The sequence below is a fragment of the Periophthalmus magnuspinnatus genome, chromosome 22 (assembly GCF_009829125.3).
Source record: "Periophthalmus magnuspinnatus isolate fPerMag1 chromosome 22, fPerMag1.2.pri, whole genome shotgun sequence".
NCBI lineage: Eukaryota > Metazoa > Chordata > Actinopteri > Gobiiformes > Gobiidae > Periophthalmus > Periophthalmus magnuspinnatus.
In genome coordinates, this window is record NC_047147.1 from 13,146,855 (window position 1) to 13,218,943 (window position 72,089).

A 72,089-nucleotide genomic window follows, 5' to 3' on the forward strand; every position below is an offset into this window, starting at 1 on the left:
CATGGTTTAAAACTCACAATAATCAATTTTGTGTAATAAAGGACCTTTATCAATATTATTTTAAAGTAAGAGTACTCTTACTTGAGCACAATCTGCACATCTTCTTTGAGGTCTGTAGCTAATTTCCAATCTTAGCTGCCTTGCAAATTATGAATCCAAACCATTTATCCATATTACATATTGTGATCAGTTTGTAAATTTATTTTATTATCAATTTTAGCAGTTGGTCATTTCTGGAATGCCCAGCAGCGCTAACTGTGCTGAGCCATAATGAAGAGATGGTGCCCTGTTCAAAACTCCAAATGCAGATTGCCAGATTCCTGCTTGAGATGCTTGAAATCACATTATAATTAACTGCATTTAGGACTGAGAGCACAGAGTCCCAGCTCAGAGATATTCCCATGGCCCCCCTCTCTCTATTACACCCTGTCCCTCTGTCACTCTCCCTCTCTGCCTGCCTAATTAATATGGAAAGATGGAAAGGCATCATATTCTACAAATTCCTATGAGATTGGATTGCAAAAGCTGTTAAAGCCAAGTAGGCAAATTAGTATTCATGCAGGTTTTCCTGTTGCAAGTCATTTTTCCCTGTGGGACTGTGCAGTAGATTGGGTAGACAGGCTCAGCTCATGCTTGATTATGTGTGCAGAATGCTACCACAGCATTGCCGCAGACCAACCGGGTAAAACATTCCTAAGGCACTAAATTAATTTCTGTGACCTGCTAAATGTAATTGACTACACACTCTAATTCTTTAACCCTGTGTATAAGGGAAAACATGTTCAGAGATAGGATGATTACCAGCTATTATGGACTGCCATGGTTTCTGTATCAGTTAATAACCATTTACGACTGAATTATCCATACTGCACCATGCAGGCATAAACAATTGCTTTAATGCACAAGCCGGGCTTTTGTTTAGTCTGGGTTTCAGAGTAAATGGGGCAAATGGATCGGCATTGCTTTTAGTTCCATGGACATTTGTATGTAAATGGATACAGTAATATTTCACAAGAATGTCATGGATTATCATTGTATGGGGCTCTTTCGTGGATCACGTTATGGACAGGAATGTCTTGGTGGTAGAACTATGCAACTATGATTTTATGGTAAAAAAGGGAGCTTGTAAATTGATATGTATTAGGTGTATGGGGATTTGTATCACTATAGAAGACCTAGAGGCCTATATGTTTCCAAACCCCTGATTTAAAAGTGGCCATTCAGATTTAACAACCGATTTTCTTTCTCTTAATACATTTTCTGCTCACATATTGAGTGATGCTTGTTCCAGAGTTCCTGGCCTGAGGTTGACCATCAGGCCCAGGACACAGGCTCTGACTTTGGCCACATTAATTAGCAGTCCTACTTCTTCAGCTCATTCCCCATTCTTATTAGACCCTGCTCGGCAATCTGCAGGAAGGTAATTTGGTGCTCCAGTCACACAGGGCACCACATTGACACCTTATGCCTCATGATTGAAGGCAATCTCCTGCATGGGGACAGTAGTCAATTTATTCATGGTGCGCTCTCCCATAACCACTAGAGACGTGTGTGCTTCAGTTCGCCACACATTTCCACATTCTTGCTCTGCATCTTTCTCATTGCGCAAATAACAAAGTGATCTGCAGTTTCTGCCCCAGCTGGGACCTGGTGACCTTCAGGTGACCTTTAGGTGAATGAAAAACACATATTCACACATTTTAAACCTAACCTCTTTACTCTATCTATCTCCAAACATCTTTATTCTATCTTATCCCATGAGAGAATGTGCATAGTGCCTCAGTCAGTGGGAGATAATTAAATTCTATGGCTTAAATGTGTTGACATTAAAGACAGCAAAAGTGATCAAAGCAGCTTAGGCCAAAATACCACTATCCACACCTTCCGTTTGTCCACATAGGGGGTATTAACAGAACATCCGGGTTAAAGCATGGCATTTAATCAAAACACCTAGTAAAGTTCACCTTAGAATGGCATGACAATAAACATGGTGACACCGGTGACACCCCTTTGGTAATCAGAGTGCTAAAAGACAGCCCATGTATATGAGAGGCATCACTCCTGAGGCTGTAAACTTGTTTGGAGATATTGTATCATCACAACACAAGAGGCGAACAAGTGCCCTCAAGTCATGCAGCGCTCGAGTGCACAGAGGTATTTTGACAATTAGCCCTATGAATTTGGCTCCCTCGGCATCACAACATGAGTGCTATTCTTATTTGCTACACAATACAGGTTCTATGCTTTACTGTGCAGTTAGGGCTGGACTGATGCCCTTCCTAAGTGATGGTATTATTTATTAGTAGTACACGTTTACACACACACATTTAATACTGATTTCAAAGGGGAAAAATATTACTTTTTATTACAAATGATGATAATAATAACCTTATAACTTGAGAACATACATCTATTGGGATTTTGAAACAATTGAGTCAAAAGAAAAATAAATAAATAAATCAAATAGTTATATGCATTATCTATGTTGGAATACCACAGGTAATTAGATACATGCTATGGGCTGCCCTTGCTCTCTCTATCACAGTCACCTAGGTTGCGTCAAAGGTTTTTCAAGTGCTAAGTACTAGACTAGTGACCTGTGCAAGCCTTCTTCACAAACAAACATTTATATAATTCACCTGGCCATTTTTCTGTTTTTTCAATCTTGCATATTGGGCAAAGGACGACCGAGCTCTTATGGGTTTTGTTTATAGTGTATGGCAATGAGACACTTATTCTGTAATCCAACATAAATGTTCTCAATAAACTTCTGCTTACAAATTCTTAGTTTTGTTGTTTTCTATCCCATCCTGTCAGTGCTATTGATGCAAGATGACCAAACACAAAGGCCATATTCAATCAACTGGTTGACATTTACTCACTAAACACCATAATCTTGTATTGAGGCTCAGATTATTTCTATACAGTAAACTGAGAAAACAAAGATATGTACTTCTATAGTTGGCATCTTAATGAATATGATGGGACCATATTCAGGGGACAGCTGTTGCTGCAGTGAGGGAAGTATTGAAGATAACTTCTAACTGTAGAATGTCAAAAAGCAGTTTCCAGATAAACCTATATATTCTTTCTCTCATCCATTGCCAATGACCACAAGTCACAAAGAAGTCCAAAGAGTGCTGTACAACCAGGGTTGAATATATTTCCTCTTGGTGATTATGTAGCTGCTAACACAGGCACTCAGAGTAGAGCTCCTGCTCCTTCACATTGACTGTGAGGTATGAGCATGTGCAATGATGGTATCTCCAGACACTGTTTTCATTATATCCTGCTCCATAGTGTAGAACATTTGATTTGACTTTCTTTATTTCAAAAATCAGCTTTTTCTTTGATGTTATGTTATGCTATGTTATTGCAACCTTGCAGAAACAATGTGTTGCTTTTTCACTTACTAATGCTATAGCTCCAGAATGTGAGTAGAACCATATTAAAAAAAAAACATTTGAGATGGTAGTTTTGTATTATTACTCATTGGTGCATATAGACAGTCTGTGTAAGGAAAGCTTCAAGTTCAATCTGTAGTTCTACAAGTTGCAAAGATTTTGTGTGGTGCAAACTTAAGCCAATCACCTTTCCTTCTCCCACTCCACTTGTGGAAAGGGCATAGCGGTCAATCAAAGGCCACCTTTCCTCTGAGCCGGTGCTGTGGGGTCGTGCTGCAGTAATTCTCTGATTTGACTTTGATGTACCAATTTGTGCCTGATGAATAATTGTCTGGTTTGCTGATAACTTGTGGGAGTCAAGAGTATTCTGGTGGCACTCAATGCAAATAGGAGATATTTGGGTCCTTCAAATCACGACAGTAGCCCCTCCACATTTGCCTCTCTGTACCGTGAGTAAACTGACCAATTAGCTGTGTTTGAAGAAGCCCTTTTTGATTAGAGCAATCAGTAAACAGCAAGGCAGCGCCGTGATTGTGGCCCTGATTAGATGAGCTGTCACTTGAGAAGTTGTTGGAGACTTTAATTTATGGCCTATATCTCCAAAAAGTATGGTAATTACCTAATCTATTCTTCCTAGTTTGGCACTTGGCTCAAATTCATACATATGGTCACCACTGATGACCTCATTTTGTCTCCTAAGTAGACTCTCCAGTGGACCTGTATCAGTTATGTATAGGTGGATGTGGGAGCACTGATTAAAGAAGGTGGGAGATGACGCTAATTGAATCAAATCCGACTGCATTAGACTCTCTAGTGTAATGGCTATAGCACACATGTAACATCATTATGCACAATTGAAATCATTTGCAGTGGGAAATCACCCTATTACCCCCAACCATAGTTAGGTGCCTATGCATTACAGCTAATTTGAAACTATAAGAAGGTTAATTATTAAAATACTGTAAGTGACCAATTAGTACAAGGTTTAACAATAGAGCTGGTATGTACTTGTAGTAAAATAAGATCTATATAGAAAATTTCAGATACGAGTATTGATTGGTTGTAACACCACAGAACACACATATGACATTAAATATGTCTATCTTCCATTTACACATTTTTTGTGAGATTCTGTTGCTCAAAAATACTTTGAGAAACATGCATTGTCACTTTCATTGTTAACTAGCTGATTCATAACTTGATCTGATCTGAGCTGTCTCCATTGAGATAGATAAATTTAATGCCATATTGTGAAACATTCCTGCCAAAGCATTAACATCACCTGCACCTTTAATTAAAAAAGGGCTCATTAACTTCCTGTCTAAAACTGCAGAACTGATAGGCCTCACCTTTTCATAGAGGCACTTCACCATAGTTAACAGCAGATTTTATGTGTTTTTCTTGTCTATATACTAATTTTGAATAATATGACCCAAAGCTTAAATTTCTTTTAAAAATTCCAAGTTCATACAACACAGTGGATGGAGATAGGAGTAGGTGAAAACAAAAATTTTCTGAGCACTCAAGCCTCAAAAGCAAGACTATACAGGATTACTCAAACATGCATCATCACAGTACAACTCTGAGTAAGTTTATGATGAGGCAACACTGTTATAACACAGTTAAATGCTCATATAAGTCTATTTTATATGCACTTTAAAGGCAAGATATCTTTACAGTGGTCATTTAAAGACGCTGATTTAATAAGTAAAATGTGAGCCATGAGCAACATATAATACAAAACAATCTTACTAATAATTTAGAATTTTCAAAATATGAATTTGATTTACATTTTTGTCTTAAGTGGATGTTTATATTTTATATAGACCAACTTGAAATCTAAAGTACAACAACTGATGTTGTTATTTCCATTTTAATCCTGATGTGTACCAAATCCCTAAAATGATGCCTCAATCAATCCAGTGGAAAGGGTAAATAGACTGGTGCAGGTTGTGTGTGACACAAAGCCAGGATTAGGCCTGATTAGGGCAGTTTTAACATGTCCCGCTGATTAGGAGCCACTAGATCTGACCGCTAATTAGCACTGAAGTGTGGCTGGCTGCACCAACAAGACTGCAACATGAGTGAGGAGGGAGGGGGTACTCACTCACCCCTCCCATGTCCACTCAGCACCCACCACCCACACAAAAGCCTTGGAGATTGGTGGACTGCATTGAGGAGTTTGAAAAAAAAAAGTCCCGTTTCTCTTTGGTAGTGCTGCTACCCCCTGCAGTGTGGAGTCAATGTGCCTTTTCTAAGCCTTGGTATGACCAGCTGGCTCCAACAGGCCAAATAAACACTCCACGGACACTGGCCACTGCGGCTGGCATCTGAAATGCAGCCTTTGTCCCATGTGGATTGTGGCCTAATTGGTGTTCCCCCAGACTCATTCTTAGGGCCATTGTTATTAGCACACATAGGATTTTAATGGACTGACTATAAACAAATGAGACAAGTTACAAGTAAATAATGGACTCACGTCAGCCACCCAGGGAGATGAGGAAGACCCCCGCTGTTTGCACTAAATTTATCAACTCAGGCAACACATGAAATGATATTCAGTCTTCATCATGGACAATACAAACAATTTGGTATAAAATAAAAATAAATATATATATATAAATTATATATATATATATATATATATAAATTATATATATATATATATATATATATATATATATATATATATATATATATATATATATATATATATAAATTATATATATATATATATATATTATATATATATATATATATATATATATATATATATATATATATATATATATATATATATATATATATATATATATATATATATATATATATATATATATATATATATATATATATATATATATATATATATATATATATATAGACATGGTCAGGGAACCATTTCTCAACAGTAACCACAAAACCACAAAACATCACTTCAAACAATAAAAAGAACAAGAAAAGAATATTTCATCATAATAATTATTTTGCTCACAGTAAGTATGTTTTTGTAACACCTGCTCTTTGGATGTCACCTGCTATTATTACTTTCTGTGTGTAATTTCAAAACTTTCCAATGCTGATGTATGTGATGCAGTACACATATTTTCATTCATCTCTACTCAAAGTGAAGAACAAACAAAGTGAAGAACAAATTCTTTAAATAATATGTATACTTATAATGTTACTAAATTCAATGTTCACATAATAATAATAATAATAATAATAATAATAATAATAATAATAATAATAATAATAATAATAATAATAATAATAATAATAATAATTCCTGACGAGTACAATAAGTAGTCACCCATCTTTGCCTTCACCCTGCCCCCTCTGACCACTACATGGCCACAGTGAGACAGGCCAGAGTGAAGCAAAGACATGGGATTTGGGGCGTAATCCTGTTTGCCGTGGGGGTCACATGCTCTTTGCAGAGTGGAGAGAGGAGATTGTCTGCTACAGTCTGCAAGTTTATTGGGGAGGACAAACAGCGCCTCTAATTGTAATTCCCCCTGGAGAGTTGTCAGTGTCTCCCGCCGAATCCTGAAGAGGAGACAGGTTGCTGCAAGATGATAATTGAAAAGAAAGTGGGTGGTCCTCATTGGCCTCTGTGCACCCATGGGACAGTTGTATTGAGACCCGGGTATGTTTTGGAGAGGCTAGATTACCCCATGTTATATTTGAAGAAACGATTATGTCCTTCTAGACTTCATTTAACATTTAGTGTGCATGTTTTGTCTGTTTGTTTGCTATTCAGGTCATGCAACTTCTTCCTTAAAAATATTATCATCTTGTCCTTGAATTATTTCTAAACAATGTCACCAATGTTTGAACATTGTATCTGTCTGTGTATTATCTATGGATTTAATGGCTGTAAGAAAAAATGAACATGGACTACCAACGAAATTCAATGGAATACAATAGTTTCCATTGAAATAAGCAGAACAATATCACAGTATATAAAGGAAAGGAGTTTCGGTGGACTGTGTCCAAGCTAAGACACACAGGCTGATCTTATCCATTGCCTACCTTTATTGAACTGCTCTTCAGTCTTGGCCCTATTAACCAATAATCCGCAGACTGGCAGCTGGCCATTACCGTGGAAACCATGAGCATAGAAAAAACTGCTTCTAATTTAGAAAAAAGAATATTGTTGTGATGGACAAGAATGAACTCTTTTGTGTTGTAAATGTGTAAAGTGAGTACTTCGTTTAACAGAATATTTTTAAGGGGCCAACATTTTAATTTGTAAATTTTAATTTGTAAATGTATTTTACAGATGCAACATTAAGTTCCAGACAGTTGGCGGGGATCTTTATAAGCATTTCCTAAAACAAACAAAAAAAACCCAAAAAAAACAAAAAAATCGTTTATATATAGATATATAATAGCACCAATTTTATTGCACAATTTTTTTTTTTTTTACTTTTCAAATGAAAAGATAAATTGACTTATTTCCCAAATAAAGCTGCTTTCATCCAAGAATGTTTCTCATTTGGTGCCCAATAATTTTCAAGTGATGCCCTATTAAATTAGTTCTTTGCACAATGAATGTAATTGCTTGCCTTTGGATTTACAATGATCAAATAAAATGCAGGGAGGTTAATGAATAAAAAGTTGTGTGTTCCAAGGCTTTCTAGCACTCTCGAGCGCACACCTTCACATCCTCCGCTTTAAGAGATGGCACAAGGGTGTAAGGGAATATAGAATGGGCCCTACCAATGTTCTTAAAGCAGAGTTTGTGGGACTTAATGAGGCATAAGTAATAGAAGACCCACAATCAGGAGCGCCATGCTGGAAGCGCCATGGCGGGACAGAGCAGCCATTGATTCTTGCTTCAAACCTCTTGAGTTCCTAATCAGCTTCTTTGGTTGTGCGTTTCAGAACGGGTAAGGCCATTGTTGGCCTGTGTCACAACAGGTCAGTAGTTATTAGTGGCGACTGAAAACTGTTTCTCTAACTACTTATGAGTGAATTGAAAAACATGCACAGGGAGACTCGGAGGGGGATTACCAGCCTCAGTGACAGAGTGTGTGACATGGGTTTATAATAAGGGATGGTGCTGATAACATCCACCCAATCCTCATCCCACTGTGGAAACATCTCCAAATGCTGCTTGAAACACACATTATAATAAAGAAATGAGCACTTATGGTTAGTCTCAGGTTACTGAGAACAATTCAAAGAATCAAAAACTATTTATAAAACTGAATTCCCTAAATAATTAGAAATGCGATAAAATTAGAAATACAATTGAAATAAAAGTTTAGTGTTTATTTTAGTATAATCATATATTTTATAATCATCAGTAAACTAACCCTAACCAGGAAGAAAGGATAAAGTGTCGTCATGTGCAACAGGTGACATTGATTTTTAACGGTTTCTTGGACACTAAAAAATGTATATCCACATTTGAACTTAAATGTATATTTTAAAAAATGTATATATCTAACATTATTACATTTTTATTTTATTTGAAAAACAAATTCAATTTCATTCCTACACTTGGCCATAGAAGAGTGGGCCCTGCACTGCTGGCCCAAATAAAAAGGAGGGCTATAAATTTGCCCTATGTTTCTCTGCAAACTGTGCAGGCAATAATGTTAAGCCCTTGCCAATTAGTGCTCTCTTGGTTGCTAGGTCGCCATGGTCAATTGAGGAACACATGAATAGGACTTGAAAAGGTTTCTCTGCGATCAGACCTTCTGACATATTAAGTAGAATAATAGGGAGAAAAAGATGGGGGCTAAGCAAGGCTTCCTTGTAGATTTGTATTATGCATTGCAACCAGCAATTACCTTGGAAGAATGGCCTAAAATACTTTCCATGAGGGAAATAGATTTACCTGAAGTTCACGTTTTACAGGATACATGACATTGAGGACCTTTTGGCTAAATGTGGCTCTGTTTTTTTTCTGATTGCTTGTGCATTATGATATACGCATATGCACAATGATGTGCCGAAATATGGGGCATTTGTTTTGATCATATGGTCACACGTGCTAAATCAAAGCAACACTACACTGTAGCCCCTTCTGGCCTGAAACTTTGGAAACAAAAATGTGATGCTGGCAGCAATTACAGTGCAGACCAGTCTCATATGTCTTCACAAAGAGAGAGGTACCCTCAATAAGCGAGATGCAACACGCACAATGCCTAGTGATTACCAAGCATAGCCTATTAGTGCACCATAACTATGGCTATTGAAAACAGAAAAGAATGGTTTCACCTCCACTTCCATTCCATGTGGTCCACCATCAAAAGCTCTGTCGACCGCTCATTCATGCCCTCAATTTAGACACAAAATCTATCAGCCACATCTTGCAGCATCCTAGTGTATACTGCGGAATGCATTTCTCTTTTTAATGCTCTTATCAAACTCCTTCTTGATAGAGTTGCTGAGCTCAATTCCAAATGTCAGGTGCATATTGGCTCTGATGCTTCCTTGGAGTGTGGAGATGATAGGACATATACATACAGCTGCCAGGTATGTGAAGGGGCTGGAAATGGAGGCTCTCCAAGTCTCTATTGAGACACACTGATAGCCACCATCATCATCATCACTGGGTGTCATCAGCAAGGGGATTGCGAAGTCATTTTCTGCTGTGTTTAAATGACCACAGGAAATGAAATGTTATATCCTATTATGAACTGTGGCTGCAGGTCTAAAAAGGTTTTGGAGTACAGAAGCAAAGAGTAACTGACACTGATGCTAAGTGATGACCTTAAACACTGGAGTTTGTTTGCACAAATCCTCTGGGGCCGCCGGAGCACTAAATGCTTTGTGTAATAGCTTACACCAAATATCCCAATAATACTACTTTTGTGTCATTATTATGAGAATTTCAACAACCAGAAATTGTTGGTTTAAACCACAAGTTTTTAGTTTATTTTTTTCCCAATTGTGTAATATTTGTAATATATTTTCACTCGTGTACAGTCATTATTAACGGCTTTCTTTTTTCTTTATATAAAAAATCTATTGTAGGAATACGACATCTTTAAATCCTGAAAAGAAACATATTGAATCTTGATGCTACACATAGCTTTCACGCAGTTATTTTACACAATTAACAATTTTCTCCCTCATATTTAAAAAAATATTGAAGTTTGATAATAATATGAATTATTAGTAATAATACTACTACTACTACTACTACTACTACTACTACTAATAATAATAATAATAATAATAATAATAATAATAATAATAATAATAATAATAATAGTCTAACAATATGGTTGTAGGCCTATACTTTATGAAACCCCCTTTCCAAACGAATAAGTCATTTTAAAATAGGTTATTTTTATTTTATTATTATTATTTTTTTAAACCTATTTTTTTTAAATACGCTATTGGAAATCCGCCTCACTTCTCGTGGCTGTGGCGTGTTGTTGGTTTGTAAAGGGCGCTTCAGCGGGCTCTAAGTCTCAGCCATCCTCCATGAAAGACAGCTCTCCAAAATGTCACCTGAACAATGCTTGCTCCCTCATCGACCTTGCTTTCCAACTCAATTTAGTCTCAATCACAACATAATGAAAATGCTCTTCAAAACAGATTCCCCTTTAAAAAATTACTTCTTTAGGAATTGCTCTCACACTTCAAGTTATTTATTGTTAACGTTCACTTGGTTTGAGAAACATATACAGCAGCCATCACGCATTTGTTCCTTTTTAAATTACAAAAGAATAAAGAAACATTATAATAACCAATATAATACAAGTAAACGCATTCTGTGAGTTAGCCAAATATACCAGCCCCTACTTTATTTAATAAGTCTAAATGAATACATTAGTTTACAATATTAATATGATAAAAACGCTGTTTAGGAGGAGTGGTGGTTTTGTCCTGATCCCACAATCCCATAGTTTGAGCTCAAGTGAAGCAGCATTCCTATTTGCTCAATAACAAGGACAAATCATCGAAAGTCCAAAACATGAATTACAAAAGATCCAGAAACGACAGAATTGCTTTCAAGGGCAGCCATTTCTGTAACGTTCAAAAATAGACTCCCCACTCAGAGATGTCAAGAAAATGTGACCTGATCAGCTGGTGCGCCTCGAGCGCAGTGTCCCATCCAGCGCCACACGCACTGTGCCCAGTCTGTGCCCTGGAAAAAGGTCCACACAAGTGGCCCGTGTGTCTGTGTGAGCTCATCCAATGGGTCCAACCACGGTACAGCTATAAGTCCTACCACGTCCTGCCGTAGAGCAGGTTGGAGCTGACCATGTTGGAGGTGTAGTCTACAGCGGACGTATCAAGCTGAGCCATATTAAGTTGACTGTGTAATGATGGGGGACTGGGGGACATCTCCTCCAGGTCTAGCGCGTTCACCTGCGGTTGGCCCTGGTGCGCCAGGCCGCCGGCGGAGGACGCGAGCACAACCCCTGCCCCGTTCTGCTGCTGCTGGCTCTGTTGTACCTGTTGCTGGTTTGGCGTTGGTGTGTTTGAGCCGTTCTGACACGGTTTGCCGTCTTTCACCAGCACAGGTACCGCTACGCGCCGGGGGGACTGTGCCTGTTGTTGGCACAGGTTCCCATCTTGCTGTTGCTGTTGCGCCGCCTTGTCCTTGGCCTGGCGCTTCATTTTGTAGCGATGATTTTGGAACCAGATCTTGACCTGAGTGGGCGTCAGGTGGATCATACTGGCCAGGTGCTCCCTCTCCGGCGCGGACAGATACTTTTGCTGCTTGAAGCGCCTCTCCAGCTCGTAGACCTGGGCCTGGGAAAACAGGACGCGTCGTTTCCGTCTGGGTGCTGCGTGCAAGGCTGGCATGGATTTGGTGGCGTCGGCCATTCCCGTGAGCGTGCCCATCCCCGCCATGTTCATACCTGTGGAAGGTCCCATGAATCTAGAAACTTAAACATATACATACACGACGTTCAATCAAGGAGAACACTGTGTAACCTCAGGAATAATAGACTAATTAGGCCTGTTACTATTTCAGTAGTGATAATAATAAAAAAAAAAAATAATAAAATAATAATAATAATGATAATAATAATAATAATAATAATAATAATAATAATAATAATAATAATAATAATAATAATAATAATAATAATAATAATAATAATAAAAAATAACAATAACAACAACAATACTGTAAAATAATAAGAGGGTAACTTAATTCACAAATTCACAAACGCAAAAGAAAATAATTATGAACAGCACATGTTAATAAATGTAATTAATTTAATAGAATATAAAGGCTAATCCCAGTTGTACTTTAAGTATTAGTATTTTTATTTTACAATAAATAAAATAAATAAATATTTAATTTATCAGGTGTGTTTTTAGAAATATTGATCCACAGAGCACATAGCCTATGCGTATCCGCTTCTAATAAAGTGATTTATAACAGTTCTTTTCGTAGATAAAGCCAAAAAACACTAGTAAAAGTGTGCGTAAAAGAAACTGAACTTACTGGTGGAGTATCTGGGGTCCGGGTTGGTACTGTACCAGCCTGTTGCGGCTGCACTATTCCGCATGCTCTCCTGGTAAGACGGCAAGTCCCCCATGTTTCCAATGCTCCCGTTGCAATATCCCCCCATGGCGCTGTGGGAGAACTGGGATACGCCGTGCGGCATGTGGTATGTGGTTGCCACCGTGGCGTTGTGGCCCATGGAGTGCTGCTGCATCCCGGTCTGAGACACCTGCGACTGTCGGTAGGCTCCCAGTGGAGAGGCTAGGTTTCCTGCGCCGTCCATGGCACTAAACTTCTTGTAGGTCTCCTCGATTGGACTCAAAATATCTGTCACTGAAAAAGGCGTTGTATGCTTTGGGCTCAACGACATGATTTAGAAAGCAGGTAGATTTTAGTGTTTGAGCAGATCAACTGTGTTGTTGTATCGGCTCTCTCCTTGGTGGATGTCTACGTAAGAGAGTGCTTGTAGTGCGCCTGAGATCCTATTGATCGCCTTGGAGAAGGAGGCGAGCCCAGGGCGCTCTTAGCCCGGGTTTATTGGAGCCAGGAGCCAGGTTTACGACAAACACAGGGGGCGGAGCAAAACTCCTAAAGCAGCAAACAATAGTCATTGACATTTTTGTCAAATATTTCATGAAAATGTATTTTGCTGTCAATATGTCCTTCGTGTGCATAACCGCAAACAATTGTTTTGACATTATGCAGGTGAATTAGCTTCAGTAGTCTTCATCAGCTGATCCTACCACATATGACTATTTTGCGTCAGGAGGGAATTCCACTCTTTCTAGAAACTTTGAGTGCACTTTGAACACACATGAGGGCCACTAAGTATCATCAAAGAGGCACAATGAAGTTATGTGCCCGACTGATGCGCACCTCTTCAGCATCATTTTGTCCAAACTGAGAGGGGGAATGCAGCCAAAGATAAGATCAATCTGACAAAGTTAAAAAGAGATCGATTCAAGGTCTCATCAAGACTGTGCACAAATCACTTTTAAGAGTAGTGTGCCAATGTACTTTTGAAAAGCGATCACAAACCAACAAGTTTAGAATGTTTAAATTTCGATCTGATGTATGTGGGATTTGCATTGAGTGTGCGCCCTGACGTCCAGCCCGCTCAGTGATAATGTCCTGACCTGTAATGTCAAACCAAGAGATTGGCTCCGACAGAAGTGTCCAGAAATATATTGATATATAATGTTTGTTTATTTTTTATAGTTTTAACTTGCAAACATATTTCTTTCTCAACAGGTCTAGTTCTTTTTATGGATACAAACGATGTGTAAGATTATTTCATTGTCTTTTCTTACTTTGGAAGCAAATGTCACGTGAAACAGCTAATGTCATTTAGCTTGGCATGGCAGCAAGTAGTTACCTCGCCTAATTGAACAAATGGAGATGTGACATGGTCAGCAATCAATTACGTCCCACATATCGAGAGCAACCAATCTGCAACTTGAAATGACTGTCGCGAATAATAATCATCTTCTGAACACATTTTTAATTCTAGTTGTTTGTGTGAAAACCAAAAACAAAAAAAAGTTTCAAAAGTGGTGAAACTAGAATTTTGGTTAAATTAGGCTGCATCTGTCTAGACTATTGTGCGCCACTTGTTCCACAGTGCTTTGTCTTTTCAGGACGAAAAAGAAAGGTATAGGCCTCGGCCCTAGACCTCTAATATTATGTAAATGAGGCCGAGCTCTCAACCTTGTGAATTACTGAGTCAGAGAGCAGGACCCTGGTCCACAGACCCTCAACAAGGGATCCCATCTAAACCTGGAGCCAACGGGCGACGCTTACCACGGTTGTGGCGTGTAATAATGCTACAGTTAACTTTTATTTTGGTCCATATGAATAAGGAGACAAAGGGGATCAAGGCATGCGGAGAGGATCCGAAAGTGCAGGTTTGATAAAAGTTATTTTCTGCAGATGGAGAGATTGTTGTTCAAGTCCGACGACTATACGTGAGTAAAGGTGAGCGAGCATGCATTCATTTTGGAGAAGATATTTCTCTATGTCTCCAAAAAGACACTACATTTTATTCAGAACAGGCGCATATGTTTCCAGACTGATGCTCGGAACAGAAATCGTTTCGGCTCTGGCATAGTGTCAGTTTCTCAACAAAGATTGTTGTCCTTCACATTTTTGACTTAAGCTTAGCTAAGCCCTTGTTATTAGTGATTTCATTACATCTTAATTCGAGAAGATATGTTCTCTATTATCGATATCTATATGAATATGTGACTTGATACAAGTGCTTGTGTGATATATCATTTATGATAAAAAAATAAATAAATAAATAAGCATTATTTAATATAACGCAGACAGAACAAACGGCTGGTTTCTGAAGTGCCTTTCTTGCACTGTGCAGTTGCCGGTTCAATGGCCGCAGAGACTTGAAGAGATGACTGAGGGGCTCGGGTCCTGACCTGACATCTCCTCCACACTCTGCTGAGCTCAAAGTGCTCCAAACATGGGGGTTTATGCTGGAAATAAATTCAAAACTTTTAACTCTACCTAGCATCTAGGCCTAATAGGTTTGAGAAATAGACAAATACTCTGAGCGCACAAAGGTCCACATTTTGACAGAACATTAAAAAGGAATGGGACCTGCGCATTTGAGGAGCAAATTTGCGCACAGCTTTTACGCACGCACTAAAACAATGGACGAATATTATCGCTTGTTTGATCATTTTAACTTTCTTAAATTATCTTTATAAATAAGTAAATACGTGGTGTGCGTATTTTAGAATAAATGATACAAAAAAAGGTCTAGTTCCATTTGGAAATGAACCAGGCGAAATAGACTAAGTTCATTAAGATAAAAGTAATTTGGAAAAAAAATAAATAAAAGCAAACTAAAAAGACTTTCCATTATCCCAGTTATCTATTTATAGGGGGTAATTCATTTCTAAAACAATCAAGGGTGTGTCGTAGCCTAACTCACGTTATTTCTCTTCGTCCTAAACGTTACATTTTACGCTTGCAGTCGTAAAACTGAACACTAGGCCCATATTTCCTTTCATCAGTGTATATACAGTAAAATGTAGAAATTCCCCTAAGACATTTCACTTCTATCGTCAGTGCAGTGCCATTTAGATCAGATACGATGTCTCCTCTCGAATGAGTGCGCAGTGGAGGAGTAAAAAGCGGGCAGGTGCGTATCTTTGAGCTGCGCTCTTGAAGCGCTGCAGTCCCTCGGCTAAGTAGGTTAAAGGTCCTCCCAAGTGGAGAAACTATGTGACAGGCCTCTTCAGCACTGTATTCTTCGACTGGAGTTTGCATTCAGTCACAATTAATGTCGCTTGATGGAAGAAATGATGCTAATGGACACAAAACACACGTGAGTTTTTGTTATTGTTTTTTTTTTTTTTTTCCTTTCTTTTTTCATCCAGACTTAATATAACAATTCTGGATGGACCAAACGCATCGGTTATTTATATTACTTCAACCATACAAATCATATTTAACTCGGATTATCTCGACAATAACCTGTGAAAACGCCTCATATAACCAAACAAACAAAACATTGCACCATTTTACTCTCTTTCTCAAATTCTTCAAATGTGACTCCTAACTCTTGATTTAACCTAGAAGGCCACAAGGATGAGAAGTGCTGACACTTTCTGCCCGACATTTTTTTTTCCTGTGATTGTTTTGCATTGTAAACTCTAAATTAAATATATGTTCCACTGATCTGAAGAAAAAGAATAAAAGGCTGTAGAATAAAGCCGTAATGGCAAAGTAACAAGAAGGACAGTGCAGTTATGTGCCAAAAACACAATTATTGTATTGGCCCAGGCACCAAAGTATTTTATGGCCACGATTTGTAAATATATTGATCTCTTAAATGGCTCTAATTTAAAGACAATAATAGCATATAAGATAGAGAATCTTCTGCGTGGACCATTTGTGTTTCGCTAATGAACATGGATAAAAAATGGTTCTTGTTCAATAGACTCAACAATTATCAACATTTACTCTCAAATGTATGACAAATATTCAGTCTTTTAAAATGCCCCTAAAAAGTAGTTCATATGCATTTTCAAACCACAACAGCATTCTTATTGAATTTGTATTTTCTGAATTCACAAAGCCACAAATTGGTTGGGTACAACACAGGTGCTTTTTGAATTCATTCATGCCTCTAATCCATCTGTACTTATGTTTGTGTTGAGAGTTTTGCTAATCCAAAGTTTGCCGGTGCCCTGAGTGCAGTGGAACTCAGTGGAACTTGTAAATGAAGGGATAAGTTATCATCAGAAGTGAGCCGACTCTGCATGTCAATGTGGCAGTTTCTGTTTGTCCTGCTCCCAATGCTTTTACAGGAGGACATTATTTAGATGAAGTCCACCACAAAAGTACTTTACATTCTGAATTTACTCCACTGCAGTCAGGTGCTCAAAGAACATGCTATGGTTCCAATGTATGCTCCGCGTTTCTGCTTCGGTGCAGAGGGAAACGGCAATTTATCAGTGTAAATTTGTGGATTGACTCCTGACTTAAATCTGGTATAATGTAAACACTTCTATATCATTTATCTTTTGTTGTGTTTATTTTTCCGTTAGATCCTGATTACTATGATTACAATAGACATAGTAACACATTAATTTCGAAAATATATATAGATTTTTTCCTCTGTAGTTTTTGTGTTAAGTAACAAGTAAAATAGCACTCAAAACAAAAGCATATATCTGTCTACTATAATTCTTTTACAGGTGTTATATTTGATGACTTGGACACTGTCAGATTTTATTGGGAATTTATTAAAATATTGTTGAAATATCAGCTGCATTACAGAGGTCTTACCTGTTTGAGCTCATGATGCAATATTAAGGCTGCTTCTTTTCTGTGTTTTATAAATTCGTACTCGATGTGTTTTTTGTTTATGTGATACTATTGTTTATTGGGGGAGTTTTATGGGTTTATTTTTATTGAATTTTTACTTCTTCTCAATTCATTTTGAGCAGCAGTGTCATTTTTTTGTATGAATATCTGTCCATCATGCTTTCATGTTTTGAAATGTAAAAGATTTTGGTTGATACAGAATCAAGTTTATTGTTCATATGCTTGAAATAAAATGTTCAGTCAAATCAATCAATTTCAGCAATTACAATTTTAAATAGAGTAAGAATGGCATTAAAATGACAACAATATTTATTTTGTGTGATTCAATCTGTCAAATAAAAATGTCAAAAACAAATCTACAAACGATTTCTCACACGTCTTTACGCTTCCTCCTTCAGTCCTGTATATCCGGGCTGACTGTCTTGGAGTAGTCCATAACAGCAGTTGTTGAGTGTGGAAATGCCTGGTCCCCCTGCAGACTGGGTCACTCTTTACTTCCTCTGGGCCTGTGCTCTGCTGCTGACGACCACTTCAAGGCTGAGTCCGGCCTCAACACCAAACCACCGCTCAGTCCAGCCAGGAGGACCAAAACAGAATTGTCCATTTGGCACACAACACGCCACACAGAACACACAACACACTAATTATTCTGTCCAATGTACTAGATATTGTAGCGCTATAGAAGCTCATGCTGTACAAGGATGGACGACTGATCCACAGAACCACTGAGGTGTTTTTCACATCATCAACTGATGTACAAGAAAATCATGTCAGATGTTACTCGTACCACAGCCATTCAAATACAAAAACTATTTAGACACAGTGTAAATAATACAATATAACAACTTGTAAACATCAGATATCTTGTGCTGATGGAGTCAAATGTTGAGTCATTTTGGTGTAATGGCATTTCTTTTTTTTTTTTTAAATAAAATCACATTTTGTCATATTTGATATTTTTGTGGTATTGGGATATATATACTGTGTTTATAGTGTTCATTAAGTATGAAATGCTGTGAGGACAACAGTACATTTAAAATGTGTGTAGCTCAATAAAAGAACACACTATTTAAAGGGGTCTCGGATTTCTGTGGATCTGCTTTGTTGAGTGGAGTCTTCTGTCATAGGCCAAGTATCCGCCTCAGTACCTTATAATACTATATTATAATACATAGGTGTCTGACCATGGAGCTCATGAATGACAGATGCAGTCCTGCAAATGGGTAATCACATCACAGAGGTCACTATGCAGCCCTACGGCCCTGTACGCTTACTTCTTGAATACAAATTGGACTCGTTGTATTGTCATATATAAAGTAAGTAAACACAAAGCATACAATTATTGTGTAAACAAACAATCAACTTATTAAGCAGTAATTGTTTTGTATGTTTTTGTAATTGTGTTCATTCATTGAACTTGGGCATTACACAACATGCACACAGCATTTCCTCAAAGGTATTTTTCTCACACTAATGTAGGGGGCGCTGTGGATGATGGAGATCTGTCTTCCTCACACTTTCTTAATGATGACAATATGACCAGTTTCGTAACATTTTTAAATATCTATTGGCTGTAAAAATAAACGTGTAAAAGTAAAAGTGTCCTTTGAGCTTATACTTTCAGTCAAAGTAGCAGCAGAGAAACTTTAATACTTACAACTATTATTATTATATTATTATATTATCTGATATAGATTCACACCAATATCAGCTCTTTTTAGCTTCTGGGAAAGAATCAAATTAAAGTTAGTTAGCTAGTTAACTGGTTTTGAAAAATGTATCAGATATTCTAGCCTGAACCACAAAACATGTCCATGAACTGAACTGCCTGTGTTTAATGTGTGACGTCCTGTATTGATTATGTAATTAAAGAAGCATAGTATATTTTATGTCAGAGTAAGACTGTGTATTTTAACAGCATACTTAAAGTTTAATGTGACACTGTGTATAACGCTATAATGACAAGGGTGATACAGTAACACAATAATACATTAAAATATGATACAAGAACATCCTGTAACATACCATATACAAAGTCATAAGGTAAGCACAGACATGCTCTGCCTGGTGAACACTGTTGTGAAAAGAGCACATACCAGCCTGCACATGACGCTCTGATTATTATGTTTATTGACTCCATATGACATTTGACCAAAGTATTGTACACATCATTGATATAGCTTTAAAAAATGAGATTAAATAGGCAAAGTATAATAAAGCTCACAAAATCACCGATGGAGCAGATGTGAGCGAGTCTTTCTGAAGGCTCCTGGAGCAGAGAATATGAGAGAATATGGGTGTCAGAGTTTGCTGTGAAGAGCCTGGGTCTGTGTGTAGTGCTGTAGAATGGAGGAGTGAGGGGCAGCTTATCTCTTCAATGCCACACACTTCCAATAGAGCGCACAGCAGCAGAGGCTATGAATGAGCCTGCCCAGTCAATGCTGCTCTGGATTCTTCAAGAGGCTGTGTCAATATTACACTGAAATATGCTCACAAGTTAGAGTTACATACTTAAATAGGCATTGGTTTACTTACAGAACAACACACAACACACAAACAACTACAAATGATTACTAACTTATATTTGTGAAAACTGAATATGTTATGTGGAGAACAAAGACCTCTGCTAAGGCAATATTGCATTTGTGAAGATTCAAGGATCTGCATAGTAATAATAAAAAATATGATGATAATAATAATAATAATAATAATAATAATAATAATAATAATAATAATAATAATAATAATAATGATAATAATAATAATAATAATGATAATAATAATAATAATAATAATAATAATAACGATAATAATAATAATAATAATAATAATAATAATAATAATAATAATAATAATAATAATAATAATAATAATAATACTTTTTTTATACAGAACCTTTACAAATAGTTTACAGATGATTAAAAACAAGACAAAATAGAAAGGCAAGAGAAAGTCAGCTAATAAAACTACTCATCAGGGTGCAGTTATATTTATCAAATTGTTATAATCCCATAGTTTAATGCAGTAACTTGTAAGTAATATTGAAATAAAGTAAAATAAAATGCAAGCAGAAGACCAAATACGTTACCATGTTAACTTCAGACACACTTTTTACATCCTCTTCAAAGAGGAAGCTAATTATTCCCGGAGTTGAACGGGCTAAAGCTATCGTCTCCACGTTTGGCTGCTCGTCTCCCATCACGCGTGCATGATTGAAGCATGGCTCCAGCAGATGACGCTCCGCTCAGAGACCCACCATCCATTTGCAGTGCTGGCATCTCAAGCACCTCATCTTATTCATTGTCTGAACAAGGTGACACAATCCATTATGTGAAAGGCATAAACACTCAGCTGGGGCACCCTGATTGTTGCCACGGTCCCCCACATAGACACAGCCCACCACCTGACCACCACCGGAACCAAGCGCTTTTATACAAGACAACTCAAGTCCTGCATGGAGGAGACATGGGGGAGAAGAAAAGACAGAGAGGATGATGAGTACATACGGTCATTTACATACAATGGAACAGTAAATGAATCCAAACATCTTGGTACATTAATAAGGAGATGACTCCCACTACTCGTCATATCTATCTTAAATGTATGTATGTTTAGTATTATGGACTGTGAAGATATAAAAGAGTCAAAAAACAAGTGAAGAGTTCAATAGAAAAAACAGATATCTCCAGTTTGAAAAAAATGCCAAAAGGTGTTTTTTCTTTTTGGTACCATCTTCTAGAGATATTAGCCATGACAATAATGTAGAGTGGATTTTATCAAGAAAGGATGGGATTATATTTTGATAGCAGTAAAATACATTCGGCTTTTGAGAATATTATATGTATTAAGAGTAAACTACAATTCTCCTGTGACTTTTTCAAATGGTACTTATCTGTTTTTGCAAGTGATCTCTTCAAGTATTCAAATATTAGAAGAGCAAAACACATGAATGCAAATAAAGTTGTAACGATTAGTGGTTCAATGAGAATCTGCATTATTGAAGTCACAATATAATCTTAAAGATGTTTCACAATAAGAAATAAAACTTATATCTTATATGCATTTGCAAATGTTTTTTAATTGAAAATACCTTGAATGACATTTATTCGTATTATGAGTGAGCCCACCTCTCCCCGGTGGCACCACCTGCTTGTCTCCATTGGAATAGATAAGTTTAATAATTTGATAATGTGGTATATTTCTCACAAGGCAATAAGATCTCCATGGAAAGAAGCAGGCGTCAGAAGTACACCAACTACAAAATAATAATCATAATCAATAATCAAAATTATGATCATTCCACAGTTCAGTGTATCATGTGATCTATACAAACACGGAATGTAATGTGCTGTTAATGTTGGTTAGGGTCACATGAACTTATCTGACTGTATCTGTACCATTCAGAGAGTTAAAGTTGATCACAAACCACGCAAAATATGATGACTGTAAAGGACAAGATTTGACTCTCATTTGATGATTATGTAAGTAATCATGAGTATTAATTGTAACAAAAAATTGAGAGTGTAAAAGCAAAGCATGTACTGATTACAGAACAAATAAATGAATGAAAGGCACTTTTAGAGCATTTACACCTATCTGCATTTATGGGTCACTAATTCACAAAACATTTGCATGTGTTTGTACAGTAGAAGTCATAATCCACACAGGGAGAACACCAGAACTCACTTGGACGACTGAGCTTTGGGCCAATACATTTCCTCATCATCACAATACAAATGTCTAAATGTAGGCTATAGTTATATGTTCACTTAAATATGAAAAGACTACAGTTATTTAAGGAAGACAATTTCCTCTGCAAACAACAAGTCTTGGCTTGTGTTTAAAACCTGCTAACCTGGTAGTTGACACTTGTACTTTCTGAATATGATTGCTGTATTAGATAAACAGTTCAAACAGTCTTTTCTCAGATGTTCCTAAATGTGTTTATAATGTGCTCTTTGGACAGAATTTCACATAACTCACAATGTAACTGAAATTCCTGTCAGAATTTTTTTTTATTTGATATTTTGCTTAAATAGTTCAGCACTACTCCATACCTTGTACAAATCATTTCCTAAGGCTCAGGGTTAGGGTCTGATATGGAAGCAGATTAAAAATGGACTAATTGCTGCACATATCCAGTTTCGTCAGACCTCAGAAGCAAGGCCAGGTCTAGTTAGTGCTTGGATGACAGACTGCTGGGGAAACCAGGAGCCACAGTGGGCCAGCAGTAGCTCTAGTGAAAACTGCTATTGTGTCCTTAGGCAAGACACTGAGTGGTGATGGTCAGAGAGGCCAATGGTGCAGATTGGCAGCCTTGATTTCTGTCAGTTTGCCCGAGGGCAGCTGTGGTTACAATAGTAGCTTACCACCACCACCAGTGTGTAGTGAATGAATAATACAGAGTAAAGAGCACTGGGTCTTAAAGGGCTCTTTATAAAGCCAATGCATTATTACTCATACTATAGTGTTATTGGGTATAGTATCATTCTATTATATTGACTTTATTGAGAAAAAAAACAACAACAGGAACAGCTCTGTTTTATTCATCCCTCACCTCTTACTCTCAGTATCCTTCATCATATGATCTTACCTAATACATGTGTTTAGTCCACCCATGGTTGCAATGTCTTGGTGCTACCGGGTCAAAATGACATAATGAAAAAAAACACTGCATTGAAACTGCTGAAAATGAAATCAACAGTCAGCTGAACTGCTTTGCTTGTTGGAAAAGAGTTTTATGGCTTAACTACATTGGGTTTTACAGTGCATTTTCTGTGCCAGATTCTTTCTTTCTAGAATTAAAATGAAATTCTGGGTTTTTTAGAACAAAACCACACTGAATGACATGTCTAACCTGAAAATAAATGATAAAAGATCAGAATAGTGACTTTATTAAATTCCCCATGTGAAGTAGATGCCAGGGCTGCCTGACTGAACGCTGGACTGAATCACTATCAAAGGGGCCTTAACAGATGTTTGGCTTCCAAATATGTTGAGGTCAACAGAAGTCATTTTGCTTTTGATGATTTGAGCTTATTTACTTGAATGAGACAAAGACAAGTCACACTTTTTTAAAGATATTTTATTCCCCTTCTTTTCTTCTAACATAATTAATACAGTCAGGCTGTATTGCAAGTTATTCATTTCAAGGCTGTTTTGTTGAACATTTAACAGAATGTCAGGTAGCATTAGTAATGTGATAGGACACATTTCAAAGACTCAAATAAAAACCTCCATTTTTGTGTGACCTCCGGCTAATTACCGGTCAGTAAATGGCTCCTCTCTATCCTTGTGTTTGCAGCCTTGCCTAAAGCGGTTGGATAGATACCCTGCACTGTATAGGCCCTTTTATTAGTCACAGATGAAGGAGGAAGCTGAATCATACCTTTCTGATGGACACACATTTAGTTGTGAATAGATTTCAATAGGCCAATTTTAACTGCATGGCTTTTATTTTTATGACTGACTCTTACACCAATGGATTTCTGTTTAAGAACAGATCATTGCCTAGATTAATGTAATAAAAAATACCTACAACAATTTGCATAGTCCTGAATTTTCTTTAACCCATGGCAGCTCTGTTTGAGCATTCAAAACGCAGTCATGTGCTGAGTCTCCTCGCAGCTCTGCACACTCTGCGGTTTGCCTAATCTCTGGTCAAGAACCTTAACATTTACTTTTTTCTTTTTTTTCAGAAAGTTGTCTCCACATGGGATGCTGCTACTTTAAACTAAGACCACTTGAGTGAAAAATCACAAAAATGCATGATCAGCATGTCTCACCCTTTGCAATGCATACACAGAAATAAAGTATCAGCAACTTCTAGTTAGTGTTAATGTAAGAGACTATGAGACGTAAATGTGTTTAGTAAAATGACCTGATGTGAAGACAAGGACACTCCTAATGGACGCGCTTTACTTTTCCTCTTCTTGAATAAGCAGTGCTTGGTAATGAAAAGTGAGCTAAAAGCAAGTCACGTTCTTAACAGGAAACTTGATAGACTTATTCAGCTCTATGTATAAAACTACTGAGTGAATCTTATAATATGTTCTGCTACAGGAGACATTTCACCACAGTTGTTCTGTCACTGGACATGTTTTGATATTTGATAACATAAAATAAAAGTGATCTTATTAATTCATTTCTTTACTATTTAAGATGCTTTAATATTTGGTGCAACACTGTAAGTCACACTTTTATAGCCACCGCATCCCTGGGGCCAGTCAACAGAAAATCAGGCAATAAAGCCCTTTGTTTATTCAAATACAAGCAAGAGAAGCGGGGTGTGATTAATACTCTGCTTAATACTCAACCTTGAACCTTTCGTGAAGCGTCTTTGAGTTTATTGAAATGCTATATAAATATATGTATGTATTATTATTATTATTATTACTGAGTCAGATAGCGATTGTTTCTTCGCCTGATCATTGTCTTGTCTATTTTAGATGGACAATAATAATGTCAGTCTACTCTAACTTCTAAAACTACCGTTAGTTTGCCATTCTCCTGGTTGCGTATTTGCTGTCAGATGACACTTGTCTCAGCTCCATGTGTCTCTGGGCTTGTCTTCACTTGCTGACACCAAGAAGGGCAGAGAGCCGTGATCACAGGGCTCCGTTGTCCAGTGCCCAAAGCTATAAAGGTGCATGTATGGGTCATAAAAACGTCACATTAAAAGTCCCTTTATCCTCTGTTCTTTCTTGATACTTGCTTTGAACAAACTGGACTTTACAAGTGTGATTGTATGAACAGATGTGTCTAATAATGTTACTGTAAGGTTTATCCACACACATTGACCTATTGTAATGCAATTATATAATTATGTTTATGGTAAACCCAACAATCACATACATAAAATTTCATCAACCCTGGAAATCATTTTAACTAAAGACATATGCATCAGTGTGTGTACTAGTGTATATACAGTAGACAGTCTGTGCTATTCAGTGGGCACAAATAGAAAACAAAGTGTTGCTGTATGCTTTTCTCATATTTGTGCTACATTGGGTCAAATAATATAAAGATAACATTCTTAACATTTCCTTTTGTCATAATCTCTGTGCCTCAACCAGTTTTCTTCAAGGACACTTCTGTCTACATCAGCTGGCGTGCAAAGTTGCACTTCCTCATGATCCCAGCTCTTCTTCCATTTTAAAGCCATAATTTGTCCTTGATGGGGAGAACTTCACAGTGCGCATTCTTCTGGATTCTTAAACAAAGAAATCTCACCAACAACCACCATCTCACATTCTTCCTCGCTGTGGTGATATAAGGGCCCACAGTCTGCGTGTGAGTCCGTTTCTGCGGGTTCTTTCAAACCAACGAGGCCCCCTACAGGTGCACAGTGATGTTAAAGTGAGCGAAGAATATTGACGTGAGCTGGTGCCTGAAGAGGGTCACCTTTGGTTTGAAGTAATTTGACCCAATTTTCGAATGGTTTTAAAAATAATAATCCTTTGCGTTTGGATGACAGAAAATGTCTCTCTGTTTTAGACGTGTTAAAAACAACTATTACATTTTACGCGTAAAAATCTGCATTGCCTAAAAGTCTTCGTCCTTTTGTTTTGTTTAGGATCTAACCATAATTAGCCTAACTAAATCAACGATTGTTTTAATGTGATAGACAATTTTGACTTTTTTTTTTTTTTTTAATGAATGGACGTTGTTACATTCAAATTCTTTGTTCCTTGTTATCGCATTGAATTTCATCCACGTGCGCCCCGTGGAGTGCGTGTCTTATCCTATTGCGCCCCACTGTGGATACCCAGAGATGAACTTTTCCTCATTCAGTTAATAATTTTATATAAAACAAAGTTAAGAATAGTAACCTAACCCATTTATGATCCAGGATGCAGTTTTACGCTTTAACCAAAGAAAATGAAAAGGACGCAGGTACAACACGTGGGCATATTTTATCATTTCGTGGCAGAAATTAAGACAGATATCACTGGTATCTTGAGTTAAAGACAGTAGAGAAACGTTTGACACCATGGCGTTTCTCTTCCCATGTGTGAGTCTTTGCTGCCATCTAGCGGACACTCATTGCAACATCCACAACTTGGCTCGCTCCGGCGTCGCCCTCCCTCCAACGCTCTCATCTCTCTGTTTAATATCAGCACTGTGGCGAATCTAATCTGGATCTCCTTTAAGGCAATAAAACCCAGATAGCCTCCTTTCAAATGAAACGCGTCGCTTATTATAGCTTTGAAATCCTCGTTTATTTAGCGATGTGCGTGATAGAAAAATGATGTATGTCGAAGTTCAAACGGGGCAAGGTGATGGATAATGGTGAGGAGGAGTCGTGGTGTCCCGGGCGCTTGCAGTATTGTTTTTTTTTTTTTCGTTTTTTTTTTTACCCGTGACATTGTTATCCACGCGCGCTGAACTGTGCCACACGCGGACATGCTTGTTTTAACGTAACGGGTTTATCCTTTCGAGTAGCACAGAGTCAATTTCACATCAAACCAAGACTGTGAAGCAATCTGTTCCAGGGGCTCAGTGTCATTTTCTGCTGTCAGCATAGGACTGAAAGAAGCTGTGGTGGAAAAAAGTTTAGAATTAAGACATATTTTTGAACATTTTAGCCCGTATTAATTACTAATATACAGCCTACTAATATAATATCTTGTGTAGGCCACCTATTAAAAAAGAAATAATAATAAATAGCCTACAGTATAAAGCAGAAAATATTTAATTGCATACCAAAATCAGATTATGACAAATATAGTATTTCCACATCTTTATTTAAAAAAGGCGTCTGTATTTCAGTGCGACTCAAAGCAAATAAGTAAAAACGCTGCCCAGTTTTAAAAATAGTTTTCGCGCAGTGACAAGACACTTTTGGAAAGCGGAAAAAGTCAGCCTTTGACTGGTGAGGGGAAACAGTGATGAGAAGGCTGTTGTTGGCATCGTTATAAGGAAGAAGGACTGCCTGTTGTCCGTGAATAGGGCCTCTTTTCCAGACGCGGATAGATATAGCACTGATTTTTAATTCGTTTTTCTTTCAGAGACAACAATGCTTTATTTGAGAGCTCGATACAATTTGGGGTTTTGTAAGAGATCCCCATTTTTTCACCGTCACACCAGCTGCCCATATGGGACACTACGCGTGGAGCAAACACCACAATGGCACCGAGTGACAAGCAGGACAAAACCCCAAGGATATAAGTCCCCTAATCTGAACAGAGCTGACAAACTCTCACTATGTTACTTTTACTCGTATGCCGCAGTGCTGCGTGCCTCTTTACGCACGACTATTACGCACCGCAACATTTGAGCTGTATCTTTAATTGCAGTGTCCACATAATTTAAAATGGTAATGTGTCAAAACATTTTAGTGATACAATGACACGAATGACACAGGCAGCTACATTTATGCGATTCTTGCGCGATCATAAATTTGTCCTTTCTTTTATTTTTGTCCGTCTACGTCCGTGAGTGCTTTGGCCTAGAAGTTCAACCAGTGGTAAAACACAGAAGCCTTTGTGCCTAAAAGCAGTAGCCCCTTGAGATTCAATTCTGTAAATAATTAGCAAATCCGCCTAATTTAGATGTTTGTTCGCCGATGATAGTGGCGACTCTAGCATCTGTCAAGAGATTGTGTGGGACAAATGCATAGATTTTTCAACCGTGTTATCATATTTACTCAAGATACTGTGCTTAGTGTGTGCACTGCAAGCAATCTATCCAGTAGTCTACTTATGTGGCATGCGTTTTAGGCGACGCAATATTATTGATGCTGGATCTATTCCACACACAATTACTGCTCTTAAAGGCGTATGTATTTCACGCGCTGTGGCCGCCGTTAAACAAAGAAGCTAAGGGAGTCATTGATTATTCTTTCGCCATTTATATATAACAAAAACAAGTTATTGCATTAAACGATTTTCTCATGTGCCAAGGCCGGGTGAGCCATGGACGGTGACAAAAAGGAGAGCTTTCCACTCAAAGGGCTTCTTATGTGCTGGAGCCCTCTTCTGCTAAGTGAGTGGGTTTTAGTCCCATTGCTGAGTGACTTTGGCTTCTTTATTAGTGACACGTTAGGATTGTCAAAATATATTCCCAGGATTAATTTAGCCTTTTTGAAAACGGGCTTAAGTACGCAAGAGATTTAAGACCAATTATTTGCTAAAACGCGCGTTTCACAATGTTTTCCTATGCGCCTTTCAAAAGCAGCTCAAGACACTTATATGATCAGAAGCACACATTTTATTAAAAAAGGTATTTTTAAAAAAATCATAAGTCTTCTCTCGACCACAGTATTATTTACAAGAATTCTCCATCTTTCTCAAAACTGGGAATCTCTTTAACCAGATCTGACGTTTCGAGCGCTCCCAAAATCTATTTACAGAAAATAAAAACAATAAGAATAAGAGCTGAAAAGTTGCCAATGTTTATTCATGGCCATAAATATTTTTCGGTCCATAAAAGAAGCAAGAAATTATTTTATCTATAATTACAAAGTGGTTTGTACGTGCCGATAATAACACGAGGGGACAAAGTGGGCTAACAAAAAAGAGAAAAAACATCTCTACAACCAACACACAATTACAAAAAAGTTCACGAGAAGAGCATTGACAAATTTAATAAAATCTATAAGGGAGAGGTTTGGAGCCAGTTCTCTTAACGAAAACATGTAAACACGGCGCACACATGAGCCCCGATAAAAATGGGAGTATATATATGAGTCAAGCTGCAAAATGTAATGTCTCTTTGTTTTTGTGTTTTTCTTTATCTCTGCCTCTGTTGACACGCCCTATGTTGTGCCTCCAAAGAGCCAAAAGCCAGTGTCTATAATTTATCTCACCAAGTCCACTGTTGCGTCTGCACCAAGTGATGTGCTGAGGGGAACTGTGCCGTGGCCGCGCCGTACTGCGCATTATACTGCATGTGCTGGAGTGATTGGGCACTATAAGCCGAGAAGGGAATCCCGGCCTGAAAAGTGGCCGCCAAGTCCTGAGCTTTAAGAGTGTGACACGGTTTTCCATCCCTGACTAAGACTGGGACAGCCACCCGCCTGGGAGAGGGGAGATGGGTCACTTCCATACCTTTTTCGGCTCGGGCTCTCTTCATCTTATACCGATGGTTCTGGAACCATATCTTGACCTGGGTCGGGGTGAGGCGTATCAGGCTGGCAAGATGCTCCCTTTCTGGGGCGGACAGGTATCTCTGCTGTCTGAAGCGGCGCTCCAGCTCGTAAGTCTGCGCTTTGGAAAACAAGACCCTCCTTTTGCGCTTCTTGCCCGAATCGCTGCCGCCGCTGCTGGATGTTTCCTTGTCATTGTCCGGGGATTCATCGTCCGCAGACGGCTCCGGAGACTTGGCAGAGTCCTGCGAACTCGCTGAGAGGCCATGCACTGCGCCGAGGACAGAAAGAAATACTGTCAAAATGTTATGTTGGTCATGATACAAAGTTATTTCCAATACAAAGTCATAACCTGTTGTAAATAGTCGTTATACTACATTATGTTAAAAAAAATGATCTATAGTCTATATTTTATTTCAAATACTTTGCCAATTTAACACTAAAATCTGGAGGAGCCCAAATCCCAGCTAAAGGGAAAACCAGTGAAGCATTCACACGTGCATTGTCTGCCCCTAAATCCCCATAGAATGCAGTCCTATACAATCCCTATACTTTCCACCTAACAAACCAGCTAAACCATTACAACATCTCAGTCCAATAGTTTTAAATCTTAGACTGTATAAAATCTACAAATGTGAACATGAGCCTTAAAGCACTATACGAGTAAAAGGCAAGGACCGCACAGTTTGATGATGCATGCAGATGGATGCCCACCCAAGTGCACCGTTTGGGTGGGATACTGAAGACTGCAAAAGCCAGTATAAGCATAACGTGCTGAAAAACACAAAAGATGTGAAATTATTAAGTGGTCACTTACATGAATATTGGATGCCGTCCGTAGTAGCAAGCCATCGCGTGTAAGGATTGTCACTACTGTCATAAAAGGGTGTCTTTAAAGGTAGGTTCTGAACGTTTTCTAAAGGACTTTGCACCAAAACTCCAGTGGTTTTTGTCGTGGATGTGGTCTCCGAGCCCTCCGTGTCCTCTTCCGCTCCGGTGATAGATCCCTCTTCGTCATTTGTGTCAGGAAGGTCCAAAATGTCCTTTACAGAAAAGCCCGTCTTTGTGTTGGTCAACGACATATTCTGCTGAGGGAGAAAGATGCGGGAAAAAGTTGCGACTGCAGCAGCTCGTCGGAGAATCCGCTGTTTGGAGACAAAAAGAAGAAGAGGCAATGTTTCAGGAGCAATCGAGAGAGGAAGACTCGCTCTACGCTGAGGTACTGTGAAAGCCGCCACTGTGAAGGATAACCATCGCCTAGGCGAAGTACGAGCAGTAGGTCTCAGTGTCCGTAAGTCCAGGAAGGATGCCAAAGTGGCTCAAGTGCTATATGCGGCTCATGGATACTGTGCTACTGCTGGGTGCTAGAGGGAAATAAGCCATTACCTTGTCCGATCAGTCCATATAAGGTTGGTCTCAACACATGAACCTGCAGTGAAAAAGCATTAAAAAACGCGAAAGGTTGGCCACGTGTGGGCGGGTCTTAGGAGTCAAGTGGATGAAGACAGTGTTTGCAGATGTGAAATTGTGGGTTTTGGGGAGATCCGAGCCTCTACCATTGGTGCTTCAGAGCATGATGAGTGGTATAACGTGTCAATTAATTACAAAGACGGGGAGGGCCTTTTTTACACCCTATTTACATACAAAGAACCTCCAAGTAGCTTTAGACGCACAATACTTTAAAAGGCCGTTTTAAGAAAGTGCTGATGTCTTAGTATTTTACGCAGACAGTCGATAGGCTATATAAACCAGATTTCAGATTTGATGATGATTATGTTGTAAACAACTTGGGTCATATGTGAGTGGCTATTGTGAAATATTGGCAGATAATTTATGTAAACCTTTTGTGTCAATATTTTGTCCGTGGCTTAAGGCAAGTGACTGGATCTGTTTGCAGTTGTATTTAAGGTGAACTGACAGTGGAATTTAGCTTGACATGATTATTAAATGATGAATGGTCTTTTATATTTCCTATGTAGTATTATTATTATTATTATTATTATTATTATTATTATTATTATTAATAATAATAATAATAATAATAATAATAATAATAATAATAATAATAATAATAATAATAATAATAATAATAATAATAATAATAATAATATTTCGTATCATTATTTATTTATTTTTAAAAACGCATGTGGATCTTTGCAGTATGGTATGACTAATCCAATGTTTAGAATTTTTACTTGAACAATTTTACTCCGAGCACATTTCTGAAAATTATGTCTGTGTATTCAGTGTTATTCCTCTTTTCTACAGAATCCCTAAAATGTAGTCCATCTTGTCTTTGTCACTCTGCCTGTTGAAAAAGCAGTATCATTGTTGCTTACTTTATTTTCGCTTCCCTTCAAGACTTTTCTCCCCTTCATTCTCCTCCCTCTCTCGCGTCCTATCCAGTATGTGATGTGGGTGACAATGTTTCCAGCGTTTTTTTGACCAAGTCCCCTGCGCATCCTGGGTGGTCGGACCAGGGCAAACACAAATACAAACCGATTGCTAAGCTGCAGACAAAGGAGGAAATGTAGACAAATGTCCGGCTCCTGTTGGAAGCTTTTGTGCATTCGCAGTTTTTGCATTTATTTCAGGGCCCAAATAATAGATGATTGACGCCCCGCGCACAATGCTTTCTAACTGTTTGGAATAAATCTGAGGTTGTTCCGAGTTGTCATGGCATTCAACCGCTTTCAATGGACTATCTCTTCATTCAATTCCTGGATCCCTCCACAATATTAAGGAAAGTCCTTCATCTCACACGCGCGTGCACGCACATACACACTGGAGAGCAATTACCATTACCAGCAGACTGTCAATAATAATAATAATAATAATAATAATAATAATAATAATAATAATAATAATAATAATAATAATAATAATAAAAATGTGGACATACACATTTTCATCATCATTGTGGTCGTGCTATATACAAGCTTTTTTTAACATTCTATCTGTCTTTAGTGGTAAATATTTCACTAGGTCCTGGAAGAATTAATCACAACATCCCACAAAGAGTCCATTGAGTTTAACGCATATGGCTAAAGTAGCTGCGGCTGATCCTCTAAAAGCGAGTGAGAGGTTACTGACCTGAACCACAACAAGTAACGCACGGCTTAAAAAGACGCCCAGCGCATCCAAACGAAAACTACAGAGTTGTCACGCACCGCTGAAGACGCCCGGGACGCTCTTTTCTCTGACATAGCCTACAGTAGGGGTTTGTCTTTGGATGCACTCGTTAGGACATAGGATTGTAGTTATTGGGGTGGTTATTTGATCAGTGGGTGAGAAGAGGGGAACGTGTGCAGGGAGTGGAGTGGACATCCTCCACGTGGAGAGCCTATCACTGTGTGTTTACCTGTTTACTTTCTCAGGAAGTTCAAACAGGCCGCGCACTTTTTCGCTTTGACAATGGACGCTACAGTCTGAAAATTATACAGGGCAATAATAATGTAAAATGCATTTTAAAACAGCAACAACAACATCAGTGACAACAACAACAACAACAACAACAGCAATAATAATAATAATAATAATAATAATAATAATAATAATAATAATAATAATAATAATAATAATAATTTTATATAGGCCTATAGATCATATTTATTTTAATGAATGTCAATAGTAATTAAAATGATCGTGCTTACAGATTGTCACTTGCTGCTTCTAGGATTACTTTATCCTACTCAGTTGACGGAATTAGTACGTGGTAGTGTTTATTGTGATTGTGTGGGGCTTGACGCACTGGGCCTCCAGCAGCAGATGCATCAGGATTTAAAGGACAAAGCAACGCGCTGCCAGATCCAGTCTTTTTAGGGTCCAGTTGTCACTCCAAGACAGCACAGGAAACGATCCACTGGGAGATCTGTGTGCTGTACTCTTTGTGCGTAAAAATAACCTTAAGATGTTACTAAGGACAGCTGTAATTATACGATATCACCAGTGCTTCAATTTAACAAATATATTTAAAAAAACAAAGCTGGGTGGCGTATTTTCTTCTTGATCCCAGAATTGCAATAGCCTACCGCACAATGTTGTCATACAAAAACAATTAATTTCTTCGGATGAACCCCCCAAAAGCACCAGTCTGATTAATTATGATTCCCTCCTAAAAATCATGCCCACGATTGTTCCAAAATAACTAGAGAAAGAGCTTTTTATATTCTTGATTAAATAAATCTTCCGATTGAATGCACAAATAAGAATGCCGCGGGAGAATTTATAATAATGTTGATCATTGGCTTCTTTTAATCGCGGGCTCTCAGTGCATTTGGATGCCTGCGGCGCAGAGTTGGGCTTTGATAAAGGTAACCCCGACTGCTCCAGGGCGCGCCTGATAAATGTACAGAGTGACAAGAGCGATTTCCTCCTTGTATGATTAAAGCCTATATATAATATGCAGGTAAATCCGGACGCGTTATTTATGGGGCTAAGCCGTGGCCTGGGGAGAATTGCCTCGCGGGTAGAAATCATTTTGGAGCCCGTTTGGTTTTTTACTGAAAATCACCACATTTCCCTCCCGGGTATACGGCTTTTATTCGTGTCCATTTCGCTAATGATCAAACACGTCACCGGCAGATTATCGCGCCATAGCCTGAGGAGATGCCTTTATTTGTTAAACCACCAGTTTATTTGTTACGGCGAATTTCATGCCATGCTGTAGCATCTTGTACGGTGCCTAGTAGAAGGCTTGATTAATTTTTAATCACCTCACATTTCTGTAGAGCAGTGACCGTAACTTGGTGCGTGCACAGCACACTGGTGCTGTGATATTTAGTACATAAACAAATAAAGAGAAGTGTGGATGGCACAAGTACAGACAGAGAGTGCTTCTTAGAAGACAGCCTGTGTCTGAGTGCAGTCGTAACACGAACAGCTGTTGACATCTGTAGAGCTCTAGCGGTCTCTACCGGTGTCTTTAAGAAACAACAGGAGGTGCACCAATAAGACCTACTTAATCAGAAATTATGAGAACATAGAAGGAAATCTTCGAGGCAGGTAATTTAACTCACACTTTGAGTTTCTAGTTGTATAGCCTAAAGCATGTCACTGTTTAGAATATTGAGCATGCAGTTTAGTTACTGAAGTGGCTGCAAGTAAGAGTGTGGATGCTTCAGGCCTGTCCAGCCGCAGTGCGCAGGCATATGCTTCAGTAATCGTAGGAAACTATGTTTAAAACATTAGACAGACCAACTTAGAATGTAGGCCAAGTATAACAAAAATAATAGAACCGATCCGAACCAAGGTTGGTGCTTACCATAGACAGAGAGGGGGTTTCTATAGCCGAGGTTTGCACGCGCTCTGCAGTTAATAAAATATCTCCAAATGACCAGGAGTGCGCGCACAGATAAGCCTGATGTGGTTTATATACCCAGAAAGGACCTCTTCTCATATTGTCGGAGAGCGTTTGCATAGCTGGCCAAGTGGCCGTTCTGTAGCTGACTCGCTGACATTGCACTGTTTGTTTTCCCCCTCGCTGTGACGTGAGACAAAATATTGGCCATATGTTCATCGGCAATAAATTGGTCTTGAGCGCAAACAACACTACTCTTCGCGCTTTCGCCTGTGGCTGTGGATCAGTCTGTGCTGGTTTCGAAACTGTCCTCAGTACGTGAATAGCAAAGTTACACCGGTCTATTTAAAAGGTAATTGTGACACTATGGAAGCGCTGCCGCTTGATCTTTATATTGCACTCTATTATCTTCACACCGGGCGCACTAATAAATCGCTTGGTAACCAAGACGCGACACAACCCAAATAACAGATGTGGCATGTTATACACGCCACAGTTACGTTTACATTAGATACGAAGATACAGTGATTGATAACCGAGGTCACTGTCATTCATTCAATATTCAGGAGTCAGGTCCCTGGAGGCGCACAACTAACACGTAATGATTGCTGTGCGGATCTGACGTGCTGATGGAAAGGACAGTGTCGAAGGCCACGGACGACAGCAGGGCATTATTAACACTATTAGATTCGGACATAATATGTCTCCAAAGATCAAAATGAAGTAAGAACGAGTGCATCTACTCTGTGGATCATATTAGTTAAAGTTCATCTCCAATTAAACAAATAACTTAAAATTACCTAACGTAAGTGTCTAGGCTATATGGAATAGTGCTTAAGGAGAGGCACGTAATGCGTCCATAGAGTAATAGCATTTAGGTGTTTTAAAATATTATTGTTTTTCAATAAAATAAACATAATAGCCTAATTATCGAAAAAATAATCTGCGCAAAAGCGCGTAAAAAGCCAGAAAGCGCGTCGACCTTAAGCGGTTACGCAGCTTTGGCACCTGGGGGCTGGATGACTTAAATCAAGACAATGATTTTATTGTGGGCAGCCTGGTATCTATGTGTGATAATGAAGGTGTTGCCTGGTAGAGCAGCGACCATCAATCAATAGTGAATACATTAGTTGTGGTTTTGTGCCGGGGCCACTTCGCTGATGAAAGACAGATTATCCACCTTCTATCTCCGCCTTTAAGAGTAGCGCTAAGACGCAGCGAATACAAATAAATAAATTGGCCTCATAGCTCGTTTGAATTCCACATTAGGACAAAGCAGTTACTTAGAGTTGGAATGTATTCATGAGTTGCACAGCAGAGAAAAAGCCTTCCACTTAGGTGCTCAGTGAATACACTTGTGGTGTTTGAGATTTAGCACAAGTGCTCCTGGTGTTAAATACAAGACCCCCTGAAAAGGATGGGTAAGATAGGCCTTGTCGGTCAAGCTATTATCAATCCCTGGCCTAAAGCCTGATGACTAATACTTCACATGTAGTTAGGACTGCGTGAGCACACTGATGGCATGGCATCCTGAAATCAATCAGTTCAAGTTTTAATGTATCGCCCACTCAACAGAAGCTATAAGAGGTAAAGCTGCTCTACGCATAAATACCAAGATTGGCTTGATTTTCACGGAAGATACACTTACAAAGTTCAATTAAAGCTGAGGACTCACTTGATTCATACATGATGATAGCCTTCCCCATCAATGGAAAAGGCTTAGCCGTATTTTCCCACAAATAAACGCTTTAAGTGAATAGGTGTTTTTATCCCTTGACGAGTGATGAACAAAAAAGTAATATCCTGGTGAGAAAAACATTTCTTAAATGACAATAATGAATTGTGAATTGGAGGAGCTATAGAGTGTAGGGTGGCAAAGTTAACACTGGTCCCCTGCTCTGTTACCTCCTGAAGAGGAGAAGAGAAACAAATACTTCAAAGTAGTGATCTGTGTCAAAGTGCCAACCAAGTAGCCAAAAAAGTTCCTTTAGAGCAATTATGAAATGTCGGGCATTTCCATCAAAATATCAGATTTATGGACTGCATGGAAGTGTTTTGTAGGTATTACTTGACATGAATAACTTGAATACCTCTTTTGCAGTGCTAGCATGTGGTGCAAGGACAGCCATTGGCCTTGGAGAGCCATATACAGTAGCTGTTTGCTAACTCTGCAACAGAGGCTAGGGGCCAAAACTACTGTACTTAGCTGACATGTTCTGTGAGCATTTGAGCCCTGTGGCATGTGGGTACAAAGCAAATGCCCCCAGCCAAGGTTACACGTTGTAAAAGCTGTCAGCACTGAACGCTAATGGACAATTGTTGCAATCAAAATTTTCACTTAACTGTATGTCGGCTGAGTCAGGTACCATTAGAAAGGGCATCTAATGTGGATGTTATAACCACTGATGGGAAAGCGGCGAATAAAGAATAATGGATGGATCCTTCAAACGTAAAAGCTGTAAATTACAGAGATCAAATTGTAAAGCTGAGACCAGGTGTATTACTGTGAAGCTGTTTTCTCTTTTAATAGCAGGGTATAAAAGGGCCAGGGTTCTTTTCCACTGTAAGGGAAACAAGTCACTTGACTGGGTTAGTTCTGCTGTGGGCTACTGTGTGGTAATATGCGCATATTCCATTTGAAATCCACATTAAATTGTGTTGCCCAATATATGCATTAGATAATAAGACACAGAGAGAAACCACAGTCTCGATATTGAAGACTGATGAAAAAGGTAAAGACTTAAGAAATGCAATAGATTTGATTTAAAACAATCAAATGTATCACAAGTCAAGGGCAGATCATTACAAGAAGAGTTCCTGGCTTGTCCTTGCCTTTACACTGGCCGCACACAATAGCTTTGAGCAAAGATTCAAAAGCTTCAGAGATATTGACTATTACCTTCAGCAGTGCCTCCATTGTGACATAAGGAAAAATGGAATATTACTCTTGTATTTTAATAGTGTGTAATGGACAAAATATGAAGAAGAGGAGGGGTGTCTCAAGGTTACGGGAAACATACCACACCTATCTCAGACATTCATTGAAGACAGGAACTCTTAGATCTTCAGCAGGAAGTAAAGACAGAGTCATTATTATACGTCTTTACATAGAAATGGTGATCAATGAAAGTAGCTAACCGCACAGCAAAGGTAAGCGTTAGCAAAGAAAAGAACAGTATATAGGAGAGTGTTGCTGGGTTGTGGATACTTGAACCTGATAAAGTGCATGAATGAAAGTGGTTTATTCTGTCACACTAAAAACTCGACTTCAGTGCACGCTCGAGGACTGAAAGGTGTAAGATTTTGGATAGTTGGAAGTGTTTGCTATGAAGGTGTTTTCATACAGAATCTGTAATAGATCCTCTCCTTTCATTTAAAAAAATCAATCACGAAATCAAGTTTATACAAGATAACAACTGAAAGCAAACAGTCATTTAACATTATCTGACGTTTATACTCCATAGTAATATTCAAACTCAACCTTGTTTTTATTGAAAGAGAAATAGATCAAATCACATGATAATTGCCTTGAGGAGAAGAAGTGAAAACATATCCATTTCTATATGTAGCCTATGTGTCTCCAAGTAAGTATGCAAGATGTTTGAGTGTCTTATAAACACCACATAGTAACTATTTCATTTGTTTTGTGCTATTGATTGACAGAAAACATAACAGAAACTATCATGAAATATGCTTAATATAAAGCACATTTTATGGCATTGGGACTATAATGTAGAATTTACCTCTAAAAACACAATGTTTAAGAGCAAAGATATATTTCAATACAAGCCTTACAATCACAGCTAGATTTGTGACTATATTAAAAATATGAATTTGTATTTTGCTTTTTGAAGTTGGTGTCTTTGGTTCATTTTTGTATTAGTATTGATCTAGATCCAGACCCAAGTGACTCATTTTGCTTTGGCTCATTGCTACTACACCATCCACATTGCATAAGACATATTTGTATTTAAATTCTTCATTTAAAAAAAATACAGTAAAATACTTCTAAAGATACTGAGTTTCCATCACTTTGAACTTACTTTTGCCTTGCACCTGAATCTATCACGGCACATTCAAGTCCATTCTCCCTCAAAAGCACTACACCTGTCTGAGAATTAGATCTCTACATTATATGGACAGTGCCAAAGTAACTTGCAATGAGACAGTGAAGGCCAGCCTTTTGTGCGCATTACAGTGTGTGGTGACTGGCAGAGGCAGATTTTGGGGTGCCCGAGTTGCTGTGGGCGTGTGTCTTGTTAGGATATGTCACCTTAGCGGCACAATGGGGCGAACAGAAGGGCTTGGGGACATGAAACACTCACCTTGAACCAGGCTGCTCCATGCTCACACAAGGATTACCCATCTGCACATTTCTGAAGCCTTTTGATTAACAATGTGTCCAAAATGAAAGACGAAAAGGAGAACACAATTACATTAACACAATTTAGTAATTTCAATGGCTCCCTGCAGATGGGTTGCCGCCATATTTGGATAATTAACGTGTAGATATGTTCTTTATACCGGGCCTCTGATAGCAATTAACATGTTTTGTGGAGAGATTCAAACTTTTTTGAGGCAGTGAAGATGGTTGGAAATGCATTAGGAGGTCACAAAAATGGGCTCCTATTCTGTTGCCACTAAAAGGATGCTTTTATAAGGTGATAGCAATTGAGGAATAAAAAACCCAAGGGCAAATAAATGAATGAACTCATCGTTAATTGGCAATCTTTTTAGTTGATATAAAAACACTCCAAATTTGCTATCCACGTTTCCATTGACAGCATGGCAAGTCTCTCTTGAACTAGAATTATGAAAAGCAAAGGAACCCACAATGCATGACTGAAAAGGACAACTCCTCCTATTAGCAAGCCACATGTTTATAAATGGCCTCCTCTCTGTTTACCATGATACTATGCAATTTACAAAAAATGGGAATTGTCCAAAAAGATGCACATTAGTCATATCATCTAGGTATCTAATTAATTTCCTATTCAAATGTTTAAATGTAACTAAAATTTTATCTAAAATAGTTGTTGTGGATGGCATTGACAATCTCATACAAATGTTCTTAAAACGTAATGCCATTAACTTTGACTGGGTGAATAAAATAAACTATCTTTCACATCAAAATAACTATACAACTGAGGCACTTCAATACTTTTCCCCAAACAAACCATCCGAAAAGCAGTCATGGGGATGTGTGTGGTAAGGTCAGGGCATTCACTGACTAAACAACTGTCTGTCGCCCCCTAATGGTGAAATGATGCTGTGAGTTTGAGCTGTGGAGGCCAGCTGAGGAACAGTACACCAGCACATCCTACCTCTTTAAGATAATTATGTCTTTTATCTCAGAGACACATACAGGACGTACCGCCGTTCTAATGGCCCATTATTCAGGCGAGCACAGTGTGGGGTTGATGACCGTATCCCTGTGGCCCTCCATCCCGGCACACCTGCTGAGACAAGGTACCGTTTAGCACTGACACTTTTCCAGGACAGACACAAAATGGCAGCCAGGGTCAGTGGTAAGCAGCTCGGTCATATTGCAAACATATCCATTTGCTATGGCCCTACTCTTGTGGTTGCCAGGCTACTGCCTAATATACAGTGAGTGAGTGCACGTCCGGAAAACAGAAGTAAGATGTTGACTTTGAGATAAGTACCTCTTCAAATTAAACAGCACCATCACATTGCATTCAAACTAACATTTCCAAAGGTCAACTTTAAATGGTGTCCATTTAGCCAAAAAGAAAAAAAAGAGAGAAAAGAAAAATCCCTCTTATACCACACCCTAATACATCACATTTGCATAGCAGTTACATTTGTTTAATTATTTATGTTTTAATTACACTAAATGAAGAGGATAATATCACTGCATGCTATTCCGCCATCAAACACTCGGATGTCTCCTTATTAAAGTACACAAAAAGATAATTAAGTCATGCTCTGTTTAAACATGGCCGTGCTACTGCACTAGAGAATCACTGTTGAATTGGACACAGGAGAGGGTTAGACCTCATCTGATTAATGTGCTTGGTCACACATACTCAAGGCATGTCAACTCGCTTTCCCTTTCCAAGGCCAGGGTCACCAAAATTGTTTTGATGGCCCTAATTGGTGAATCAACTGGCCAAACTTATTATGCATAATACAGCATGCAAACCAGACAGCTGACATAAGCACACCCTCCCCAAAATACACACAGACATATGGGCTAGTTAAACAGAAAGGTGCATGGCTTGTAAGCCTGATAGCGAGATCTAAACAGATAGATTAGCCCTGAAAACACAACTAGGTAGAGCTAGTCATCACCTGGCCTTGTTAAATAGTTGAGTTGTCGATGTCATTGCGTATAGGGTATTGATTGACCAAGGGGCAGCAGAGGCCAATGCAATTAAGAGACAAGAAAACATACAGCTTTAAAAGGCTATGTAAACAATGACAATGTGCAGTAGGGGCTGGACAAAGGCTGGTCCGGGGCCCTTTCAGAGCCCGTTGTTCACTATTGGCCTGGTGTCTTCACCAAGGACTGAACTGTGGGAGGCCTGGGGGAGGCTGGGTGAGGTGCCAGTGCGTGGGTGTTCACAGGGATAAGGTTGTTGCTAGGCTCTCTTCAAGAGGTCGTCAAGAGCTTAGCCCTCCCTGTGTCCGGAAGCATCAGGTGATCACAGATCATCACCATCTCAAGGAGGGGGATGTCCAGCGGAAGAAGCACAATTTTTATAGGCCTTCTAAACACTCTTATTATAGCTTCTGTTTGTTTGCTATGTACTGAGAGTCCCATTTGTGACACAAAGCATTCCCTTATCACTCTCAGATCACCATCATACTTTTTCAGAGACAAAATATTTAAAAAGGTCTTGTATTTGACGAAATATATGAGTAGAAGTAAAAGTACTAGTACTAGTAATATAGCAGCTATGACCATTACTAGTAACATATTACAATATATACATACTGCTATTACTGGCCCCACTAGGGACAAAACCATAATTATAAATAAAATAACTCAGTTAAATGTTACTTAAATGTTAAAATGACATATTGAAACCAGCACCAAAACTACTGACTATAATAAACATCACTGACTAATAGTATTAGTACTAATAATGTACTTTTCACTGCTACCACTACCCTTTTTATAATAATACTGCACCAAATCTGGAAAAAAGATTGTGTGAATACAGCAGTTTATAGCTTCTGATTGGATGTATATAATGTAACACATGCATTGTTGATATGTAGATGCACACCAAAGACAAAACCTGCCTTAAATGCCTGACGGCTAGATAGGGTCAACTATTGCTCCATGTATCCTCTCTCTATTCTCTGCCCTCTCCACATGTCCATTTATTCCTGAACAATGCCGTCCTACTTCATGCATCCCCAAGGTGTCACCGTGGACACGATCCCCAGCTAATTTATCTCACCTCTGTTTCTTCTGCATCAAATAGAAGTCTAACGCTCCTTGCACTCATTTACATTTTCTCATTAGCACTGCACTTTTATCATTCAAATTTGTGTGTTGTCTGGAAAAAACAGTCACGTGGAGCACAAGACGGTCTGCTTTTTGTAGCGCCCCGAGCAACAAATTGACAACAGGTTATGCTTTATGAGCCTGTGTGCGTATCTCATGCACCACCTGAACAATGTCTATTATTTGCCCTTGACAAAGTGTGGAATCTTTGTATTGCTGTCTTCAATATCACATTTATAGTACTTCATACTTCAAATAAACACATTAATAACCTTCTTTTCAAATACAATAGTGTTTTTCAAAAAGCTGTTGATCCTGGTATGGAAAATGCCTGGTCAGACATGGGCATTATAAAGAAGGCATGCTGGACATTGTATCTGGTGCATTAACTGTTTTCTATTATGTTGCACTGAAAAGCAGCTTGTGGATATTTCACATAGTAGCAGTCCGGCACCAGCATATAGAGTCTCCTTGACCAGGAATTTAAACAGTTCACCACTTGACCATGGGTTTGCTTCACATTCACAGGGCTGAATACACCTACTTACTAAGTGGTGTATAGATACATTCTAAAGCTTCTAACAGTTGGAAATCAGCTTTGAGAAGAGTGCCATTAATGCAACAGAAAGCAGGGTGGTGTTTATCATGTTCTAAGGTAAAAATACACAACAGTTAAATACAAGTAGCATGCATAAATCATACAAAGCAGCAATGGTGGAAAGCCTACTGAAAATAGGTACTTGAAAATATGTATTAAATAATGTGTAGTGAAGTATACATGACAAATATTATGGCACACATGGGTTAGGGTTAGGGTGATTGAAACTTTCACTTTCAATCACTCTTTTATACAAAACCTGATCAATGAAACAGTTTAAAGATGAATCCTTATTTTAAACTACAGTCTGAATTGTGCAGATTTTCTGAGCTCTGGTCAATCACAGGGGCAATGCAGTGTCATTATGTGAGTTTTTTAGGTATAGGAAGGAGCAGATGCAGCAGTAAGATAGTCTTACCTTGGGACAGTTGGGACTTGTACTTGGAATTGAGTATAATTCTATCAATGTCATTTTAATTTGCTACAGTACAGTACAAGAACAGCTTTAAACCCCCTCTACAAAACTGACATAACATTATGACTGATGCCTGTAACACTGCTCTTCTGGATTTAGCTTCTCTTCTGTTGAACCAAATCACACAGAGTTTTAATTACACACTGCACTTACTACTACAATTATTCTACTTATTCTACTACTACTAGGGTGCAATACCTGGAGCCACATCACATCATGTTCCTTCCTTACCTCACTTTGGACAGATCTTAAAGACTGGATGTTGGAAACACTCCCCACAAGTAGATGATCTGATCCAGCTCTCCAGTCTACAGTCTACAGTCTACAGTCTGCTGCGGCAAGAGCAATGTATCACTTTACCTGTAAGTGGGTTTATCACAATGGAAAATGGAGAATGAGGACCATGATGTGATACCGTGAAATGGGGATTAATAAAAAACAGCATTTTTACTGGAACTATAAACTGGGTTTGAGTTTAACAGTGACAAAATACCCTGCTCTTGCATTGTGTATTTGTAATTTTGTGCATTCTTTATTTAAAAAAGACACAATGCATGACAAAACATACAGAATTCATTATTTATCGTCATGCCCATTGTCTGTATGAAGAATGTTGACAGTCCTTATGCTGAGGCGAAAAGTTGTTCTAAATCGCAGTGCACCCAAAGCCCCACAGTCAGCAGTGACAGAACTAAACGGATGACTTCATAATAGCTCCTCAGATACAGAACGCTAGCATTGGGCGAAAGAGTGCAAGTCTGGAAGATACGAGGGGGGTAATATCCCTAGACATCTTTCTACAATAAATATATTTTTAATTTGTGCACTTTTATTAACCAGCAAAATCACTTCAAAATGAATAGCACATTATTAAGTCTTCTAGTGGCTCTTAGGGTTCTTTATCATGGATTTGTATCAGCATTGCAATTCATCTCAGCCATTCTTCACTCCAAATATGTTTTATATGAGCCTTCATTTATCATGGCCTGTCAGCTCTTAACAGTATCATTATTCAGTCTCCAGTTATAAATTGGAAATCATAAAACGCTTTTTCACATAATCTGATGCAATAACCGCTCCCTCTTTATTGGCTTGTGAAAGGAGAAAATAGTAAATACAATTGTATGTCAAGATCGGTGCGAGATATAAAGGGTTTTTTTTTTTTTTGTCCCACAGATATATACACCTCAATGGAATGAAATTAGGCTGGTGAAGGAGACAGGATCAGTGTCAGCACATTTGTTGGGACTTTTGGTGGAGGGGTGCGGGTTTGAGCATATGAAGGATGGTGGAAAATAGGGGAGGCTGACATGGCTGAACCCAATGAGGAATGTGGGCTGAGCTGTCACTGTTTTTTTTTATGCAATGTCACATCAATCATGAGGCTTCTTTTCAACTTCTCTCCTCCAGCGTCGGTAATGGAGATATATCATGGCCTGAACTCAGCTAAATGTGTGCCCAGTGGATCCTTGTGCACCCTGACTGAGATATTCTTTATTATTGAATGCAGCTATGGCCGATTAATGATGACAATAGAAGGTCAAGTTTTCTTTTTCTTTTTTTTTACTATCAGTCAAACTATAATCATGGAGAAGGCTTTGTAAGCATGGGTTTTTCTCGCAAGTAGTGATGAACTGATACTGGTAAAAATAATACATTAGAAAAGGAAATGAACTGGATTGGGAATTGTTTCAAGGATATCGGTTCAGGGATATTCAGGAAAGTGTTAGTGTTTTAAGGAAAGAATTATGAAGTTTCGGTTTCTGTTTTGGAATTGGTCAAGACACAAATTCAATGTATCAGTATCAGAACTAAAAAGGCTGGACTGTGCATCATTACTCACAAAGTAAACAATTAATTACCAAATAAAATGTATTCTTTCCCCACCAAAAATAACTATTAATAATAACTATAATACCTTGGCTACTTGGCTAATGGGGAAAAGGGTAAAACAATAGACGTGTTATGAAATGTGAAATTAATCGAATATGTTTTATTCTCATTTGATAGAAAATAAGCATATAAGCAAATAAGCATATTTATTTTGTTGAGTATTCACTCGTTTGAGAAATGAGACTTTGGGGTAGAAGTCGATTTACAGGTAAATACTGCCATCCCGTGGCCACTTCCAGAACTGTACATTTAGAGACGGCACAGTCTAATATAAAATAAAATCTATGTAGGTACTATATTTCATGGTAATGTCGGGTAAAATTTGATAAACGTGAACACAAGATAGTTAAACATGTTAAACATTACAAAATATTTAATTCAAATGAATAGTACTAATGGAACATTTGAGATCCCGCAGCTTGAGCTAGAGACTTGGGAACTCTTTCTCAATCATTTGCTGCCATCTCCTGGACAAAATAATACAAAATACAAGTTTCGTTCTCCATTGCTTAGCCTTATGTTTTCATCAAACCAGGAGACATAAATGTGTTCTCATTTAGAACATTTGTATCGTGATAAAGCATGCAGAGTTTTAGTACTGATTTAAATCTGTGGACCAAAAGATAATGTACAACTTTCACTTTTAGTTCTAATGTTTTAATGTTTTGTGTACACCTGTGCACAAAACAACACTTATAAAACCTCTGATGAATATATTACCTTTAAATATGCTCCCATTGTGGCCGTAAATAGGGGATAGCAGCATGAAGAGTGCATGGGTAAGTCCCTCATTTGACCAGGTGGTGGCAGATTTGCACCAAGTTAAACTTTGCAGGTTTATGAGAACCAGCAGAAAGTTGCTTCACCAAACTATTCTGAGTAGTCACAATAATGTCAATACAAAACTGTTGCCAAATGTTTTGTGCTGAGGGTGTACCTTAATAGTTCTAGGGGTCAAGTTCAAGCTTGGACTTGAGTCCCAGGATATTTATTTATAGTTAAAAACCCATATTTTTACCTGCATATCCATTAATGTTGATATGTAAACCAAAACAAATAAGGCAAGTTCACCCCAAGGTCTAAATAGTTTGTCTTGCTTTCTTTTGCCTGGATTTTCCACTTAATAAATAATAAAAATCTAAAACACTATTCTTTCATGTTTAATAATAATTTCTTCTTAATCATTAATGATTATATAACACTTTATAGAAGCAATTAACATGCCTTCCCTTCATTAAAATTCACACATTAATGTTTGCATCTCCTTTCTAAGAACGCCTGAGGACTCTATGAACATCTTTGGAGACCCAAAGATTTGTGTGAAATTCCATTTCTGTGCCAGCCCTCACTGCCACCTCCATCTTTGCTATGTTCGCCTATGTCATCAGAGGTATAATACTCCCTACAACACATAGCTAGACAGGACTGTACGAGACAAATAGGCAACATTATCACACTGTCTTGAGAGTTTATGTCACTGGGTGCTGGGTTTGGTTCTGATGGTAAATAAACTTCTCCTGCGTTGGAACTCCAGCATCATGCCACTTCGTTTCAACTCTTGGGCTGTCACAATTTATTCTACATGAGTTTGGAATGGGCGCTTTAACTGTTAAATTACATAACATTATTAATATTATTAGTGCTCCTAAGTGACTTTCTTTAAACAGCCTCCTTGCGTAAGTATAGAACAGTCATGACAAGCAGCGCACAGATGACACAACCAAGCAGCTACGCATTGCCACTCACCCGTGTCCCACGGCTGGTTCGACGGCCAGTTTTGCAAACGTGTCATTGCTTGGTACTGTCTTGTTGATGCTATCGTGGCTATCTGCATTTCACCTGAGAACTTAATATGACCCGGAGAGCTGTGCTGCAGAGAAGGATGGAAAGAGGCACAAGAGGTGGTGGTTATGTCCATGTGCATTTGTCAAGAGCAGTATAAAAGTTTGTTTCAAAGCTTTCACTTCTGCTGCTCTACCCACAGAAGACAGGCGCATAGTAAAACTTTTATGCCACTGTGTGTTTAAAGGTGCCCTGCAAAGATAAGACCCTGTATAACTGTATACCTTGCGTTTCTCCACTGCCTTTTAAAGCTTTCATAAAAGGGGAATTTGCTGGGGGAATATTTCTTTTTTCCAAGGTAAAACTATTAAAAGTGGCCCATCACGTCTGTCCTTTGGGGCTTGCTTGCACTTGCCTGAGCTCCAGTTCAGAAATACAGCAGGCTAAGGTTCAGTATGACTCTGAAGACAAGTAGACAGTGACAAATCCATTTTTAGCTTTACCTCAAAGGTTTTCACTGCAGAATGCTAATAACGTCTCGCTTGGCTGCGTGGAGCACTCTCCACAGGGGAGTATCACTTTCAGCTGGTTGTCTCATCGTTGAAAGGCCTCTCCACTGTGGGGGAACTGGCACTCACTATGACCTACAAGCACAAAGGCATAAACACAGTTACACCAGTAGCCCAAAACATTTCTAATGGGCATCAAATGTCAATCATAACGATATATAATATACAGTAAGCAGTTTCACATGTGGCTCATTTAGGTAGAGTTGTTTCTTATACATCAGAATGTTGACTGCCTTTTTTGTTAATGGTCATGTCTAGTGTGATCATTTTAAACCATGCATAAACCAAACATGCCAAAACATACATGTACATACATATAGATTTTTCATAAAGTCCAGTCATGAATTAAAAATGTCTTACTATAAGGACCACAATGTTTCGTAAAGTGGTTTAAAATAATAATACCCTTATGTTTCTGTTATCACAATTCATCCTGTATCTTTTTATCTGTCAGCTTCTTCTGACAGTTTACACTTCACTGTGATTGGTTAAATCCATCTGTCACTTAGAGCATGGCAGAGACTGGCCAATAGGAGAACCGAATCACAATGTAGCAATGTCATCAAAAAAAGCATAGTGTTCTAGTCAGGGGCTTCAAGATTTTCAGGGCAAGTATGGACAAAAAATGTTGCATTGAAAACAGCAAGCAATGCAAATTCTGTTAATTCTCATGGTGAATTAGTACAGTGCTCTAAGCTTAGGAAATCTTGAATGAAGAAGCGTGTAGCCAAGACTGCTCTGCTCCAGGAAGTCCTTCTATTTGATGTTAATTGTCTATCTGTGGATGTGTGTGTGTGGACATGTGTGTTGCCTGTGCTCAGGGAAAGCCTACAGCCTGGAGACTCATCTCTGCTGATGTTTTGGAGATGTGGTGGCAGGTTGTGGTCTGCAGCATATGGGCTCACTTTAAAACCTTCCCAGAGCCTCTCTTCTCTCTGAGATAATTGTAGCATGAATTAGAATAGGGGGCTTTGATTTATCAACACATTTGTTAACAACAATTTTCCAGAACTCAGACTTTCCATTGATAAATCTGCTACAATAACAGGAACCTAGAACTATAGCTCAAGTGCTACCAATTCAAACTGTGTTCATTCAGTCGAATAGTGATGAGTTCATCAAAGTAAATAGCTAATGTACTCTATACCACAGGTCCACTGACTTTTTCAAATGTCGTCTTTGAGATCATTTTTGGGGGTTTGGGTCATAATTAGCCATTATGGAGGTGTACACGATGCAAATACGGTTACATCAACACTGACACTGAGCAGCTGTGGTTTGTGCATTTACATTTTCCTACAGCGCACATCTGGCCCTGATCACAAACACATTGGTTCTTATAGCAGCCTCATATTATTGCAGTTCATAATCATGTGTCTTCGCAAACACAAAAGGAGGCTAGCAACCACATCTACTCTTAGCATTATAAAGGGGGATCAACCCTGGAGTCAAAACACAACATTGTAGGGACAATAAAAAGATCAAAGATGCAAATTCAACGTGCCTCTGTTCCTCCTCTGTTATAATAGTGTCTGATGAGCACCTGTTGTGGAGACTACGCCTTGTAGTCCAGTCAAGTGCTCTCCTCAACATTTCTGTAATTAACACATAATATCCTGCTAGTCGCTTACATAGACATGACTTAGGGAATGATATATATAGAATGGAAAGACAGAGATAGGTCTTTGCATTTGACAGCAAAAACACATAAGAAGATGCCACAAACTAAATGGCCCTGTACTTATAGCCTAACATGACTTCAAGTTATTGCAGATTGTAGTTCATCAGCTGTGTGCGTGTGCCTTTGTTAATGGGGCAGTACTGAGAGGCAGTAAATGGCTATTCATTAAGATGACATGTGTCCAGGTTATCAGTGCATCAGTGCTTACTGTATGGGTTTTGTTAGCACATATTTGAGCTTAAGCAGAACCCTTATACAGCTAAGGGAAAACAGGAGTTGTGAGGGGCTTTTTCTTGGCCAGCATGTCCAGGCTTGGTTACAGGCCTGTCTGTCCCTACTCAGTGCAAACATGTCAGACATTTCATCACCAGCAGCAGTGCAGCCTGGCTCCCCATTCCACTGCGGAGGAGAGCAGCGCCACACGCTGTGAGCCCCAATTGTGCACAACACTGCTAATTTGTTGATGCTACATAATAAACCTTCAAAAAGCTGTGTGCCAATACTTTCCAAATATGGAAATGTGATGAAATACTTAAGGGATTTTGAAACTGTTCACAAGTCTAAGACACAGAGGCATGTTTGAAATGCCAATGGCTAGGTACCCGCAAGTGACCAAAAAATAATGATGTGGGCTCTTTTCCTGACAGTGGCCCAGTCAGGCTTTACTGCGCTCTTAACCAGCAAAGTGGAGTTGCTTTCAGCTTTCCACCGCTCAAAACCTGCCTTGACAATTTACAAATAAGACACATCTATTTGATTAATCCACACACGGGACAAACAGGTCTGCATTATACTAAGGCTGGACCAGGGCTCGGCACCTTTCAACAGACCTCCGCCATGACAGACGACCACTAGCGGGAATACATATGTATTTCAGGAAGCCGGCAACGCTCTCTTGTGAGAGAAGTGAAAGCTTGAGTCGAGAACACCCAAAACAAACCCACTCTGCAGCCCAACTGGCATCAGCTCCATTTTTTCAATAAGGGAATGTATTTATGAGCATCTGGCAGCAGTTCAGTGAGGTCAATGCACTAATGGAGTGGAAGGATACACCAGTCTGCCCAAATTCATTTGATTAATATTTAACATATCAAATATTACATTTCAATCAAATTGTCCATTTACCTTTGTAGTGTAAAATATTGCCAGACATAGGTGACTCTGTAATAAATTCAGTCAGTCAGTTAACATTGCACCTGTAGTCTTGTCTTAAGCATATTTAGAGCACATGTTGCTCTGGATTTTGTTACAACAACTCATCACATCTACCGTCTCCATGTTGTGACTTTCATATTCAATCCATCTTTGGGGGTTTCTTTGTTGGGATAGTGGAATCATACTGGTAACACTGACTGATATCAGGTTTAGCTCATGAGAGAAGACACACGGTTCTCATAAGATCATTAATCTTAAAAGGAGCAACTGTCAGGAAACATACACTGCCCCTATCCTGATATTAAAAAGACCCTGCCGGGGCCTTGATTCCTACTTTGGCGAAAAACAATATCACACTGATGCCAATAGAAGACCTTGAATGTCCTGTTCCAGATTGTTCCATTACATTCATAGTATTTTAGGGAAGAGCAGCAAGAATAGGATCACAACACAAATGCAGTCTAAAATGGATGACACGCTTAAGTCTATTGGGCAGTACAGAAGAGGGCTGTCTAATGAATGTATCAGTTAAACAATATTATTAAATGTGTGAAACTTAATGCAAGCTCAATATCATTTTCCATATGTAAACCATTCACTGCAATATTCTGGGCCGATGTCCAACTAGGTTACTATGATTCAGCACCAGCCGTGGATAGAGACCTGAGGACTGTGTGCCAAAGGTAATTAAGGTTTCTCTTAATTGACAACAGATCCAGCCCTGAGAAATTCTGCTGCCAAACAACAAGGAACTAAGCTGTATGGGCACTAGTATAGGAGAATGTCTGCATAGCAAGCAAAACAAATTGTTGGATAAACTATTTCACAATGGGTTAAATAGAGATTTTTAGAGATTTTTTAAGAATTTGTGTTCATCAGAATCAGAAATCAAAATTACTTTTATTCATCCTAAAGGAGAAATTATTTTCCAGGCATAAATAAATGAAAACATATACACCTTTTGGATGCTTTCAAGCTATTCTATACTTGTGTGTAAAAATTAGCTGTTTGTAATTGAAAATGATTTATAATAAGTACAAGACAACATGATCTGACTAATCATCATTAATAGAGAAATTTGACTGCAAGACTGTACCAACTTTAGGTAAAAAGCATTTTTCAGGCATAACAAGACATATAGCATCTTGTGCAAATGTGAAGTTTCAGGACAGACAAAACATTGTAAATGTAGATTGTTTATTTCTATGATATTTGTTAAGATGAGTGTTATATAATGAAGTATAATATGTAAAACAATCAGCTCAATCACAAAGACACTGCTACTAGTGTTAGAAAATCAACAGTATTTATATTTAGTACAGTTGTGTCACATTTAGGAAAAGGCTATGAACAATCAGGAAGCACAGTGCACCAGTGATGCTTTACCATGTCATAAAGAAAAAGTTATAATTGCAGTGGTGGAGGAAGTATTCAGTTTGGGTTACTGAAATAAAAGTATAGATGCAGAGGCAAATGGTTACAGTTATAAGTTATAGTTTCACAAGGATTTTGACACTGTTAAAGTGTTAATGATGTAATATGGATAAAAAATTATGAAGATTTTTGTTCAACAGCAGGAATACGGAAACAAATCAGATGAAAAAGTACTTTTTACCTTTCAGTCCAGTTCAAAAATGTAATGGAGCAGAAAGTACAGATACCTGTCTTCAGATGTAGTGAAGTAAAAAGTATCCACTGTAAAAATTACTTAACTGTACTTAACAGTACTTTTACTTTTGTACTTCATTACTTCATTACTCAAAGAGGGAAACTACTGCTTTGCCCAATATGTATAATTAAACAGAAAGAAAACACAGATTTTACAGAACGCATGACAAAGCATGCCATACAATACATCTGTAGAAGGACAACAGAAAAGTGGGTACCAGTAAACAGTGACTTGTTAATTGCAGAAGTTGATCCTTTGATTTGATCTTTTCAGCATATGCCTTATCTCCCTAATATGTAGCCATTAATAGTAAATGCTGAGAACATGAAGACAGATGAGACATGTTTTTAGTGTAAGTCCCGAGCAATTACTGCGCCTGGTAAAAGCTGGCATGTCTCACATGGCACCGCTGCACGCCCTCATTAGGCGTGTTCTGCTGCTCCGAGTGGGTCTATGGCTATAAAAGAAGTGAGCTCGCTGCTTTTCCCCTCACCAGAGAGCAGCAATAGCACAAAGAACCTCACATCACAACAGCATGATCAGACAAGAGGTGGACAGTTTCATTCATTCACCAACAGGGTACGCCTACATTAGAGGCTTAGTTTGACTACTAGGTTGGTTTTCACCTTTTCATTAAAGGGTTCCTGTGTTGATATTAGGCTATATGATGGAGCAAAACAGTCAAAAGGTTTCAGCTGTGAATGGCAGAAAAGAAAATTCTGTAAAAGTCTCAGCAGTGGAAAATTGTAACACAGTGAGCATTAAACTAGCCTCAGTGTGCTCTGGTCTAGCCAAATGCACGCAACCTGGACCTGCTCTAATAATTCCCATATAGAGCCTATGGAACAACGTCTAAATCAAAACCGTAGGCACAAAGTCTTGTCAATAAAACTCTGCCATCAAATCTGGCACAGAGGCCAGAACTAAACCATTTACTCAGAATCTACGCATGGTGGTTTGTTAGAGGCACAGTAAATTATATATGCAGACGTTTTGTTGGTAGATATTGATTGCTAAATGAAAGAACAGAAATTGATATCGTAAGACTTCCAAAAAACATTAAGCAAAACTGATACTCCACATTCCCACGAATAGTGCCAGAGCTCGGACATAATAGGAGCGCACATTCGTCTTGTCACTTTAAAAACAAAGGCCTTGGGGCCTATTGCTGCAGGAGGCTTTGATGCCACTTAAAGCTTAGCCCAATATTTACTCTCGAAGGCCTGCGCACCTTGCGGGAGTCAGGTGTCGCGCGGATCACTTCACGCGTTTGGGATCTAAGGCAATGCGGAGGAGAATTTTAACCGTCCAGATGTCAGCAAAGACAACAGATGAAACCAGTGCAAAGGACAGAAAATGTGAAAGCCAAGATGACCAAAATTTTAAGCATGTGCGTAATTACGCGCACGCGTAATATAAACCGTTGGGCCATTACTGGCTCACTTTGTCCAGAGTTATAGATTATACGGAATAATATAGACTACGAAACACACATTTAAGTGTTTTGTTGTAATTGTCAAAATTGAGAGGGACGAATTAAATTAGAATAGTATTTAATTTAGAGCGAGTTTTGTATGAAACGTCGTTGTTCGATGAAGTTCTAGGAGAGTATTCTTCTGACGTGCTGATGACATTAGGCCTATCTATTTATGTGGGCGCGAGTCTGCCTTTGTCTTTGGGAGCGAAGGAGAAAAGCAGTTCCTCACTGTTATTGCTTTGTTACACGTAGCGAAACCAAACTTAACTATCAAGGTCTCAACCCTGGGCAAACCATGTCTCAGAAATAAATGCATAATGTTAGAAGACAAAGTGGTCTCACCTCTATTACCCCATACTATTACAGACCCGTGAGACCATATTATGCAGCTAAAGAATGCTCAGTGTTCATTAATTAAAACGACGAATAACCTTGCTGTGCAGTTCCTGGATTGTCCAGCTGAGGGGAGTCCAGCAAAAATGCCACACATTCACAAATACTTCAGTGACAGTACTATTTCAACTTCATCAAGCTATTTTCACTACATAAAATGAGCCAAAAAGTGTAGGACTATTATGGTGTTACGGGAAAATCACTTCATCGCACCCATTGTTATTATTATTGCTATCAATAATAATAATAATAATAATAATAATAATAATAATAATAATAATAATAATAATAATAATAATAAATATTAAATACAGACATGAATTAATACATTAATTAATTACATTCTTTATCAGCTTTGATGCGATCTTTGGCTTTTTGTAACACTGATATATCCCATGTGTCCCGCTCCAAATCTGGTTCTATGTGGCACCAAAGAGACAGATGAGGGGAGAGGTATGAGGGAGACAGGGGGCGTCTGTAAGGACACTGCACCTTGTTACCTCTGGGTCGATTGTTAACTTTTACAAGTGACGTTTTGTGGGCATATAAACGATGCCTTCTAAACTGGCACAGGAAACATTGGAAAGCATGCTGCGATAATGCGGCTCTGTGGAATCCACATGATACCCCTTACGTCTGGGAGCGCAGCTATCAACATCCCTATCGATTACAAAAGCCCTTTTCCCGTTTTAATGATTTAGCCCGGGCCTTATCATAAAATGTCTGTAGATACGTGCAATTGTTTAGTTCTAATATACATTCACGCGTTTATTTATGGATGTAGGTTATTTATTTGTGCACTTGAATATGAGCAATGTGTCCATTCTGAATATGAGCAAACTTCGAAAAACTCAATTATTTATTGATTTGGGGATTCAGTTTGTAAAGGCTGATGTCCAATACTAATAATCCATTGGTGTTGGTTATATAACTTCTTCAGCTAATTCAAGACCTCATGTCCAGTGTAAATAAGAAATTCCCATACTCCCTTATTTCTCTGTAGAAACGCTGAACACTCTATTTTGCCTGCTATGCAGTTTTATTTTATTCCATTTACTTTTACTTTAAAAAAATAACATTACAGAGTGTAATGGCCAAGTCCTTACCAGGAGGATGCATGATGGATGGAACGCTTCCCCTTCTGTCACTTCCCCTATGCAAAATATTAGAGGAGGCTGTGCGCCTCAAACCGGATGGGGATCGCATTGGTTCGTCGTGTTTCCACTTCGCGAACACCAATCAGATTCATGCAGGGCTCGGCGTATAATAGTGAAGATTGACGTGGGTAGAGGACGCGTCAAATTAATTCCACCAAACTCCGGACTCCTCAGGATCACTTCTATTTCCGTTTATCGAATGAGGATCACTTCGTGCCACTTTGCCTTCAAGTCACTCGCGTCCAGGAGAGAGGGGGCAGCATAGCACGAGGAGACTGAAGTCTGGCTTTCTTCTTGTGGTTCCCCGTTCTTTCCTTCACTTGGTTTTCTCGTCTCTTCCTTGGACTCACTCAGCCTTCTGACGGGACAGCGTGCAGCCGAAACTTACATGCAAATGGGTGAGTGAGTATGTGCATGTCCATGGTTCAGTGGGGCGCTTATGGATGCGTGTCCGGCTCTCGGGCTGCATGCGTAACGACACAAATAATAAGATGCTTGATAAACCAAGTGAAACACTTGTCAACTGATTACACCATAATTGCAGTTATGTCAGGCTTTATTGTAGTTTTATTGTATTGTTCATATATATTTACGCCATCGTTGTATTATTAAGATCACATTTTTAAATTTCGTGTAACAGATGAAGGAGTTCGTCTTTTTTTTTAATTTGAGGCTCCGGTAATTTCAGATTATATCCATATCCTATGGGCTGTTGCACAACACTGGTTAGCAGCAGCAATACCACTTCATTAATAAAGCAGTGTCTCATAACTGTGTTTCTGTGACAGAGCAAACCTATGGAGAGGTGAATCAACTGGGAGGCGTATTTGTCAATGGCCGTCCTCTGCCCAATGCCATTCGGCTACGGATTGTGGAGCTGGCCCAGCTCGGGATACGGCCCTGTGACATCAGTCGGCAGCTGCGAGTGTCTCACGGCTGTGTGAGCAAGATACTAGCGAGGTATAACGAAACGGGATCCATCTTACCTGGTGCCATTGGAGGAAGCAAACCTCGAGTCACAACACCCAATGTGGTAAAAAACATAAGGGAATACAAACAAAACGACCCTGGGATTTTTGCCTGGGAGATCCGAGATAGACTTTTAGCAGATGGAGTTTGTGACAAATACAATGTCCCATCAGTGAGTTCCATCAGCAGGATTTTACGCAATAAAATTGGAAATCTGTCCCAGACGAACCAGTATGAAAGTGGCAAACAGGCGCCAGCGCAGACCAGCCTCTCCTACAACCACATCTACCCGTATTCATATCCAAACGCCATGTCGCCTACCGGCACGAAGATGACAAGTCCTACAGGAGTGCCCGTCACGGCGGGACACGTGAGCATATCCAGGGCCTGGCCCTCGGCTCACACCGTCAGCAACATTCTGGGGATTCGCGCCTTCATGGACCCAGCAGGTAAATGACAGCTCTGAGTCTTACTCAGCCACATAAAGCGTCCCAGGCTAAATGAGCCACAACACTGCATGCAACTGTTTATCCTGAGCTTATTCGGCCTGATGAATTCCTCTGTGGCGTTGTAACCTGCTCCGCAACTGACAGGACAAGGTGTCCGTACGTGCACAGGCCTCGCCACACTGTTTAGCCAAAGGCACTGTAAGGCTACTTTCAATAGATCTTTTCACGGACTCCTGCATTTACAAACACGCTGCTCACCCATTAGATCCTCTTATAATCCTATAGAAGTCACCGTAGCCTATATTTCTCTTCAACACTTTAGCACCAAACGTACTTCACTGCTCAGGAGCACAGTGTCTGACTGCACATTGTGTCATTAAGAGATTCATTTTTTATTTGCGTTACTGTCTAAAATGTGCGCAACATAGACGATCCTCAATTTCGCGTATTACCAGAGATATTTGGTCAATTTAGCCACATATTATAGGCTGCCTTTCACAAATGAATACGAATTACATACAATTAATTTTATCTTCTAAAGCAATTGGGGTTTTTTTGTTTTGTTTTTTTAGAATACAAATGAATGATTTAATACAGTGCACTGTTTTACGATGCTTACAATTACGCAAAATTTTATTAAAATGTTATGTGTTTGAATGGCATCTGGAAACGGTGCTTTGTCATTATTATTATTATTTTTACAATTGATGAAAAGCAAAAACAAAATGTACCCAACTAAATGTAATTATAATGCGTCATAATTTGACTCATACGCGCTTGACAGAGTTATTTTCTGTGTTTTAGCCATTGCTGGGACAGACGGATATGCGCCAAAAATGGAGGACTGGAGCAGCGTAAACAGAGCAGCTTTTCCTTCTGCGCACGGAGTCAATGGTATCGACAAATCCACCCTCGAGGGCGATATTAAATATCCACAGGTACCTAACTTCCTACAGATATTGCAATACGAAAAACCTTGTTTTAAATTCAATTGCTTGCCTCGCCATAGTGGCTCATTTACAGCCTTTAGTCCCCGAGAACGCGGTCAGAGCATTTAATAAGTTATGTCTCTCATTACAAAGGCTTGTGGATAGCGAGCTGTAAACTGTTTCCATAAGAATGCTCTGAATATAGCAAGCACATAAACCGTCAACAAATACTTATTTTCTCTAAAATGCTGCGTAACTGTTTAGTTTTTTATGATATATATATATATATTTTTTTTTTTTATTAAACTAGTCTTTCTATAAAGTTGTTTATTCTATATAAATTGCAGCCTCTTCTGTGTGTTAGTTCATTCTGCCTTTTTCTCTTCTTATTGTTTTTACAAGAAAAACAAACAAACAATAGAATGTTTAAACATGTATGTTTTTGGCGCAGCCTTCATCCACTTTGTCCAGTTACGTGTCAGCTTGTGCCTATTCACCAACCAACCAATACGGCGTGTACAGTGGCCCTGCGGGAGGATACGTTGCCCCGGGACACCATCACTGGCAGCCCCAAAGTCCAGCTCTGTCTCACGCGGGCAGTGGCATGGGCATGCACGCGGGAGATATTCATGCGTCCATGGCCTTCAAACATCAGGCGCGCGAAGGTACACTAAGCACGGAAACACACTCACAACACAACTGCACACAACCGAAGCATGCAAAAAACTATAATATCTCGTTGTGTTGTTCTTTATGCTCTTAGGTCATTTGTAAAAGACGCATGTTTGTTCCTTGTTGTGCAGGAGACCGAAAGCCCCCCAGTCCTCTCACTAAACAGCAGCACGAGGACCTGAACGTGCACGGGCTCAGTCTCACTTCATCCTCCTGAGCTGGACTATACCTTTCCCCAGCTGACACATTTCAGCCCACACCACAGTAAGTCTCGGCTCTTAGTTTGCTGTTCTGATTCCCACGAGCCCGTTCATGTGGACAATTGACACACTATGGCCATTTGAATGTAAAACGCACGGATGTCCCGTTATTCCTTTGAGCTGCCTCTCATGGACAGTATCATGGACAGTATCATGGACAGTATCATGGACAGTATCATGGACAGTATCATGGACAGTATCATGGACAGTATCATGGACAGTACAGACAGTTATTCGTGCTCTTTTAATTTCTGTAAATGTCGGCCATTATCTCAATCCAACTCTCAGCGATGTGAAAGTCTAAATGTAAAAAAGATATTTGCTAAAATTTTAATTATATATTTTTTATAATTCCATTGTAAATATAAATAAAGTGTTTTGTGAAATTGTAAATTGTGGCGTTTATTTTATTTAAATAAAACATTTGGCTATTAAATGTATGAACAATTCAGGAGATATAGCCAGACAATAATTGGCTCATATTTTTCAGACTGTTTATCACTAAAATGTAATAACAGTTCTGATGTGCGTATTGTAATAGTCTGTATGTGACGGAATACTAATATACAGGGGCCTTGAAATCAAGGCCTATGGCGCGCGCCGTGCGTTCGTTCAAGTGGAAAAAAAACACACTGGGCGCCTACTTTATCTAGGAAGGGCTAATACTGCGTGCCATTATTGAATATGCAAATTTAAATTTTTTTGGAGTAAAAATACTATAGTATAGGTGAACAGCATATACATTTTTGTCTCTATATGATTTATTTCCGTGACTCGTTTGATAACCAACCGCGCGCCAAAGCTGCAGTGAGGCTGTTTTCACTGGGTCTAAGTTGAGGTCATTTTATGATCAGAGCCTCATTTGTGGTCGTCTCCACACTATGTTTGCTTGACTTATATTTAGTTTGTATACCTGATATATATCACTTTTAGTGACCGTTTAAGACGTTGTCATCTATTCCTCCTACACACAGTGGTTCAGGGTGTGTGTATATATATATTTATATATATACAGTATACAGTATACACATACAGTAACAGTGTATTTAGCGTTTGTAGCAGAATAAGGTAATAGGTATAGGCTGGATTTAAGACTGGTGCAGATGTGCTGTGTGCTTCTACAAGACCTTGAATGAAATGATAAATTATTTTCTAGATCAGTCTGGATGTTGACATGTCTTACAGAAGTGATTGAAAGGCTATGTAAAACATGCAGTAACTTTAAATATATTGTTCTATTATTTATATTTCACATTCAAAATAGTAGGCTATACTCATTGTATGCTTGTGGAGCACTTCCCCATAAAGCCCATGCACTGTAGTGACTGGGTTCATCTAAACATTAAGATGGCCTCTGTGTGTGCACACGGCTCTTGTTTTGCCGGATACCACTCGGGGTTCAGAAAACACTGCTTCATGGTGGCGGGGTGACTTCCTGTGGGATCTGGAGTCATCAATCAGGACAGCAGTGTGACCCCCCAGTGCGCATGCTGCATGGGCTGTGTGTGTGGAGGGCTGCAGGTGGCTTTGACCTACATGTGTGCCCGATCAAAGATGAAAACCTCCGAATTATACTGGATAATTCTTTCTCTTTGAAACGCATAATTTATTATTTGTTAAGTAGTGAATGGTTGTTGCCATAAAGCATTCATGGTTTCATCAGTTGCTGTGTGGACTTCTGCACCTTGTCTGCGATGTGTTTGAGGGTAAAGTACCTCGTGCTGGCTAGTGGTGAGTCAGAGATCATGTGAGGACAGGTGACAGAGTGGCATAGGAACAGAATCAAGACAAATGTGTGAATAAGCCTAAAACAGCTGCAATTTGGCAGACTGGTGCTGAGGAGAGACGCCAACATTAGCTATTTACCAAAATATGAGAATATATACATTACCATGGAAACAAATCCAGACCTTTGTAACATGTGCTTATCAAATATCTTGACAATGTTGCAAAATGCTATAGAAAATAATTGGGTAAAATGTTGGTAAAAAATATTCCATTGTATACAAGAGATATTTTATAAGTCTAGTATGTTTGCCTAATAAAAGTTGTATTTGTGTATTCATCACCAACCATGCTGCCTGTATAAGTCATGCCTATAGTGCAATTGCCATTGGATTGTTTTTTCCACCAACTGACCACACGATTTTCGAGGAGGCCAAGTTACAGTTCTTAAAGTCTCAAGGATGATAAATGTCTCCCTCCCATGTTCGGCTGCTCTGCAGCTCACCACATCAACCAGCCTCCTGAAAGCAAAGGGACACTCATAATGATGGCGTTTGGCTTCTCCATGGATATGAAAACGTATCATTTCACTTTTGCCATGGTTGTTTTTGGTTCCACAGAATACTGCCTGCAATCAATGGTGATTTGTTTTTGTGATTTTTACAATTATACCAGTATATCATAGCATAAACACTTAACAAAAATATGTGTATGAATCAAAATGTACAAAATGTACAAATGTTCATTAAAATATGAAGACAAAATATGAACAAACAGCGGCATCTTTGGGGGAAAATAACTTGTTCTTGAAAAATGAGCTATTGGTGCAGATCAGAGGCATGGGGCATCCTCTCTAATTTGTGCAGTCTATAGACTGAATGTTCTGCCTGACTGCCCATCTGTGACTTATTTACAGTGAGCTGCACTTTGCCACACACGCAGGACGCCATCTGAGGAACGCTGAGCTGTGCTGGCTTTAAGGGTTGCCTTCATCTTAATTTTCTGGCTCAAATTCTTATTAGGTGATAATAAGATGATGACTCTGCTCCCCAGAAATGCAAGTGGTACACCACCACACTGTCTGCTTTAGTTTGCAGTAGCATGGTTTTGTTGGAAGCCATCAAAGGCTAAACATGTTCAAAATTATTGTTCAATATGTAGCTTTAATGCAGAAGAATGCTATTTCTATGATGTACTTGACGATTGCATTTTTCTTAAAAATATTTTTTCTGTATTATTGCTTGATATAAGATTATTTTATATCTATAATAAAGCTGGTTATAATTATAATTATCTATAGCCACAATATGTCCATTTCAGCAAAAAAAAAAAAATGAAACAGTCTGATTCCAAAGGTGTATATTCATGTAACATTTTTGGAATAAGACAGGATTTTTAACAATAGCCATTTGGTCATCAAAAATATGAAAATCCAGATATCCGATATTACAGATACTAAATAGAGATTAGAGTACAATATTAGTGAAAGTATGCTTCTGTTGCATTACTGCCATTATACAATAAGTGAAGAATGCTTGCATAACACAATGAACCTTTACCATAGAAAAAGAAACCATAGAATGCCTGCCTGCACAGTTAAAGCACGTCCAACCAGTTGAACAGTGCGTTCGATTGCACCGGGACACTGTGCACAGATAAAGCAACAAAAGCAGCACACACAACACAGCACAGTCATTAATCAGACTCTGACCAGGCCTGTGTGCCACTCCCAGGCGCCAGGCTGTGCTACCTGCCCCTATCACCTGTCAGAGTCTAAAGATGATTTTGGCTCTAAACCAAGACAGCTCCATGTCTAAATCAACAGAAGCCTACATGACCTACTGACTTCAGACACATCCTGGATTTTATAAAACTGTTTTAGTGAGGTGTCGAAATGTTGCTAGAGTTTTGGGAGTTAATGCATTTTGGAAGTTGCAGGAAATCTTAGGGTAAGAAAGCTAATAGGTAAAATCACTAATGCAAATCACTGTTACAGAAATAAGATAAAAATGTTACTCAAAATATGCAAATTTAACATAAAGAAGAAATTATTAGTGTGTGTGTGTGTGTGTGTGTGTGTGTGTGTGTGTGTGTGTGCGTATGTGTGTGTGTATGCTACAGCTATTGTGAGTGATGAGGTCTATGAGGCTCAAAGGAGAAGTCTGCCAGTGCCTTGACAAAAGATGTGTACTTAAAATTATTCCATTTTGTTCGTCAATACACTTTTGCCTTTTCATATTTTCAACTATAAAACTATAGTAGGAGAGAGAGATTTTGTAATTAAAAGCAAGCTATTCAAACTACTAGACACACAGAATGAGCGAAGTTCAAGTGCCATCTTCACACAGTATGAAAGTTGTGTAGAAGCTTGTACAGTACCTGCCTCACACATTTCACACACAGTGGCACGCTGCTGCACTTACCCAAAGGGAGTCTGTTCATTTGGTACGAACAAAACACTGCTTTAGAATGAATTGAACGAGTCAATGCCGCCGCTCCAGGTCGATGACAGTGTGTGCGTCTACCTCAATGAATAAATCCCTTTAAAAATCAAATTGTACATGTTTTAGTGAGTGTGAGTTGAACTACTGAATATCATAATTAGACCTGCCCTAACATTTTGAAAGGAAAAAAAAAAGATGGATCTAATTAAATCTCTCTGGCCTTCCATATTAATGTACCAAATGTGGTTAAGGTTACACAATTCACATTTAGAAATACATTTTTTAAACATTGTCCATATTTTATGAATTTCCAGTTTAATTAATAAATGATGCATTTGATGTTATTTATTTATCCATCCCATACCCTACAAGTTAAATCTTAGGCTAGATTTTATTTTATTTATTAGAAAACAATAGAGGTACAGTGCAAAACTATTTTAAAATGATTTATCGTTAAAATATATCTGTAAATTCTAGTATATTATACCACAATTAAAGCAGGGCACATATATGTTCAGCTTGTTCAAAATCATTTCTCTTAACACCTTCTCTTATGACCAGTTCAGTTTGCTCAGATAGATCATTATCAGACTCAGGGGTTTTTTTTTGAAAAAGAAGAAGAAGAAGAAAAAGAAGAACTCTTATATGGCCACATGGAGCCCTGCTCTTTGACCATGTCCATGACAGTATTCGATGTGGGTGGCTCGTCTTGGCGGTGGCTCCCTCCGTCATCACCCTCCACTGCACACTGACTCAGCTTCCCACTGCTCATCCAAGCCACAATGGAGAGCTATGGCCTCTGCACAAATGCTTTAACTGCACTCAATTGTCAAGTGAGCCCTCTGTCTTTCAGCCCCAACTGTCTGTCATAGTGAGAAAAGCTAATGGCCAACTAACTTGTTTTTTCTCTCATTTAGAGATTTGAGGCTTTAGGCAATGTGTGTTTTGGCCCAAGCGAAAGACATAGACATAGACATAGCAGTTTTATATCAGTAACATAGTAACAGTCCCTATCACCTTGAAAATGCCCAATCTCGTCTGATCTCATAAACTAAGTAGATTTGGGTCTGATTAGCACTTGGATGAGAGACCACTGGGAACACCAAGAGCAGCAGTGGTTCTAGAGCATATTCTAGTTGTGTCATTTGGTCACTTCACTGACCTTGCCTGTATGAATATGTTGTGTGTATGTGTGTATGTGATTGGTGGTGGTCAGAGAGGCCGGCGACGCAGATTGGCAGCCTTAACTTAGTCTACCCAAAGGCAGATGTGGCTACAATATTAGCTTTCCACCACTAAGTCTGGAGTGAATAAGTAATGCACAGTAGAGCACTTAAGAAGTTTTGAAAGCCGTTATAAAAATCCATTGCAAATCCAAATGTACATGTGACTGTTGTGAATAATAATATAGGTCATTGTTATGGCACTAATTACTAACTAACAAATGTAAATAAACATTTCTCTGTATATGATAAGTCAATATAAAAACAGCAGTTAAATCCACTTTGTACTACTGTAACACACAATTGTAAAAGTGACTTTGGATAGGGCACATGACAAAACAAACTCGTATGTGCTCTTTCATGGGAAATGGCAAAGAAAAGCTGTTAAACGTTTTAACTTGACTGAAAGCTTTCGCCACCGGGCTAAGCCATAGCACACAAAAACCTGGTGTTAGAGTGATAGAGGAAGTGAGGCGGTCGCTTCCTGCTCATTCTAATACAGGTATGACTGGGACGTGCCTCTAGATGCAAGAGGGGGTATCTGTTACTGCGCTGAAAAGCTCTCCAAGAAACACAAACATCCAGCTTATGCACAGAGCTAATATGTGAAAAAGGGTTTGTCCATCACTAACCAGATACTATACAAATACAGTGTGCATGGGCTATTGGATCCAGGTGCAAACTCTTGTCTTCTATGTCAAGAACAAGTGCACATAGTTCAATGACAAGGATGGATGAATCAGGATAGTTTTTTCAGTAACAAAGAAAGAAAAATAAATATGAATGGGTTTACTGAAAACTAAAAATACTTCCGCTATGAGAAACAGTTACCAAAATAAATATAAAAATGTCAAATGATAATTTGAATACTGTTGTTGTGCGGAAACATGCTCATTTAGACACAGCACCAAAACAATTGCATTTTGAACTCCCCCTCCCCTCACCCCCACAGCCCTTTCTAACGGGTTGGGCTGGGGAGTCTGGTTCCTGTGTGTGCTGCTGATGGCAGGATAAAGGAAGATGCATCTGTGCCTGTCTCATCATCAGGTGTTTGCTCTTATGCCCATCACAGAGTGCACAGGCAGGTTTTTATTACTCAGATCCAGTGAGGAGACCTTCCAGTCCTGTGCATGGCAACAATGCAGTGAGAGTGGTGACATTTCAGAGCTTAAAGTGAATGGGAGGGGGTAGAGGGGGTGTAGGCAAATCAGTTTTTATTTAAAGCAGGCCTGACTCCAATGGGATTCACCGCACTGTGGTCAGACTTCATACCCACTTGTTACTCAGCTTTTTCATGTTCAGCGGCTGCAAATGTGCACTCCCATTGAACAAAGAAGAGAAACAGAAATACTGGGACTGATTTGGGACACATCTCTGTAGGAGACAACAGTTTAGAATATTATGTTCACTCAGAGATCACATTTTGTATAAGACTCAATGCATAACTAGGAGAAGTGGTAAAGATATTGTAAAATTTGAAGAAATGTGTTATTTGTTTTTTATTATATTTCATAATTTGAGGTATTAACATTTGTATTTTACATTTAAATACATTCCACTGTAAATATTGTTTAGATTAAAGTAACAGTTTGCAAATGAGAGGTGGTTTAAGATAGACATTACAGTCTCTGGTCTCTGCACATCCTTCATTGCTACATGCAGATCTTAAGAGGAGTAGCTTATTGAGGAAGGATAAAGTGGTGGTAAGTTATGTACTGTATTGTGGTAGTAGAAGTTCAAACTATAGTAGTTCATGCTAAAGTATGACAATAACCTTTACAGAGTACACAGTATTAGTTGACTTGCTAACATTTCTGAGCAACAGTACTTTATAGTGTTATCAAATGTTTTCCACAAATATCCATGTAAAGTAAACAGACTTTGGACTGCACAGGAATCACAGTTGATAGTCTGCACCTTTAGAGTTAAATTGCCACTTGCTGCTAATTGTCCCCTGATTGATGTACAGCTCCCTTAGAAGTGAGGATCAGTCATCTTAGATTTCATGATTAGAGTTAATCCATCAACGATCACATCTCTGGGAGTAAATGTGTGTGTTTGCTCTGTTCAGGAGTCAATATTGGTTTGTCCAGATAATGCCACAGGTTTCCACAATGCTTAGGTTACACCAGCGTCTGCACTTGTCTCCTCACAGCCATTGTCCTGGGCCCCGACTGCTTCTCGTGCTCCTTCCTGAAAGCCAAACATCAGTAGCAGTCTCAAGTGGCTGAAAGTTTGACTTGATAATCCGCTCTGTCATTCTGCTGTATAAAGATTAATGGCAGGGGAACTCCTCTTTGGTAAAAGCTGCACTCAATTAAAACAGTGGGTAGGATAACAAGATTAATCTAAGAAAGGAAGAATGATTTTTTTAATGTTTGTGAAAGCGAATTGGTTATTATGGTTGAAGCAGTCAATTGTGTATAATTATATTATGATTAATGAATGTAATAGTTAAAAGTATCATTAAAATGCGTGTAACATGTTATTAAAAGAAGCAGCATAAAACTCAACATGTCCGTCTGACAAAACCAGGAAGGAGACAACAATGGGTCTGCATTAGGTAATGTGTAGCCTAAATAATAACTGTCAGTGGTAATTATTATACTTACATCAACTAGAAAAAACATGTCAGTTAATTAAGTTAACAGCTTTTACACAAAGAAATGACAAATCAGTCAAATTGAGCTGAACTTATAAAGCTTACAGATTACATCACAATAGACCTATATAAACCTATACAAATGGAATGGTTGGTGCAGGTAACTATTTTGTGTTTTACTTTTATTTATTTATTCTAGCAAATGCAACAGCCTAGTCACTAACAGAAACGATCAGGTTTATTATGAAAATACAATGTAATCAAAACTCAAAAACGTGGGAGTATGATATTATCACATTCTAAAACAGAGCAGCACAATTATTATCAAATCAAACCAAGCAATTAGCAAATTGCAAAGGCTGCAATTCTTGAAGTACCACAATTTCCCACAAACCACCATATATCCCATCTTATTCTGCTTAAAATAGGCTAACCCTGTAGTTTAGATCTGTACAAACGTGCTCTGAAATATAATTCTTGTATTAGTTTGTCAGTCCATATATCAGTCTTTTTTTCAATTCTTTTGGGAACTGTAAAAATGTGAAATCTGAACAGAATCCTGTTATAATCACAAATCTAATCGCAATCGCAATGCTTGTCAGAAAAAATCGCAATTAGATATTTTTCACAAATCGTTCGAAAACCACGAAAACCACCAATAAGCTTGCCCATATAAGCCACTTCATGCTAGTAAAATTGAGCGTGTCTATTCCCAGTACTGATGCCTTGATCTTTAGTTGGGTTACCACGCGAGGCTTTGCTGTTTATTTGCGAACCCATTATCACTGTATCACTTTGGTCTCCACTCATCAGTCTCCCTCTTCTCTTCAGAGGCGTGGAAGTGCTTCTTGTGGGCTCTAATTGCGGCCATTGATTGTTAGCGGCAATGCTAGATGTTAGCGGACGATCGCGCCTAGCTGGCTGCTCCAACCTGCTGATAGCCATCTTTAATGAATTGTGCTTGGAGGAGCGAGGCAGTTTGTAAATGGCGGGGTCTCTGCAACAATCAGGGAATTCCATCGTCTTGGACTTCTTCCATAATACCACACAGTTTGAGATTGTAAAAAATGGACCTACATTGAAATAAAACTTGGCAGCAGCAGGAGTAGTTTGAATCCTTCACAACACATCCAGAGTTGTTGCTAATGTGAATGCTAGCTGATCACAGGTACAGATAGTGGGTTGTAGAGAAAGCAGAACGGCTTTTTCTATAACTCTTGTGAGTGCCTCAGAAAAAAACACAAATTGAGCTATTTTCCCCAGTCTCCAGGGACAGACTTTATCGACTTTCAGATCCAGAGCAGACTGTGTATAATTTGCAAAACACTATGCTGATACTGCAAATGAGCTTTAATAACCGTTGAGGCCGGCCGCTTAAGCTTTATAATGTAAGTCTTTGATAGCCAGTGGCAGGAACATTTTCTGTTGCTAAATCACCCAGCATACGTCAGAGTATGTCTGCTGCAGTCAGTCTGGGCTTACTGTATCATGTCATGTATTAAATGAAACAACAAAAGCAGTCTGCGCTCCACTTTTCTTTTCACCCCAAGGCCAGATGACAAGGGTTATTAGTCAAGACTCACTGTGACAAGCTGTCGGCCGTAATAACATGTTTTGTAACACCCACAGCCTCATGTGCTAATTCTAAAGCAAACCCAAATGGTGTAATGGTTCAACACAAAATGACTTATTAGTGTAATCATGACTAGCTGTCATCGCAGCAATCCATCTCCACTGTAGATCTGTTTTAAGCGCAGAGAATTTAGTTGGAACTACACACTAGGCTAAAGTGATTACAAAATGACTGCAAAGGCTTTTGTGTCTGCTGCCTATTCAAAAATGTATTAACATTTGATTAAATATACTTCGACAAATAGACTACTTTCATGTTCATGTTTACCCATTGGACTTTGTTTGCCCAGAACAATGCAGGTTATTAAATTGCATGTGTATAATATAAATAAGTGCTTTTGTATAGACAATTACGACTCTCAATATATATTGAAACATTTTACAAGTTTCCTGCTGAAATATCACTCTAACAATTATATAAGTAATTTTCATCATTCTCTCCAGAGACAGGTCTTATCTGAGAGGAATAAGAGGAGGCCTGGTGAGCGAGCGAGCAGCCTCACCAAATCTAACATTTATTCATTTCAATTAAAGTATATTTAAAACTTTGACAATGAAAGCTTAAATTTCACCACAACCATATTGGTGGCGGCTAAGGCCACTAAGATGGTCTGGGACAGGGGTCACCAACCTTTTTTAACCTGAGAGCTACTTTATGGGCACTGAGTCATACGAAGGGCTACCAGTTTGAGACGCTCTTCTGAAATAACACATTTGCTCAGTTTGCCTTTAGTTATAAATTATTAACAATGATAAATGATAATCATCTATGTGAACACACTAATCACGTTGCAAGACACTGATCACATTAATGATTTCTCAAAATAATTATCAACGATGAGCAAGGAGGGAAACAGATATCAGTATTCAGCACTTTAACTTTACTAATCTTAGTAATTGTTAAATTTCCAGATGACACTTACATCACTACATCTCATAGGAAAAGTGTCCCATTTTCACTATCCATTGACAAACCTTTTTAACAAAACATAAATAATATACATTGCACCATGTTTCATAAAGTTATCAATTATGTAATGTTAAAGAAAAATAAGCTTACATATTTTTAAATAAATTTCGGTTGCGTTGTGTGACTTTGTCGTGGAAAAAGCCTGGTGTTTACCCAAAGCTGCGTTTGTGAGACGTAGTGAAGTGTCCCTCCACATTGTGCCGCTTTGCCGTCGCCACAGTCGCTCCGCAGATGAGATACGCGCAGGTTTCTTTTACAGTCTTAAATCGTTGTGAAAGTGATCTCTTTATTTTCTACCATGTTTTGGAGAAAGAAACTGCATTCAGCGCATCCTCACAGCGCTCGCGAGCGGAGCACTGGTTTTGTCACGCGCACAATACTGACCTTTGAAGTGAGTAGGTCAAAGTTCACCTTAACTTATCTATCTACACTTCACGTATAATGAACATATGTTTAAGATATTGTCATTTTTAAATCTATATAAACGCAAGGGTGATTAAAAAATAGCAACAGAATAAAATTAAATTTTAGATGCAGTGAGTTGTGCTATTTTTAGAACTGGTCTGCGGGCGACTCATGTGGGGCTTGGGGGCGACATGGCGCCCGCGGGCACAGGGTTGGTGACCCCTGGTCTGGGAGAATGAGATGGTAGATAGGCTTAAGCAAACACAAACTAACGCTAGTGAAAATGGATCTGTTGTTGACCGACGGAGGTACAAAGCTGTGCAGTGCTCAGGTAAGTAACCTTCCTCCAGCCAAATCTCTTGGATAAATACGATGAGTGTCCCTCTTTATATCTGACAATCGCAGTGTTTGACTTTGGATCCTGAGGATTAGCAGATCAACACTCGTTAGGTGAGAACTGAGATTTTGAGCTGACAAGAACCAAATCAGTAAAAATACCAAAAATACAATATTACAGAATTTATAATGATTTATATTGTCCACTGTCAAACAAATACACCACAAGCTAAAAGACCAATTAGTATTATGAACTCTTAGTTCATGCTTTTTTAAGGTTAATTAAGGTGTATTTATTATAAAGTGGCACCAATTCATTTTTCTGAATACTGCCCATTGCAAGAACCTCATTTTTTTAGCTGAGGTGGAAAGCATCACATTGAAAAGACATGAACCCTTGGCCAGAGAAGAATATACATTTTCTTCAAGCTACATTCTGTAAAATACTTCCTCATAAAAATATTTGATTTTCATGATCAAACAAAGAAAATACCGCCCAAGCATTTGTTATGGTGCATTTTATTCCCTAACCTTTGCACATTTTTCCTTTTACAAATGCTACTAAAAGTGCTTTGTCCAATCTGTGCGGATCTGTACGAGCCTCAGCCACAATAAATGCAGGTTTCCCCCCGTGATGAGGGCACATTGAGCTTGTGCACTGAAGGGAGCTATCTGAATCTCTCCAACTCCACATGGGTGGCATCCGAGGAGAACTGCACATTGTTCTGCATGGATTTGTGTGTAGGTATGTTAGTATTAGCTTGAGTCAGTATGGCTTCAGTTTTATTATCCATGAACCTTACAGAACAGAATGTGCCCAGGCCATAGCACCGACGTCACCAGTGGCATCTCCCTGTGCATGGACAGGACTGCCAGCCTCTATGTGCTCACTTTACCTGTAAGCAGATGGAAAGCACTTTCTAAAGGTGGCAGAGGAGGCTTCTTATCAAGGTGCAAGATATCGTCTTTTGTATTCAAGATTCTTTTCATGCCAGATGCTCTGGCTGCAGTAATTCCACTAGTAAAATCCACCAATACAAACAAATGTGTCTACTAACCAACCAAGATTTTTACATATAAAATGTTCATATAAAATGTTCACTGCACACAGTGCAATTTGGATATGGCTTCTTCTTTAGGCCTACTACACCAACAGTTCAACAGTAATATTTCATGCAATGTCCATGTTGACCTATGAGTATGTAATAAATACAATAACACACTTTATTTAGCTAAGAAGCTAATTTTATACCATGCCAAATGAAATAACTTTAACTCACAAAGCTCGGCCTTCTATGAGGAATAAATATAACACCCACCCTATTTTCTGCAGTCAGAAAAATAACAAACAAAAAAATGTATTAAATTAAATTATAAAATCATTTAAAACAGGTTTATGGTCTCATGCCGAAGATGTAGTCTGTGTTTATTTGCTTTCTACACTGTCCAGGCAGTATGTTGTGGTGGGAAGTACATTTTCTACCCAAAATCAAATTGAAGTGCCACTAGACCAAATATAGAGCCATCAAAGATAATAAAACATGCAGTAAAGTTTCTAGTATTAGTCGATGGAACACAGTGAGCGGTCAGTGTTTGGCTGTAACTCTTTTCCTTCACTTTTTGTGGTGAAGCTTTTTTCCAAGGACATTTGGCTTAATCCATTTCATCTGTATTCATTCAGAGCTGGGCAGAGAAGTCCACTTTTGCATCTCCTGCTAAAATAGCAAGACTGTTTTTCATAAGACATAAATATCTGTTAAGAGTTTTGGTATGATCCACTTTTATGGAATGATGAAGTACATTTCCTTATTGTCACTTATATGCCCGGCTATGAGTACTGCATGGCTACCACAGATATCCTATTACATTTCTCAACCATGTTCAAATATTTGTTGAGAAAATAGCCACATTTAGTGTATATGTGGGACATTTTATATTTTGTGTGTTAAAGTTCCTTGTGGGCCAATGGATCGTTTGCCAGTCCTCACACATGGCCAGTTTTGTCATAATTTGTCACTATGAAATTAAACATACACATTCATCGACTTCCATTTAAAAATAAGCTGAAAACA

General features: G+C 38.7%; 3 protein-coding genes across 5 annotated transcripts; 1 reads left to right on the forward strand and 2 right to left on the reverse strand.

Moving 5' to 3' along the window:
- Positions 1 to 11,600: 11,600 nt before the first annotated feature.
- Positions 11,601 to 13,207, reverse strand: nkx2.4a (NK2 homeobox 4a). Of its 2 annotated transcripts, XM_033988535.2 has the most exons (3): positions 12,838 to 13,207; positions 11,832 to 12,268; positions 11,601 to 11,756 (listed from the first exon to the last, which is right to left on the reverse strand). In XM_033988535.2, the coding sequence occupies exons 1-3, from the start codon at positions 13,205 to 13,207 to the stop codon at positions 11,601 to 11,603; spliced, it is 963 nt and encodes a 320-aa protein (XP_033844426.1). The 2 variants fall into 2 exon arrangements, with proteins under 2 accessions (XP_033844426.1, XP_033844425.1); XM_033988534.2 differs by having other exon boundaries at positions 11,601 to 12,268.
- Positions 13,208 to 28,879: 15,672 nt separating this feature from the next.
- Positions 28,880 to 55,442, reverse strand: nkx2.2a (NK2 homeobox 2a). Of its 2 annotated transcripts, none has more exons than XM_055231277.1 (5): positions 55,351 to 55,442; positions 47,804 to 47,944; positions 47,265 to 47,388; positions 30,591 to 30,918; positions 28,880 to 30,044 (listed from the first exon to the last, which is right to left on the reverse strand). In XM_055231277.1, the coding sequence occupies exons 4-5, from the start codon at positions 30,853 to 30,855 to the stop codon at positions 29,491 to 29,493; spliced, it is 819 nt and encodes a 272-aa protein (XP_055087252.1). In that variant the 5' UTR covers positions 30,856 to 30,918; positions 47,265 to 47,388; positions 47,804 to 47,944; positions 55,351 to 55,442; the 3' UTR covers positions 28,880 to 29,490. The 2 variants fall into 2 exon arrangements, with proteins under 2 accessions (XP_055087252.1, XP_033844725.1); XM_033988834.2 differs by lacking the exon at positions 55,351 to 55,442 and adding an exon at positions 53,588 to 53,684 and having other exon boundaries at positions 28,974 to 30,044; positions 47,804 to 47,937.
- An 89-nt stretch (positions 55,443 to 55,531) lies between these two features.
- pax1a (paired box 1a) lies at positions 55,532 to 59,073 on the forward strand. Its single transcript, XM_033988896.2, has 5 exons — positions 55,532 to 55,799; positions 56,190 to 56,819; positions 57,624 to 57,757; positions 58,200 to 58,413; positions 58,552 to 59,073. The coding sequence occupies exons 1-5, from the start codon at positions 55,790 to 55,792 to the stop codon at positions 58,635 to 58,637; spliced, it is 1,074 nt and encodes a 357-aa protein (XP_033844787.1). The 5' UTR covers positions 55,532 to 55,789; the 3' UTR covers positions 58,638 to 59,073.
- The last annotated feature ends 13,016 nt before the right edge of the window (positions 59,074 to 72,089 follow it).

What these genes read in the sequence shown, in the direction of transcription:
- nkx2.4a (XM_033988534.2), bottom strand. Translation starts at nt 13,207, where the DNA reads ATGTCGTTGAGCCCAAAGCATACAACGCCTTTTTCAGTGACAGATATT. An exon ending in GGACCCCAGATACTCCACCA is followed by an intron (nt 12,269 to 12,837) that starts GTAAGTTCAGTT and finishes TATATGTTTAAG; the next exon opens with TTTCTAGATTCATGGGACCT.
- nkx2.2a (XM_055231277.1), bottom strand. Translation starts at nt 30,855, where the DNA reads ATGTCGTTGACCAACACAAAGACGGGCTTTTCTGTAAAGGACATTTTG. An exon ending in GGACGGCATCCAATATTCAT is followed by an intron (nt 30,045 to 30,590) that starts GTAAGTGACCAC and finishes TCCTCGGCGCAG; the next exon opens with TGCATGGCCTCTCAGCGAGT.
- pax1a (XM_033988896.2), top strand. An exon ending in CGCCTTCATGGACCCAGCAG is followed by an intron (nt 56,820 to 57,623) that starts GTAAATGACAGC and finishes TCTGTGTTTTAG; the next exon opens with CCATTGCTGGGACAGACGGA. An exon ending in CAAACATCAGGCGCGCGAAG is followed by an intron (nt 58,414 to 58,551) that starts GTACACTAAGCA and finishes CTTGTTGTGCAG; the next exon opens with GAGACCGAAAGCCCCCCAGT.